General features: G+C 36.9%; 2 protein-coding genes and 1 non-coding gene across 3 annotated transcripts; 2 read left to right on the plus strand and 1 right to left on the minus strand.

Annotated features, from left to right (window-relative positions):
* Positions 1-3,705: 3,705 nt before the first annotated feature.
* LOC104425314 (uncharacterized protein At4g15545) lies at positions 3,706-7,023 on the plus strand. Its single transcript, XM_039306071.1, is given in 11 exon segments — positions 3,706-3,983; positions 3,986-4,044; positions 4,146-4,214; position 4,411; positions 4,836-4,943; positions 5,301-5,393; positions 5,571-5,828; positions 6,225-6,267; positions 6,436-6,467; positions 6,470-6,513; positions 6,631-7,023. Coding segments are annotated over 11 exon segments (1,026 nt in total). The 5' UTR covers positions 3,706-3,757; the 3' UTR covers positions 6,724-7,023.
* A 4,546-nt stretch (positions 7,024-11,569) lies between these two features.
* Positions 11,570-13,357, plus strand: LOC104425318 (histidine-containing phosphotransfer protein 1). Its single transcript, XM_010037991.2, has 6 exons — positions 11,570-11,942; positions 12,064-12,194; positions 12,319-12,387; positions 12,517-12,588; positions 12,762-12,834; positions 12,963-13,357. Exons 1-6 carry the CDS (start codon positions 11,883-11,885, stop codon positions 13,023-13,025), a joined length of 468 nt encoding a protein of 155 aa, XP_010036293.1. The 5' UTR covers positions 11,570-11,882; the 3' UTR covers positions 13,026-13,357.
* A 767-nt stretch (positions 13,358-14,124) lies between these two features.
* Positions 14,125-20,716, minus strand: LOC104430364. The gene is made up of 10 exons (XR_005548018.1): positions 20,391-20,716; positions 19,302-19,817; positions 19,036-19,155; positions 18,639-18,716; positions 17,816-17,995; positions 16,847-16,924; positions 15,896-16,074; positions 15,488-15,643; positions 15,235-15,295; positions 14,125-14,683 (listed from the first exon to the last, which is right to left on the minus strand). It is a non-coding gene; the product is annotated as an LEC14B homolog (transcript).
* Between the last annotated feature and the right edge of the window lie 51,373 nt (positions 20,717-72,089).

Below are 72,089 nucleotides of genomic sequence, written 5' to 3' on the forward strand. Positions count from 1 at the left end.
GTAGGCGGTTAACTAAGCTAAGATACATTGCTTGCATTGGGCTTCCCATTCGCAGTGCGCTTGGGGGCAAGGGTGGTAGGCTCGCCCAATCCATAGCGGCACACCTTGCCGGACATTTCACGATGATTTGGGACCCGTGACTTTATCGTCTCAGATCGAATAAAAAGACTGCATTGAATATTTAGAGATAATTATATCATCAAATTGAATAAATTAAAAATTTAAGGATATTATCGCACAAAATTTACGTACTGGTTAACATCGTTTTCTCATTTATCTAACTTTAGAGACTCTTGGGAAACAAAAAAGAAAAAGGGTGTATGACTTACTGGTCTTCTTTTCACAAAGCTTCCCTCTTTTTATTTACTATTAGTCAGGTTTAGAGTGGCGAGGAAAAAAAGAGTCAATCCTCTCATTCTCTTCTCCTCTTTTACTTCTTGCTTTCTCCATTTCCTTATCTTTTTTTTTTTCCCTCATTTAATTATATAAAGAAAACTGAATGTCTCCTATATTCCAATTTTTTTCCCCACCTTGCCCCTGTCCTCTATCACTTCTCTTTCTCTATTCTCACGCATCCCATTGTTCCCGGTGGCCGGAGCCTAAGTCCGTCCGGGCCGAGCATAGAACATTCTGGATCGAGAATAAATTTCCCCATCTATCTTTATCGAGTCATAATATATAATCATATTTTAGACAAGTGTCAAGACAATTAATATATATATATAGAAAGAGAGGATACATCAATGTCATGGTCTTACCTAATGGTAGGTATAAACGGACTAAAACTATTCCTGGTTTTCAACTGGGATTACATATGTTCTCAAAACTATGGCTTAGTTGATGTACCAACTTCTATTGGGTCGTTTACCAATACATTACATTCAGTTTTCAAAAGCCCACACGTAATCCCTCCCTACTTAGGCATTTAATCGGAACCCAATTCATATAAAAATTCTTAGAGTGTGGTTATTTTGTGGGAAAATAAATGATTTGAAAGAGCATTTCTCAAAAAATAATCGCTCAAATCACCTATAAAAATGAACTTATGAAAAATATATATTGTCTATGAAAATGATTAGATAGAAATTATTATCGATAATGATAATATTTTTCATTAATTAATGATTTCAAGCAATTATTTTTTGCAATATATTTTTCCAAATAATTTATTTACCGTTAAACGAACGGATCCTAAGTTGATAGAGTTGTAGAGTCTAATGGAGCAAAAAAATATCAAAGTTCAGAGCTTTTACTACTAAAGTCATACATGTAATTTCATTATAAAGCAAAAAAAAAAAGAAGAAAAAAGAAGAAGGGTTTTTGACCACTGCTAAGTGCTAATGACATTTCTATACTTTCCATCATTATTATGTATGCCAAGACTCTTATTACATGTTGGAGCAATATCTTTTGTAGATGTAGCATTCCTTACATAAGTACCACCAAGTTCTCATTGCAATACATTCTAAAACCACTTGAAATTAAGGCCAAATAATGTGTCTATCAATACCTTCTATCCGATATTTTCTATGGACGTGACATAATCCCACGTGATTTAATAATGTCCATGAGCAAAATCAACTAGAAACGGGTGGTTCCAAACGCTCCCAACAAAATTGAGTAGAAATGTGGGGTTCCGCAATATCTTTTTTCATTTATGCCTTGACCTATCAAGCAAGTGGGTCTAGTCAGTTTTGAGTTGAGCCATAAATAGTCCGACTCAAATAGATATATCTAATTCATTTTCATCCATTTTTACACGATACAATTCTAATGGCTTATATTCAACCCATATCTGACTTGATCCATATGGCTAAAATATTTTCATATTTAAACTAACCTACAAAAACTCATAGCTAAACTAAAGTGAGAGTGTAAAGTGAGTGAGGGCGAAATGAAGTGAAAGCAAAAGAGACTAAAGAGAGATCTATAGAATTGGATTGGATCTAAGTAAATTGTAAATCCATTTATAACCCATTGGACACTCATATTGTGTTTAAACCCATGTGGATCAATTTATTCATTATAACTAATCTATTCAACACTTATATGGATTAAGAAATGGGTTTATGACCAATTTTGATGGATTGACTTATATCTAAACTCATGTTGTGGATATGTTTCATTTGCATTTAAAATATGGCAGGCACAATTTCTAAAAACAAACTTGCAAAATGCACTCGTTTGTCGTAAAGAGATCTGTTGTTCTTGACTGTGCTTTACCTATTGGTTGGGTTCTAAACAAGCGAAAATTGTGTCTTAGTCCCAAGTGGATTTCATTTCTTTTCTCCTGATAGGCAAAACAAGGCAAGTTTTCCATAATTTACCGTAATCTAACCTATTTTAATTAAAAAATAAAGAAAAAAAAAAGATACCAAAAAAAAAAAGGGTTTATTGCCAAGAAAATTAATAATACAATTACTTCAAATGGAGACGTGATTTGATAACGGCAAAAATTTAGCCCACTCACTCACGTGGGCCTCCGACAAGCGATGTGGGCTTGAACACTAAGCATTTAACATGGCTCTTTTAGGATGGGCCTCGGCCTCAAGCCCGACCTTACACCGTCCATATGGAAAGAACCTAACTGAACTTACTCAATGAAAAATATAGACGCTTATATTACTAAGTCAATCAAAAAAATTTCATTATTGATTTATGATTTATAATTAATTTTTTTGTAGATTATAAAACATTTTTCATTTATTTTTTTGAGCAATATAAACAATCATATTTATGATAATATTTTCCAAATTATTCAGTTTTCATAAAATAAACACTTATATTATTGAGTCCATAAAAAAAATTCATTATTGATTTATGATTTATAATTAAAAATATATGTAGACGATAAAAATATTTTTTATTCTTTTACTTTTTTGAGCAATACATACGATTATTTTTAGGATAATATTTTTCAAATTATTCACTTTTTGCGAAATAAATGGAGCCTAAACATGTTCAATGAGTCCGTTGAAGCGTAGTTGAAAGGAATCTTTTTTTTCTTGTGTTTTGTTTTCTCTCCTAGCATAAGCTAACTTTAGGATTCTTTGCATGATAGAGAAATGGGTTGTGCTCAAACTCCTTTTTTGAAAAGGCACAACTACTATTGTCAAATATATTCGAATAAATTTGCCATTCAATATTGACTAATATACCCAAATCTACACGAATTGTGTTATTGACTACTTAGATAGATATATAATCCTGCAATATGGGCCAATGTAACCTTTTGTTATTCGTGATAATCAAAAGCCAAAAATCCAAAATGTCCAACTACCTCAATGCATAGTCTATGAAATGATTATATTTAGATCTTTAGCCTATGCATGTGGCACCAATTCAGATAATTCTTTAAATAACATTTGTGGGTTTATACTTGTGATCCCCAGTTCGTGAGATGAAAATCTTTGGATGTGGTCGATCAATCGCACTATCCGGAAATTCGTGCTATGAATTTTTTTTTTAGCAACCCATTAACATTTTTATCTGTTCTTTTTTACTCAATTTTTGGGATTGGTCCCTTCTCAAAAGTCCTATCCACACCCCAATCCCAATACTCACCACACAAACTCCTTGGAGTCACGAATGTCGGCCAAATTTTTCCATATGCCCACGTCACATTTTCCTAAATTACAACTTACCCACAACTTACATATATGTATATAAATTATTTAAATAATATAAGATAAAGAAAAAGGAGGAGAGAGAAATACGGAGGAGAGAGAGAGAGATAGAGAGATAGAGAGATAGAGAGATGCTGGCGAAGGAGTCATCGGCGGCGGCGGCGGCGACGTTCGACCTGCCGGAGGAGGTGCTGGAGGTGCTGCCGGCGGACCCGTTCGAGCAGCTGGACGTGGCCCGGAAGATCACCTCCATCGCCCTCTCGACCCGCGTCTCCGCCCTCGAGGCCGAGTCCTCCGACCTCCGCGCCGGGCTCGCCGAGAAGGACGACCTCATCGCCGACCTCCAGTCCCGGGTCGAGTCCTCGACGCCTCCCTCGGCGACGCCCTCGACAAGCTCTCCCGATCCGAGCTCGACAAGGTCCGCCGAAAACCCGACCCGACCCAATTCGATTCTCTCTCTCTCTAGACTCTCTCTCTGTGGGCGAAATTGAATTGGTGTTCTGTTGGTTGGGGTTGCAGGAGAATCTGGTGAAGGAGAACGAATTGCTGGCGGGCACCGTGAAGAAGCTGAGCAGGGATGTTTCCAAGGTCTCTGCTCATTTCCACTCCATGCGTTGACTTTTGTGCTCATCTTAGTCAATTTAAGTGCAAAGGCTGCATCTTTTAGTGAAATGTAACTTAGCATTGTGAATTAGTGTCATGGGTCATTTTGGTTTTTTTGGGTGAAAATGGGAAACTGGAGTTGGCCATTGGGATGGGCTGTGTGAAGTGCGAACGGTGAAAGCGTTCGTTCCTTCAAAGTTCATCGGCTTGGTTACAGAACCCACTGTAGTTCAAAGGCTACTGGTGGAACCTGCGGTTCGAAATTTAATGGTTTTTCTGAGTTATGATGAGAATTCGATCATGCTAGTTTGACACATTGATGAAAACTGCGTGTTTGAGCTGCAAAAGAAAGTGGGTTTTATGAATTTTGATCAGCAATGGCAATGCCCTTGCGTGGTGCTGGAATTTGAAAACTTACTTGAAAGACCCGCTATCTGTTTAGGTTTCGCGCCTTTGAATTAAATTTGCTTTAAAGCGGGCCTCATGAGAAGATGACCTAGTTCTCGAGTAATTTCGTTTTAGCTGGTGTTAATTTCCTTCTCTGGTGTGTAGTTTGGTAGTTTCTGCTGCTCGGTTGGTCTGAGGTTTGGTGTTGTGGTTATGCAGTTGGAAATCTTCAAAAGACGCTCATGCAATCCCTTCAAGAGGATGAAGAAAGTTCTGGCCCTGCACGAGCTGGAGCTCCACAAATCATTGCAAAGCCAACACCGAGCGGTAATTGCTTATTCTCTAGATTTCCTGACAAAACGTTTCTTGCAATGTTGATGTATATGTGCGTTGATGAAAAAATGGGCCACTTGTTGCTTTCTACCTGATTGGCTGAAAACGAATGAATGCCATTTGGCTGCAAATCTTAGTGTATTGTTGGTTCTCGTATGGCAGTTGAAGCTTCCTTAGTTCCCGTGGAATTTACAACATGCATATAAGCAAACGAAATTACCCCTTTTCATTCATATGCACGCATTGTCCCAGAATTTTCTTTTGGCAGTTGTGGTTGGTTAGTCAAGAATCATTGTGATTGAATCATCAGGCTATTTTGTAAACTCAAAATGATTGTTTTGTTTTCTTCAGAAGATGATGCCCCACTGCCTCCAAGATCTTCTTCAATTAGAAGTCAGTCCTCAGAGGTGGGAAATTCTCTGTCGGAGGATCGTGAGACCGATGGTATTCTCTAATTCCTCATCTGTAGGAGGATCTGTCATGTCACTTTCATACGGCACTGTAGATTCTTGTCATAATAGACTTTTCTGTTGGGCATTATTCACAATGATGTCAAAGTTCATGGCATAATGCATGACTTTGTACGTCTGTTTTTATTAAAATAATTTCTTTATTTGGCAGTTCCACGACCTGGTATGTCATATGGCTATCTGTTAGCATCGCAAACTAGCACGCCACGGCTTACTCCTCCTGGCTCGCCTCCCAGTCTATCTGCCTCTGTATCTCCTACAAGAACCTCAAAGCCACCGTCACCGAGACGGAACGCAATGTCATTCTCAACTTCGAGGGGAATGTTTGACGAAAGGTCTTCTATATATTCTTCTGTGCCCCCAGGCCACCATGGTTCCATAACAAGTTCAGAGTCCGGGTCATACACTGGTAAGCCCAACCATTACTCTGAAGTACCCAGTCATGTATATGCTTGAAACGTTCATTGCTTTTGATGCATTTTGTCAAGGGGTTTTGAAAATATGTATGTGAAAGAAGTGTGATCGACATTTGAGTTTAAGACATAACAGCTGCACTCTTTCTGCCCCTCAAAATTTGTTGTTTGCACTCATTTGATACTTCTTTGAGGTGTACTTACTCCCTATTTGATGTTGCACTGATTGTAACTTTTAGATTGGATTTGTTGATGAGGATTATCCACGACATAGAAATGACCAAGAGATTGTTCATTGACAGCTGCATTTGAGGATTATTGCTGTAGACTTTCTTTTACTAGACAACTGTCTGGTCAATCCTCTTATTCTTGCTTGGTTTACTTTTCTTCAGGAAGAGCTCGAGTTGATGGAAAAGAATTTTTCCGGCAAGTCAGGTAAGGAAATTGGAGTATTTCATAGACAGAAGAAGTGTTTGTGTCGGAATAGGCAAGCTTGTAGGTCTAATTTTTTCTTGGTCCATCGAATGCTAATGTGTTGATGGTTACTTTCTTGTTCCCCTGGAACCATAATGAGATGCTTCTCTGACTCCTTTGTTTTATCAGGAGCCGCTTGTCGTACGAGCAATTTGGTGCATTTTAGCCAATGTGAAGGAATTGAATTCTCACAAGCAAACTAGAGAAGTAACATCTCTCTCTCTCTCTCTCTCATCTCTGTGTGTATGCATGCGCGAGCGAGCAGCGAACCGCTTCAGTTGGGATCGAATCTAATCTGTCTTCGTTTACGTTGGGTTTTTGCAGGAGACGCTAAGAAAGGCTGAAGAGATTTTCGGCCCCGACAACAAAGATCTTTACGTCATATTTGAGGGGTTGATCACCCGCAACGTCCATTGAGATCTTAATTTGCAGTCTGCAGTGGCATGTAAAATCCGCGACCATCTTGTTTCTACATTCAGATGATTCATCCACACTTATTTTTGATTTGTAAATCAAGGAATAATCCAAGTGTAATTACGCTTGCCTGACAAGTCATAGTCCATCACTCATCAGGTTTGTGAGTTGAAAATGTGTAACTGGTTTGCTTCTGATTGCATTTTGTTTGACATATTAGCAGATACCAATAAAGATACAAGGTTGTCGAATTGAAAGACGATAAATATTGATTTACAAAATGATGTGATGGGTTTGTGTGAACGTGATCTGTTTGTTTAAATGTTGATTTCATTACTTTATAAGCCGACTATATATATGCAATTCTTACATATTTTGGCTAGAATTTATAAAAGAAAACTGAACATGATAGGTGACTTCGCGATAAAATAGAAAATTAAGCAAATTTTTGTTATGCTTATGATAATTGAGATTTAAAAGAGAAAGAACTGTCTTATATGGTTATTGGCGTTATAAATATTGTCAAAATAAACCTCCAAAAAAATTTCAACTACTGGGATTCGCCCCGGTGGCCACTCTTCCAACATGGAAGGGGGAAGTGAGGGTTTAAATCCCCACCTTCTCGAGGGAGGATAGGGGTGGGAGCGCGTAAGTTTCGGTGAGTGGGTTTATTTCCCACGCCCGTGAAGCGACGCAGAAGCGGAAGTGAGTGTAGTATATGAATAGAGTAGGAGGAAAAGAAAAAGAAAAGAAAAGAAAAAAACCTCCAAAATTTTCATTAATATATTAGACATTATGAGTATTATTTAAGATAAATAATTAGGACCTTTTGTATATGATTAAATATAATATATTAGAAGATTGCACCTATTATTCAGGCGAGATATTCCAACATGAGCAAATTATATTATTTCACGGATGAAAAAATGTCCGCAAAAGAAAAATACAAACATATCCATCCACTAGGAGAATTTGTAAGTCTTATTTTTAGTCAAATGAAAAGCTTGGCAACCAATATGATAAACAGAATTACTTCTAGACATATTCATGAGACTCTTAACTTATAACACGGTCATCATCAATTCGAAAATAGGAAAATGAATTTTGAGTATTATTCCCTAACATGGTGCCCCTAATTTAAGTTTGTTTCATTACAAGCACACTTCTCCATGACTTTAAGGCAAATTTTGATTTTGATTTTTTGTGATTAATTTGTCTATCATGTGCTAATGGATCCAAACTTTATCATGACCTTGAAAAAAACATCTAGAAAATAATTTGAATCAAAATGCTCTAAAATTAAGCTCTGTATGTTATGCATACAAGTGGCTATTTTGTGGACAATAAAATTATCATCAAGACATTAAGTTAAAGAAAATTTTCCTTTTTATTCTATATTAAATTGATAATATTAGACAAAAAATAATGAAATCGGTACTAATAGTTCTCTTGAGTATCGAAGAGAAAAAATTAACTTGAATAATGTTATTTACTTTGACAAAAGAAAAAGAACAAAGACAGAAAAGAGTGGACCCATGGAATACGGTTTCACAGACTCTCACATGGGTAATCCCCTATTACCAGGTCAAACACTTGGAAAAATATCTAAAAATTCCTAAAATTATTGTACGGTGGTCAATTTAATTATAAACCTTTTAATTATATCAATTTAATTCTAAACCTTTCAACAAATTGTAAATGTAATTCTAAGTATTTTGATTTGTGTCAATTTAGTCTTAAATCTTTTAATGATTTGCCAATGTAACCACAATCCTTTTAATGATTTGATAATTTAATCATTCTAGCCAATTATGGCAAGAAATTATTGATGTGGTGATCTAGTCAAGCCGAGTGTCCTCACGGTATGATAGATGGTCGGCACTGATGTAAACAATTTTTGCAAATTTTAATTTTTTGGAATTTTTTTTCAATTCCTTTTCTTTCTTTTTTTCTTTTTCAAGGAAAAATAAAAATAGAAAAGGAAAGGAATTTTTTTTTATAAAAATTATAGAAATTGTCCACGTTATTATTGGAAGTGTCACGTAGGACGGTCAATGCTAACTAAACCGTTACGTTAGTGATTCCCATCCAAATTGGCTAGAAAGACTAAATTAATAAATTGTTAAAAAATTATAACAAAATTAGCTGTCATACAATAGTTTTAAAATTTTTTGGACAATTTTCTTAGTACTTGGTCAACCCACCAACTTTAGTGTCTTAATGAATATTTAACATTGAAATTTGATATTATCACATCATAAATATTGTAAAAGTGCACTTTTAAAGTCTGTTTCACATTATAATTCTCTATGATACATTTTCTATAGATTGAAAATTATGTCAGATTCAATATTTTTTATTCATATATTTTATTTTGAAAATCCTTATCCTTATTGATTTGCACTAACTTGAAAAAGAATTCCCTAAAAATGTTATGATTAGACAAGTTCTCAAAGGTCTTTTCATCGAATCATTATTTACTTATGTAAGATGTCATAGACAGCAGCCTAGCCACACTAATGGATGGTATTTGAATATTCGGCACTCATTCACTGATTAAAACTCTTCATCTTTATTACTCCTTATTTAATTGAGAAAAAAATATGCTTTTATGTGATTTTTCAGTAGGATAAATATATGAAATCCTCCAAGCTGTTGTTTCCTACCTAATTACGAAAAATATACTATTCGATATTATTCTCTATGATAAAATAATTCAGAGAAACATTGTATAATATTTCCTAGCACTTCAATAATTGCACATGCTTCCCTTAATAAATCTTCTGCTCCGTATAAAGAAGGAATTAAAATGAGAACCAACAAGGACAAAGAGGAAGAAGGGAGGGTCCCAAGGAAAATAAAAATAGAAGAAAACAATTGAACAAAGAGATGTGACAATTGGCATTTGTCTGTCCTTTCAATTGACAAGAATATCATTATTTAATTATTCTCTCTCACAATAAATAAATAAATGAATGAGTGAGTGAATGAATAATGGAGGGAGAATATGATGTCACAGGACAGGACAGGATATGTGCTTGATGGTGAAAGAAGGGAGAACATAGACCACTCAAATCAGCTCAAAATAATTGATTTCCCAGTAGAAACTAAGCAAGATAAGGATTCTCTCTCCACGTTCTGGATGTCCGAACAAGAAGGCTTAGCCGACCAAAACTCACACATTTTTTACTTATATTATAAAAAAAGTTGGGCCCTTTTAAGGAATCTTCATCATGTCTTTTGCCCAACTTTATCTTGGCTTAAAATAATAGAAAGGCATGTATATTGCGTTGCATTATGGGTCCCAAAGGAAAACTAGGGTTTGGATTTTTTTATTTTATTTTATTTGCGGCGTGGGGGAGGGAGGGGCGTGGGGTTTGGTGGCATGCATGACTTCAAGAATTAAGCAGAAACTAAGTAAAAGTGACTCTACTTTTTTTCTTACCCTTTGTACCATGAGGTTTCGAAGGAACAAAGGACACTGAGACTTTTATTAGTGTTGGGTTAGATATTCCAATTGTAAGATTAATAATATTTAAATATATTTGTAAAGCAAATGTAGCATGGTCAGCTTGTTGGTGACAAAACCCATGTTCCAACAAGATTGCTCCACTCGATTGGTTCTTTAAGATTATGAGATTACTAATGTCATTTATAAAATATGTTTGTATAAAATAAGAACATGAAGAAGATAAATTGATGTAATCACTTTATATGTTAAACGACGGGTGCATCAAGTATTTATAAGCTTTATCCTTGACTATCTAAGATAACAAGCAATTAGGATCAATTAGGGATATGCATGGTAAGACCGATAGTTGCATAATCCCCAAAAATATAGAGAATCTAGAGAGATGTGAAGAATCTCCTAATGATCTCTAACTGTATAGGTATTTCGTTATGAATTCTTGTCTTATAAGAAGAGTGCAAAAAAATAAATAAATTTGCCTCTATTTTTCCCCTTCTCTCCTGTCAAAAGAAATTCCTTTCCTCATAATCTGAGAAAAAAGTAGACTTACTTTTGTTCCTCCATTAAATCAACTAAGAATCCTGGCGCCCCAAAGCGAGGGCTACTGCTCATGACATGAGGTGATTGAAGAAAACAATTGTCAATATAAAGTTATAAACAACTTATTAAGGGTATGACCATCTTCATTGTCATTATTCAATAATAGAAAATTTCATTTTCTTGCCTATGATAGATGGATGAAACCGAAGTACATAAATGGATAATAAAACCCTCTCCAAGCAAGATGCGTTTAAGAAACATAATTGTAAACCAATGGGTCAAAACAAATCATACTTCAAATGAGTACACTTGAATCCGCACATTTAGGGTGATGTAAATAAGGAAAGTGTTGATAAAGTTACCATAAAAGTCAAGGAAGTGCCTTGACTTCTCAAAAAAACCATTGAGTCCTCACGCAAGATGCGATTAATACACATCAAATTCAATTTAAATTATTATGTACACGATATAGGGGATAGATGAAGTTACCTAACGTTAGCACATTGGAAGCATTGATCTGCAACAAATTGATTTTGCAACAATCTAATTAAATCACACTACCAAAGAAAATAAGAGAGAGAAAAAAGTATTTATGTCAGCGGTATTACAGATTAACTCAATTCCTCGTAGGTAATATTTGTGATTCTCTAAGTTATCACCACATGTTCTCATTTGAAATTAATAAAACGAAGAATCTTTTCCTTTGAGAATAATCGAATATGGAAAGTGTTCAATTGAAACACGAAAATGTAACTAGATTGCTCTCAGTTACTCTTGTTGGTCGTGTCTAGGCAGTACATTCATCGAACATTTTCTTTCTTTGAAAATAAAAAAGCAGAGGTTACTTGGCAGTGGATGTAAGGAGGGACTCTTGATTCTATCACAAAAGACCACCAATCCAGAAGATGTTAGTTAAGTGGGCAGAGCATTTCCCACATTATAAAGCAAGTCAATTTTGTATTTATTTTTTTAAGACCACATCAAGCCACTGAAAATCACTTTCAGAGGTTCTTCTTTAGCATTTATAGCTTCTCTGATCTGATCTGATCTAGCGGTTTATTCTGCCCACCCCTAAGATCTGCCAATTCAAAGCCACAGGCTCATTGGTCACCATCCGCAACTCCAGTCTTCGAACAGGCAGGGAACAACAGGCATGGAGGTGGGTCAGATGCAGAGGAGGTTGGTAGAGTTCACCAAATCATTGTTCATGGAGGTAAAAAGTTCAAACTTGTAAAATTTATGTGCGTTTGTATTTCCTTATTTGTTTCTGGGTTTTGTCCGATTGTGTTGATCTTGACTTCGGGAAAATTGTTCTGTTTTTGGTTGAGAGGAAGGGTTTCTTGGACGGTCAGTTTTTGCAGCTCCAACAGCTGCAGGATGAGAGCAACCCTGATTTTGTTGTGGAAGTTGTGTCCCTCTTCTTTCAGGATTCTGAGAAGCTGCTCAATGATCTGACGTCGGCTCTGTAATGAAAAATTCCTTGATTTTACCTGATTTGGAGAGACTGATGTTGTTGGTCTATTATTTGTTTTGGCCTTTGGCCATGGGACTCCTCTGATTTTACTTCTGATTTTGTCGTCCCTGCACAGAGAGCAGCAAAATGTGGACTTTAAAAAAGTCGATGCCCATGTTCACCAGTTGAAGGGCAGCAGCTCCAGGTGCGTCAGAATTTCCTTGAAAAAAAATGAAAATAACAAATACTTAATCCCACTATTTCCAATTAAGACAGAGACCGGAAACTCACTTTTTCAGAATATTCAATCTAACTGGTTCTTCTGAATTTGCAGCATAGGTGCACAGAGAGTTAAAAATGCCTGCGTTGTGTTCCGCAGCTTTTGCGAAGAACAAAACCTCGAAGGGTGAGTTCGGTTGATCTCGTGTTTCGGAGTTTCATGTTTCGTCGTTTCATGTCCGATAGATCACAGCAGAGCTATCAGGATTCAAGAAGATTCACAGGACATTAGAATTGGACATAAAAATTGAGGAATGATCCTAAATGTTCTGAACATGATTTTCATGCTTTGTGTGGCAGGTGCATGAGATGTCTGCAACAAGTGAAGCAAGAGTTCTACCTTGCGAAAAACAAGTTTGAAACTCTGTTCACCGTGAGTATATCCACCCTTGAATTCGAGAAAGAGCTCATCTGAATTCGCAGCCAATTTGAATCCGTAGCAACTTTTTGGTTCTTGCTCACTGCTTAATTTGTCGAGGCATATGTTCTTGTTTGCTGCAGCTGGAGCAGCAAATCTTGGCGGCCGGCGGTTCCATCCCGGCAACGGAAATCACGAGTTTCTAAGGATTTAGAAAGAACATCGACGTACCCCTGCTATGCCTTGGAGAATCCGTTAACCGATTTTGCGAATTTTCTTGGGACCATAAGCTCAATAAGTAACCATGTCTCTGGGTGGTCTCCACTGAGAAAGATGTCTCTCTCTTCTATGTGTTTGTAGGTCTCCTTAAACAGGAACATATTTCTGTGTAGTCTAGCGTTTTTGGCTATATTTGGGATTTAATTATGTACTTTCTTAAGCTGATGGGCAGTGGAGGTGGCCTTATTACACCACAGATTTTGGTGTTCAAAAGAAGAGCACAAGATCTTCCTAATGCAGAACATAACATTAGAGAAAATTTCTGCACAATGTTCTCGTCGAGTCGTAAATCCAGCACGATCTTCACCCTGCATGTTTAGCATCTAAAAATGAATTACCGAGTACGATTTCCTTATGGCTTTGTGCGATAAGTAAATCAATTGCGACACCTAAGTACACAGCATCGTCGTTTAATTTAGTTGACATAGCATTTTCTGGATCAACATGAGAGAAAATCTGGCACAAAGTGGTGCTAACCTTAAGATCTTTCTCTCAATCAAGACATCACCATCCTTTTCCAGAACGAGCTCTTCACCTAGATGGCAATACGATTGTAGCCTCGCGAAAATTCAATCTTCAGAGAGATTATGCCGCGTCAAATCATTCAACTGATGTACATGAACTAGCTGCTAGCACTTTCGTATCTATGCGTATGCAATCGATCATCCGCCAAAACAAGAAAAATGCTAATTGTCGATAGAAATATTAGCCCATTTTTTGGGTTGCCGTTGTTACCAGTGAACCTGGTCTGTGTCGACTTATGTGGACCATTGAGGTCACGCAGCCTATTGGCCTCTTTCCCGGTTTGATGGCTTTGTAATCCCTACAGAATCAACCCACATTCTCATCTACAATCTGGAGCACCACACGCTACTGATAATAAATATTTAAAACATTCAAAATGGCAATGCAACTGTTGGAATGACTAGTTTGCATATTCTACAATTGACAAGGAGAACACATCAATGAGAATAAATATCGCAAGAAGCAGAGCTCTGAAGCAAGCAGAAGCATATAGATAGATAATCAAACAAAAGAAACAGAACAAATGAAAATTGTTCATCGCCAAACAACAGAGTGACCACTCAGTACCGGCCATGGAGAACTGCTTCTATTTGATGCCCTAGACTTTCCCCACATTTGGCCGAGGGAAGCAGACGATTAACAAAGACAACCCTTATTTGGATTTACTTAATTGTTAAACCCATCTCACTGCTGCTGAAGCAATGACAAGAAATAGTTCTGAGCTTTATATACAGCAAGGGGATGAACTGAAGAAGAAATCTCAGTAATGTGTATCAATACTGGACACCTCCCATGTTAATTTGACTATAAACAATGAGCAAAAGATGATAAAAAACCGGGACATTTAAGGCTGTGACCCGCTCTAGTAAAACATTGCCCTCCTGCTTCTCCGCCTTGGCCTAGACGATGATTTTTCCTTCCTGTTGTCCCCTGGGAATTCCCACTTGGCAATCACACCATCCCATGAAGAGGTGACCATCAACGGGTAAAATGGATGCCAACTGCAATCCCTTACAGGTTGGCTATGATGTTCGAGTCTGGCAACTTGATGACCACTCACCTAGATGAAGCAATCAAATTACTAGAGGTAACACAAGGATAGCTGAAAAGGAAACTCCCCACTTGAGGTCTTACACAATTCCCACCAATCATTATGAGAGATATCCTTAAATAGTTCGAATCAGGAGAAAATAACCAAATATAGATTTTAGATTCATGACCTAGTGTTTTTTCGTTCTTTTTGGTTTTTTTTTTTCCAGTTGAAAGGTTCGTGACCTAGTTACTCCCTAGAGTAGTTGACAAACATCAAAAGTCCAAATCTGTTACAAAACTGAGCTAGTTGAAAACTCAAATGACTGCTCTTCTTTTGAGGCCTGTAATCAAATTACTCCATTCAATTGATTTCTCACAGCCTTTGACGCGCCACGTGAAAATTTACTCAAATCCTCATATCTTTCAGAACCAATGAGCAAACACAATTTCTTTGCTCATGGTAGTTGTTACCTACTCTTAAAATTACCTTTCTATGGGAGATTCTCATCAGATCCAGTGCAGCATGAAAATTTAAATGAATGAAGATATAATCCATAAGGTAGTAAGGGAGGGTGGTACCAGATCATATATATAAACTACACAGTCACCAGATCCAGTGTAGATATACTTCTGACCAGTGCTGCAATGAAGTAAAAGAACAATTAGTGAACAATACAATATCAGCAGGAGATTCTCATCAACCAGTGTCAGCTTTATGAAATGGGCCCGTTTAGCAACTAGTATAGACATTTGTTACTTGAGAACCAACATGAACAGAGGGAGAATTCACAGAGATTTTGCCATAAAGAAGAGGGCTCCTTTAGTGCATTACCTATATGCAGGGGAGAAGTAACAGCGTATCAGAGTATACAACACTGAGTGACCTTTATATGTAGCCACCGACTGATCGTGGGGATGCTTCAAGTTTCTATCTTCCTCTGGGTAGGCCATCCACCTGTAATCCCAATCAAAGTCTCTTCGCCTGTGGCTGTCATATCATAAGAGAAAACTATACTTGAGAATTAACTATTCAAGGAACAAATTCAACTTCTAGTGTGACAAATACGTGAATAATCACTTGCAAAAAATTCTATGCAAGAAGAGACCCAATGTCTTAAAAAACCATCGGTGAGACCGGCCAATAATGTGTGCATGCGTGAGAGAGAGGGGAGGGAGGGAGGGAGGGAGGGAGGGAGGGAGGGAGGGACCATCAAGAATGAAAAGACATAATAAAACCTACAATGCTGGACTATTTGAAGTCATCTTTCGTATATCCCATAGTTTGGTAGACTGATCCTTTCCATTTGAAATGAGGTAGCGTCCATCTCCACGACTATCAATAAATGTAATGCCTTCTAGATGTCCTGTCAAAACTCCAGCTGCTTGTCCTGTTGTAGAAAGACAACGACGGTCCCAGACCTAAAGAGAATTCATTCACTTAGAAAGCAGAATGCAAACATCAAGAGTTCGCTTTTGCTAACATATAAATTACAATGAATCTGACTTATTTGCATACGATTTCCATTGACAACTTTAGCAGCGAATGTTATGCCAAACAAAACTGTTGATTATGATAATAAGAAATGCATACCTGCAATACGACAGGGTGAAATAGTACGTTTTTCACAAAGTTTTACATTTCGTTCACAGAGAATAGCTTTCTCCTAATTATTTATGCATGTTAAATAGTCCAGTCAACCAACAAAGAGGAAAGGTTCGTCTCATCTTCAAGGGAGAGATACTGTAAAGCTGGACAACTCAATTTTTTTTTAGTACCTAGATATTCGATTCTCCAATGGGAAACAGATAGTTGTAACACGTTCCCTTCAAATTCACTAACAAAGTACCTATAGGTGCCTAATATTTACATATAATCATCTAGAAAAATGGAGACAAAAATACCAATTCAAGACCAAACCACTTAAGTGATAATCAAATTTAGTTTCTTGATTTGAGTAGCAAGCTAGACCCTTGACTGAGCCGAAAACATCATTTCCAAAACCATGGATGGCTCCCTTCTTCATGCCAAGCTTTTTTGGAGAAAAGTCATCAGGCAAACTAAGAAATTGGGGTTTCTGTCAACAGTGTCGTCACATTACATCCCCCACCCTCACCAGAAAAAGACAAAGTAGTCGCAAAAAGTATTAGTCAAGTTCACTCGCTTCCTCCAAAAGAAGGTAATCATATTTACCTTACAGAGATTATCATCACTTCCAGAATAAATAACATGGCCACTTTCATCCGCAAAGCATACGGTGTTAACATCAACCTGCATTATGCTAACAATGTAAAGTATGAGACAGTAGCTTTTAGCATCTTATGTCTTGTAGTCATGCAGCCAGAACAGCAGGGATATATGAAGAATACGGAGACATATAAGGATGTACACCAAAGGAAAAACACCAGCAAAAGTCAGTTCAAATTCAAATTCTTGAAGACTCAGATCAATCTTGTTAAATTGATGGCATCAATCTCACTCTTCATCATCCTTTTCAGTAAGTCTTTTTTCACTTCATGCTAGAACATTACCTGGAAATATTCTCCTAATAAGCATGATCAGTTTTTATCTTAACTTTAGCGCTTATCCTAGTGAGCTACCATAATAAGCTTAATCAACTGGCCTTTGATGAAAGAAAATTTCTCAATTGCCCAGATCTATAAGCAACTGGGTAAAGTGGAAGTTCAACTGAAAAACTGGGGAACAGTTGGAACCTGAATTTACTTTCAAGGAAACTTTGATATAGAAAGGACTATGACATAAGGATCAGAAACAGATCATTTTAGGATGATAACCAAAGCTTGAAATTTCATGCTGCCCAAAATTCAAGCTATGTAAGTGTGAATAAGACGAATAGCCAAAGTTGAGAATAAAGGAATAAAAATTATCATGCTGATTAAGCGAAACTAGTCATGCAGAAAAACAGAAAAAAGAGTACCTCTACTCTTTGACATGATAAATATAAAATCTAATTAAACAAGAATTCCACATGTGAAAGAAGGGGTATAGTGAGAGCCAGACCCAAACCAAAAAAAAAAGGGAAAAAATGCACGTGAGCGTTTCGATTCCTTCAGTTTAAATATTTAACATTTAGCATATCAAACTCATGCCCAATTGTTCTGATTAAATGCAAGCACTACATCCATTGAAAAGTTGGCATACCTCATGAGCTGGGATTTGAAGGCCAACCTTGTTTGCTGCAAGATCATATACATATATTGCCCCATCACCACTTGCAGCAACAAGCTCTCGCCCATCAGTTGAGAACTTCACAGAGAAGATAGAAATATCTTCATTGTCGTCATTGTTATCAGAAGAAAAATCCAAGCCATCATGTATTTCCTGCATAGAGAGGACTTGCAGCATGAAAAGAGTAGCTTTATCTATCAGATATGGATAGCTTGCTACGTAATGAGAAAGCAACAAAGCAACCAATGAGGTTGAAAAGTACTTCACCTTCCAAGTCCCAACCTAAGAATAAAGTTAAACTGAATTCTTTAGATGAAGTTCCCATGCTTCTATATGATGTATTATGTCACACACTGATTGAACTGCAGTAAATCAATGTGAGACTGTCTTATATCTTGCGTCATCTAATTTGCATTTAAAATTATGAGACATGATCTAACTGAATGATCCCATTTCAAAGAGAAACTCCCGTCCTATTTACTCTAGAGGTAATCTAACAGAAGGTTCCAATTCAAAAGCAAAATTCCTATCTGATTTATTCCCAAAAAAATCTTGACATGCGACAGGAACATCATCGAGCACAATATTATTTCGCCAGTCTAAGGATTCCCAATCATCATCTTGCATAATAGTTCCATCCGAATTAAATTGTTTGTATGGATGTATAATAACAGAATTCCATTAAACATTTTGCAAAACAGTCCACAAAATTCTGCAATGCACAATATACTCATTTGTAGTTTGAAATTTGGGAAAAAGATTTCAAGATTTCCAGATCACATAGTCACAGACATACCATGATATTTGCAAGTGACTCTGTTGCAGCAGATTCAATATTAACAATGTGGACAAGAGGTGACATACTAGAATAGACCTGCAAAACAGAGACCTGGCTGAGCTGCTTCACAAAGAAACCATCAACTTATTTCATGGAAGTCTAAACAGAAGTTCCATCAAAAGAAGAAACAAAAAAGAGATAATATGACTCAATGAAACTTAAAAAATGTACTTTCTTCATAGAAAGATAATCTTACATTGAAAAGAAAAGTGCACGATATATGAATGTTTAAAGGTTAGGAGGGACATCAGTTGTTGTCCAAAAATAAAAATTCAAATGACATGGAGATCAAATCAAAGAAACCTCATCTGATGTGATAATGTGCTTCCTTGTTGGAAGACCTTTACAAACTTACGAGGTAACGTTGATCAGGAGAAAGAGAAGTGTCGGTAATCGTCCAATTCAAACTTTTTGCCAGTATGTCCTTCTGAATTTTCCAGCCCTTATCCACGTTGTATATCCTAATATGGCTCCCCTGTAATGGTAACAAGCTATGGATTAACAGGAAAACAGCATCACATAGAAACAAGTGTGCTTATAAACTTAATTTGACAAGACCACAAAGTGAACTCATAATGTGGCATTTAATTTGCCAAATGCCATCAGGAAGCTAATGATTACCTGTTAGCTCGCCACAAACAGTGAACCATCAACAGAAAACTGAGAAACATATGCACGGGATTGCATCTTATCCACCTTTTGAGGGCCATAAATAGGCAAACATCTACTCAACACATGACAGCTATCAGACAAGGAGAACCTCCCTCTCCCTGAATAATTGCTCTCTCGAGCAGCCAACATTCTCAGGGTAGAGACAGGCATTTTCAATCCGCCCACCGTAGCCTTTCTCAAATGTTCATTGGGCTCGGATCTGAGCTTCGTCAACTGAGCGATCTCATGGTCTAAGTCACCTGAGTTTCTGCCATATCCTCGAACTCCATGGGAATGGGTATCAGAAGTCTCCTCCTTGCAAACTCGTTTACCCTTGGCAAGCTGAGACATTGCAAACCTAAACCGAAACCCAGCTGTTGTGCATTAGTTTGCCTGTAACTGCATTTAAGAATCTGTTGACAAAAAATATCCTCAGTGGAGAATGTACAACAGTGAGACTTGACCCAATATTCAACGAGGCAAATCCTGCAGATGACAAAACAAAGTCAGACTTAATTGCCAGTTCTGCACCTCATCAGAATCAAGACACCAAACTCCCACAACAACCCCATTAATAGAGCTCAAGAGAGATTACTAAACTTCATGAACACTAAGTTACTCATGAAAATGTCAACCCGCCATCAGTGCAATCCTAATAAGCTCTCTCAAGCTGGCCATCAAAAGAAAAAACCATCACGAACACACCATGAAAACCATTATCGCCTCGGAACAAGGTCGGGACTGGGAATACAATCTGTCCAACATCCCATCTCCTTTCAATCACAATCGACCAAGAAAATGTAAAAAATTCCGCAATTTGTCAAGTTTCAAGCCCCATAACTCAACGCCCACCAATCAAACAATGCTAAAAGGTTCGGTCTTTAACTCCCTGAAGAAACGGGAGAGGAATTTCGGTACGACCCATCAAATGTTTCAACGTTAGGACCTCAGCAACATCGAAACCAGGGAGGTTTAGGTCGACCAAGAACAACCCATGATTCAGGGCGCGAAGAAAACAAAGCGACCGGCACAGAATCGGAGCAGAACATCATCACTCACCCGGTAAAAGCCGAGAGAGAACCTCCTGCAGGAGGGTTGGAGAAAGAAACCGAACAAGGGTACGATTGGAGCCTCCCGGAGGATTGAGATGAAGGGTTTTATTATATCTCCCGCAGAGGAGTGCGTATGCGAAGACGTAAGAACTGAGCAAGAAGTGCGTCACGCTCAGGCTCCTTCTCCTTCTTCCACTGGTGGTTTCGATTTCGGCAGAAAGGAACTCCGACAGCAGGATCTCTTGGCGGCACATGCGCCACGTGTCTGCAGTCCGAGCCGGTGCTGCTGACGGAAACGGGGGCGGGCGGACGGTATCGATCCATGTTCAGGCCGTGCGCTACTCGATCGTCCAAATTTGGTAAGCAGACGGCGTTCATTGGAGAATCCGTCTCTCAAGCCACACGTCAAAACCCCCATCTTTAAGATTTGTCTGGAGATCCACCTCCTGTACGGAATAAATCTACAAAAAAAAAAAAAAAAAATCTTAAATTATGCCTATCTTACCACGTTCACTCCAAATTAAATCAAAAACTTATACATATATGATAAATAAAGTACATCGCAAACTTCCAAATTTGGCACAAAGGACACTAAAAAATTGGAAAAGAATGAACCATTTAAGTGCCGATAATGAGAATTCTAATTAAAGTGCTAATAGAGTATTTTTTAATGACTTTTTTTATTTTATTGATGTCGCAATTTTTTTAAAAAAGAGTCTATGTGGCACTATAAGCCCCCAAAATTTATTTTTAATAGGAACATTAATTAAAATAATTTAAAAACTAAATTTAAAAAGGTAGCCACAGCTTTGGTGAAGGCCTCCATAGAAAAGATTTCATATCTTAACGTGCTCCCGCAAGATGAACCTTCTATTAGATATTCCATCTTGTCTCGTAATTGTATTGTTTGCGACCTTAACAATAGTTTTGTGAGAATGTCAGCAAGTTGATCATGGGTGGAAATATGGGCATCTTGCCAACTTTAAGAAGTTCCTGAATGAAATGGTAATCTATCTCAATGTGTTTCATTCGGAAATGGAGGATGGGATTTGCACAAACATAGGTGGTGCCTATTTTGTCGCAATACAAGCTTGATACCGTGTCCATGCGAATGCCAAGTTGTTTGAAGCACAAATTTTGCCCAAATGAATTCCTCTGAGGTTGTGGCAATGGCTCAGCATTTTGCTTCGGTAGATGATCGTGCAACCGATCGTTGTTTCCAAGAACTCCAAGAGATAGGATTTGCCCTAATATAAATGACAAAGTCTGTAGTAGATATGCGATCATCAATGTTTCCTGCCTAATATGCATTGGATTAGGTATGAAGTACGGGTTTTGTGTTGCGTCTCAAGTGCAACCCATGGAGTAATGTTCCCTTAAGATAGCGCAAGTGCCGCTTTATGGTTGTCCAGTGGGTTGTGGTCAGCTTATGCATGAATTGAGATAAGTTTGTTTATCGCAAAACCAAGGTCTGGGCAAGTAATGCTGAGGTATTGAAGTGCACCAATGAGGCATCGGCTGGTGTTCTTTGTCATGGACCGAAAGAGACTTGACTTGGGGCTAATGGTGTCCCTACCTCTTTTGCGTCTCCCATTTTAAAGCATTAAAGTAGCTCTCTTATATTTATGTTGAGAAAATAGTAATCTGGTCTTTGTAGGAATGACTCCAATTCTATAAAATAAAAAATAAAATTCAGTGGCCCCAAGTGTTTAATTGAGAACCGACTTGAGAGAGCGGTGATGAAGTCCAAAACAAAATTCTGGTCACTTCCTATGATAATAAGGTCAGCTACGTACACTGGAAAATAGGCTTGAATGCCATCATGAGAGTAAATGAACAATGAATTGTCATTTTTTGAATTGATAAATGAAATTACGAGAAAGAATGAACCTAGCTCATTGTATCAAGCCTGCGGAGCCTGCTTTAACCCATATGTGGTTTTGCAGAATTTGCAAATGTGCGTTGGTTTTTCTATGTTTTTAAAACTAGGCAATTGCGACATGTAGATCTCATTCTGGAGAGTTCATTGGAGGAAGGCATTGTTGACGTCCTGTTTTAATGTCCATTCATGTATTAGAGCCAATGATCAGACGACCTGAATTGTATTTGATTTAATTACCGGGCTATATGCATCGGTGTAATCAAGGCCAATTGTTGGTGAAAACCTTTGATCACAAGACGTGTCTTGTACCTCTCAATACTACTGTCCACACGTCTTTTGATCTTGTAAAGTATTTGCAATCTACAACATTCAAAGATGGATCAAAAGGTATTAGTTTCCAAGTCCCGTTACGAATAAGGACATTGATCTTAGCTGACATTGCTTCACGCCATTGAGAATTGCACATAACTTTTGTAACTCTCGTTGATTCTAAAGTCAGTGGAAGTGGATGTTTAGTGGTGATGTAGTTCATTTGTTTGGGCTTGAAAATATTATTTTGGAATTTAGTGATCATTTTGTGAGTTTGTGTAGGTGGATGTATGGGTTCTAATGTTTGGTCATTGTTGATAGCGGCAAGTTGGGTCTCGGGTGAGCTGGAAGGAGTAAAATTTTGGGTGTTTGTTACATGTGGATTTATTTGCATATAGATTCATGAGTTTTGTCCAGGCAGCGTGTGATGAATTGCAAGAGGCAATGAGAGGAATCACAACTTCGTATGCGGATGCAAAAATTGCATGAAGCAAGAGCTGATCCTAGCGAATTCATGTTGTTGCGGCTGGATTTGGCACCTTTTTATTTCCAGCTGAAATGGTGAGAAGCGGATAGACGGAAGTCCCGTCAATGAATCCGATTAAATCATAACTAATGAGCAATGCCTGAAATTGAGCTCGCCAAGAAGGATAATTGGCAGTGGAGAGCTTGAATGGCAATTGGACGGCTGCCAAGATTGAAATCGAGCCGTTAGGTGCGGCTGTCCCGATGGAATTCGAACCAGAACTTGAGGTTTTGCCATGGCTGGAGGATGCAGTAGGTTGTTGAAAAAAATACAGAATGGCCAGATCAACAAGCTCTTAGGAGTAGAAGGCTCTGATACCATATAATAGCTCAATATTTGTGAACGATTTTCATTACTTTTCATTTTTAGATCATACACGTTGTTATAATTATGGTTATAATTATGGTTAATGGATCAACGAAAGCTAATAAATTAAGATACATCTTTTCTATTCACGTATCTATTTAATTCATGATTTCCTAGATTCATGTATCTTTTAGTTCATGTATTTATAGAGTTCTCGAATCTTTTGAATTCATGTATCTCTAGATTCATGAATCTTTTGAATTCATGTATCTCTAGATTCATGAATCTTTTAAATTCATGTATCTCTTGATTCATGAATTTCGTGGATACATGGGTCTATTTAATTCATGTATCTCTTCTATACATGAACTAAAAATCTCTATAAATAGATTGGAGCATAGAGCTTCATTACGGTTTTCTGTTTTTGGTTTTTCTGACTCAATTCAAAAAAGCTTTGATATACTTTTCTACTCTTCTAATTTTTTTGAGTGTGTTGGTTCAATTGAACGGTTCGATTAAGTCCTATTTGCATAGTGCTAATCCAAACAGGTTTGAGGTGTTGTATCTTGAGAGGCATAGTTCGTGAATCTGCGGAGCACCTTTGGTAGGAACTAATCGCCTTAAGGAGATTTAGATATTCGTACCTTACCTCCACTTTATTGATATTATGATTACAACAAACAATTTGTTTTCTTTGGATTAATTTCCAACAATCTTAAGGCAATTAGGTTACTCGCTGTTTGTTATTCTTGTCAGATTATTGAGATGGTTGAAAACAATCAAGTGCCCTTCAATGTCCCAAATGTTTCAGGAGACGTTCCTGTGGTCGATTCGACCGTTGCAATGGAAGATATTCAACCCTCAGGGTCTGAATTTGTAGCAGCCAATGCTACGGGCCCTTGGGCTAACACCAATTTTGGTGGTGCGGGTACAAGTCATAAAATCGGTATGCCCGGGACTATTTTTCAAAACAGTATAGGCCAAATGGCTTTTGCTCTATTTCTGGAGAGATGGTTCAACGAACTTTGCCTATTGTGATGACAACACCTCCAGTTATAGCTAATGAGAAATCGGAGAAATTCACCGGAGTGGGCTTTAAACAGTGGCGGTAGAAGATGTTCTTCTATCTGACCATGCTCAATCTGACGAAATATTTATTGGAGGCGTGCCCGATAATTAGTCAAATGAGCAAGATGTCACGACACTCGGTGCATTGGAGGCTTGGAAGCATGTGGACTTCTTATGCCGAAATTATATCCTTAACTGTTTAGTGAATTCTCTTTATAATGTTTATTGTAATATTAAATCTGCTAAACAGTTATGGGAGTCCTTAGAGAAGAAATACAAGACTGAGGACGCTAGCACTAAGAAATTTGTGGTTGCCAAATTCTTGGACTACAAGATGGTGGATTCTAAATCTGTCATAAATCAGGTCCAAGAATTACAATTAATTTTGAGTGACATCTCTGCTGAGGAATGATACTTAGTGAATCATTCCAAGTGGCGGCTATGATTGAGAAACTGCCTTCGGGCTGGTTAGACTTCAAAAATTATTTGAAGCACAAACGGAAGGAGATGAGCCTTGAAGATCTTATTCTGCGCCTTAGAATCGAGGAGGACAACAAAAGGAGTGCGAACCCTTCTTTTGAGCCAAAGGCCAACGTTGTGGAATCTTCCAAATCCAAGCAAGATAGAAAAAGAAAATGTCTTTTCAAGGAAAAAGCAAGCAGAAGGAACAATTCAAGAAATTCCAAGGGACGTGTTTTATATGCAACAAGCCTGGCCATTATGCTAAGGATTGCAAGAAGCACTCGAAAAAAAGTCAAGAATGATGGTGCAGCCCAGTAACTAAATTTGACAGAACATGACAATATTGATATTGAGAGACTGTCTATTGTAGTAATGTTCGAAGCATCTCTAGTGTCGAACACTAATTGCTGGTGGTTAAATACAGGTGCCACAAATCACGTATGTGTAGATAAACACATGTTCTCATCTTATGAGAAGGCTGAAGAAGATGAGAAGCTTTATATGGTGAACTCTGCATTAGCAAAGATTGCCGGAAGAGGAAAGGTGATCCTGAAATTTACATCTAGCAAGGAGGTTGCCCTACTGAATGTGCTGCATGTACCGGAGATTTGGAAAAATCTAATTTCTGGCCCCATACTTATCAAGAAGGGTTTCAAAATTATATTTGAATCTGACAAATTTGTGTTTTCAAAAGGAAGGATGTATGTGGGGAAATGGTATTTGTGTAATGACCTGTTTAAGGCCAATGTGGCTGTTATTGATGTAAACTCAAAATATGTATATCCAAAGACTATTAATAAAGAAAAGTCTTCAATTTACACTGTTGTGTCTCCTTATTTATGGCATGGTAGAGTAGGACATGTAAACTATGGTACAATGAAGAGAATAACAAACTTGGGGTTAATTCCAAGATTTGAGTTGGATGCCCGTTACAAGTGTGAGACTTGTGTTGAGGCCAAGTTTGCCAATAAACCTTTCAAATCCATTGAAAGAACAAGTGAACCTCTACAATTAATCCATAGTGATCTATGTGATTTAAAGTTCGTAGAAAGTAGAGGTGGAAACAAATACTTCATCACATTTGTGGATGACTGTACTAGATTTTGCTATGTTTATTTACTAACTAGCAAAGATGAGACTATGAGCATGTTTATTAAGTATAAAAATGAAGTTGAAAATCAACTTGATAAACGAATCAAAGTGCTTAGGTCTGATAGAGAAGGAGAATACAGTTCAATCAATTTTAAAGAGTTTTGTGCTCGTTTTGGAATAATTCTCCAAACGACTGCACCTTATACTCCACAACAAAATAGAGTTGCTAAACGATTGAACAAGACACTAAAGGAGATGGCCAACGCCATGCTTTTGAGTTCATATTTACCTCAGAACTTGTGGGGGGAGGCATTTTTAATTGTAAATTATATTCTTAATAAAATACCCCATAAAAAGACGGGTAAAACTCCATACGAGTTATGGAATGGGAAGTTACCATCTTACAATTTTCTAAAAATGTGGGGGTGCTTGGCCAAGGTGGCAATTCCTCCTTCGAAACAAACTCAATTGGGACCTAAAATGATGGATTGCATATTTATTGGTTATGCTAAAAATAGTAGCACATATAGATTTTTGGTTCACAAATCTGAAAATGCGGAAATCCATGTCAATATAATCCTAGAATCAAGAGATGCTGAAATTTTTGAGGGTATATATCCTACAAAAAGAAATCAAGGAGAACTTTCTTAGAAAAGGCTTAGAGAATCAGAATCTGAGAATGATAAAGATGTGACCAAAGAAGCCGAACTTTGAAGGACTAAAAGGTCTCGAATTGAAAAATCTTTCGGACCTACTTTTCTAACATACATGTTAGAAGGTGAGCCCCAAACATATAAAGAGATAATGTCATCTCTAGATGCTCCTTTCTGGAAAGAAGCTATTGACAATGAAATTCATTCTATCCTAAGTAACCATACTTGGGAATTGGTCGATCTTCCACCTGGAAATAAACCAATTGGGTGTAAATGGATTTTCAAGAAAAAACTAAAAACTAATGGTTCCATTGATAAGTATAAAGCTCGGCTTGTAGCCAAATGGTTTAGATAAAAAGAGGGTCTTGACTACTTTGATACTTATTCACCTGTCACAAGAATAACATCAGTAAGGATGTTGATTGCTATAGCTTTGTTATACAATTTGAGTGTGATAAATGTGTGTACACTAAATCCACAATAGTTGGATATGTACTTATTTGTCTATATGTCGATGACTTACTAATTCTTGGAGATAACATTGAGGCCATCAAAATCACCAAGAACTTTGAGATGAAAGATTTAGGTGTAGCGGATGTTATACTCGGCATCAAAATTCTAAGAAATTCTGATGGCTTAGGTTTAACACAATCTTATTACATTGAAAAGGTATTTGAGAGATTTAAAGAATTCGGCATTAAAGATGCAAACGATCATATTCTTCCACACCTAACTTTAAGAAAGAACACTGGAAATAGTGTAAAATAGTTGAAATACTCTCAAGTAATCGGCAGCATCATGTATATCATGAATTGCACTAAACCTGATATTGCATACTTAGTAAGCAAACTGAGTAGATATACCAGTAACCCAAGTCACGAACATTGGAATGCTTTGATGAGAGTATTAGGATATCTGAAAAGGACAAAAGACCATGTTCTACAATATTACAAATATCTAGCTATTTTGGAAGATTATTGTGATGCCAACTGAATTTCAGATTCTGAATAATCGAAATCGACTAGCGGATATGTGTTCATCCTAAGAGGTGTCGTGCTGTCATGGAAATCCTCTAAACAAACTCTAATAATGCGCTCTACGATGGAATCAGAGTTTGTTGCTTTGGATAAAGCTGCTGAAGAAGCAGAATGGTTTCGATATTTTTTAAAAGAAGTTCCAATATGGCCAAAACCTATGCCTGCAATATGCATACACTATGACAATCAAGCGGCAATTGCAAGGGCGCATATTGTGATTTATAATGGTAAGTCTAGACATATTTGTCGTAGAAATAACATCGTAAGACAGTTGCTCTCAAATGAAATCATTTCTTTAGACTTTGTAAAGTCAAAAGAAAATATTGCGGATTCGCTGACAAAAGGCTTATCAAAAGAGCAGATAAACTATGCATCGAAGGGAATGGGTTTAAGAGCCTTAACCCAATAAAGAGATTCCAGGGTGGAAACCTAACCTATGCAATTGGAGATCCCATGGTCTAAATTCAATAGGACAACGCAAATTTTGGAAACTCTAGTGTAAGCACTGTCTCCCATTCCTATGATGCAACAGTGCTTTCCTACAGCGTTATTAAGGGTACGCTATGCGTTTAATGATTCCTATAACTTGGAATGTAACATCTAAGTAAGATATGGTAGGATATCTTTAATAGGAATGCACCTATATGCGTGGAGCTGGCCGACTCTATAAAAATCTTTAAAGGCTAAATTTTCTAAAGAACGCATGCATCCCGAGAGGTTCAGGGCTTAAAGAACAAATACAACCAAGAACCAATCTTGAATTGGAAATACTCTGTGTGAGATTTATTGTCTAGGCTTACACAAACAATTGGCGATTCAAGGCTCAGTCCATCGACTAGTTAAGTAAGTCCGATAGGCTTTTATTAAAGAAGGTTCAAGGCAAAAGCTACCTATCTTGATGCAGTGTATTTCGATAGGTATGCTCAGATTCCTTCGAGTCAAAAATGTTTTGTTGATCCATTAATGCGGGGGATTGTTATAATTATGGTTATTATTATGGTTAATGGATCAACGAAAGCCAATAAATTAAGATACGTTTATTCTATTCACATATCGATTGAATTTATGAATTTCCTAAATTCATGTATATTTTAGTTCATGTATTTATAGAGTTCTCGAATTGCTTGAATTCATGTATCTTTGGATTCATGAATCTTTTGAATTTATGTATCTCTTGATTAATGAATTTCATGGATACACGCGTCTATTTATATTCATGTATCTCCTCTATACATGAACTAAAAATCTCTATAAATAGATGGGAGCATAGAACTTCATTACGTTTTTCTGTTTTTGGTTTTTCCGACTCGATTCCAAAAGGCTTTGATATACTTTTCTACTCTTTTGATTTTTTTTAGTGTGCTGGTTCAATTGAATGATTCGACTGAGTCATGTTTACATAGTGCTAATTTAAACAGATTCGATGTATTATATCTTGGGAGGCATAATTCGTGAATCTGCGGAGCACCTTTAGCAGGAATTAATCGCCTTAAGGAGATTCGGATATCCGTACCTCACCTCCACTTTATTGATATTCTGATTACAACAAATAGTTTGCTTTCTTTGGATTAATTTCCAACACACGTTTATAAAGAGATGAAAATATACAATATTTGGCATAACAAAGATCAATGAATGATAACTTATCTATAGTTGGTAATCCCTTTAAATAAGCTAATTTGAAATTCAAAAACATATCAAGGAGATTTCATATCTTAACACCATATTTTAGCTTTGGAAGCTATCCAACCAGGAATCTATCATCCTCAATGGAATCTTTATAGTAACGCTTAGAGAATGTCTCTAATGTCAGTTGCCCATTACTATCCTTTTACTTATAAGGCTAAAAACAAAAAGGAAAGCGCGAATTTGCTTGTCTTGTTGGCTGCATTTTATGCACTTTCACTACGTTTCTCACAAAGATCGATCGTTTGATTGACATGAATAATTTTATATAGGGGCGTAAACATTGCAAAGATAATGAAACAATGAGAAATTTGGATACGGGAGCAAAAGAGAAAACAAAAAAACAAACGAAATACTGTAGAAACCAAATGGGCATGACGTTGTTTGTTAGGCAGGGCAAGTTGTCTTGACAAAACAATTTATTGGCACAGGTCTCTTTTTGCCTACGGACAAACGTCGTTATATCCAATCATGAAGTCTACCTACAGGATAACAAACGATCGACAAAAAACGCGAATTAATCTAGCAAGGATAGCGGCGTCGAAGAAGAGGGTCTAGTCCTCCCTCCACGGCTCGCCCGAGTTCGACTCAGCCTGCGACTCGGCCTACGCTCACTGCCTCTCCCTCACCCAGCATGCCTTTGATAGCATCTTCCCCTACCAGCTCTCCTCCGCCGCCGCCCACCTCCACCGCTCCCTCTCCTCCACCTCCCCTCTTGTCTCCCGGTGGGTCCCCTCTCCCCCTCCTAGTCCTAGGTTGACCGCGCCCTCCGTGCCACCGCCTGCCACCGGCCCCTCCCCCCCTTTGGCGGTGGCGACGGGCCCCAGTTGCTCGGGGCGGCCGAGTTCAGGGAGTGGGCGGTGGAGCTGTTTGCTAGTGCCGTGGTGGAGAGCGCGGGGAGGGTGGTGCTGACGCGGGTCCTGATCGGGGTGGTGGGGATCACGGGGGTGGGGATCGCGATGGGGAGCGAGAAGGAGGTCATCGGGTCGGTGATCGGGGTCTATGAGCTCGGCGTCGCGACGTCAATTTATCTCGGCCTGTCTGGTTAGCGATTTCTCTCTCATCTTCTTCTCCTTGTTATCTAGTGAATGTAATGAACATTTGGGTATCTGTATATGGCAACTCATTCGACTGCAATATATTGCTCGGAATGAATTGTTGGTGAAGTCGGTGATGAATTTGAGAGTGCTTGAAAAAAAGTAGTGAAATAATGATTATAGCATTCTTATATTTTGAATGCAATGGATTCATTTGCCATGCTCGGCAGCATTTACAAAATTAGGAATAGAAATTATTTGTGGAGAGCTCAAAAGATGTGGAAAGAAGAGCCAATAGTTATCGATCATTTGGTATTGTCCTATTCAAAAGAGTTTCAAAAGGCAATCGATAAACTCTCATCTAAAAAACTTCTTTTGCTAGATAAATGCAACATTTAAGTAATTGTGAAATCAATTCTAAAATTACTATAAAATGATAAAGATCTTGATTTTAAATTCATTATTGATTTTAAATTCATTATACGTAACGGATATATTCTAGCAATAAAACCACAACAATCGTCACGATGACAAGCACAGGCTCACTTAAATGATAATGATCTTCTCGATGAGAATCATCACCAACCTTATTGGGTGAAACTTGCTTTATTTAATTGACAAATCCCAAATCGATGTGGAATTTGATCCAACGAATTGAATTGACTGAATAAATTTGAGAGTGAGTTGTGAACAAAATTGCGAAGTTTGGATGATAAAAAAAAATTCATAATAAATATGGCTAATTAAAAAAAAATCGGTCTTTCCTCCTCCTTTTATGGGGTCTTATGTCGTTATAGCTTAATATCATATGGTGCTTGTACTTTATATTATATATAATATATTATGATTTCCCACTAAGATGACGACTAAGGTTCAGTTGTGCAAAGCTCGATTGCTTGATTGTACTAGAGCTAAATGGGGTCATTAAATTAAGCCTCTAGGCGCTCATCCTCTAATTCCAAATGACGTGTTATATCATCAAAAGTGACAATATTCTCATTATGTGTTATATTGATCTTCATATGCTTTTTATTGTCCTTATAACAGCCTGAATTTATTGTTCATCAGTAAGAAAGTGATCTGCCGATTTCAATTCACGAATTATGTTTGACATCTCTAGAAGATGTTACTTCATCGTTACATTTGGTCGCTTTCGGTATGTGTTAAATTTGATGGCGAGTCTCCTCAACTTAGTGGCAGATGTACTCCTAAACTTATCTTTCAAGGCAACCCACATTACTTGGGCTTTATTATAACTTTCAAACTCACAAATGAGATCATCTTACATACAGCTCAACAACGTGATGTGAGTAGTACTATTTTTCTTCTTTCAAGCTTGATAAGCTTCTAGATCTCTCCTGTGGTGACCTCAAGTTTTATGCTTAGATTCATCCATGCTGTGGTTGAGGGTTTCTAAAACCCCTTACTCCTCAAAGACGTACTTAACCTTTTAGTGCCAAATATCATAATTGTCACTATTCAGCTTCTCACCCTTATTAAGGTCAGCTATAATGGTCTTGAATGCTGAAGCTAGAATCAATTGCTATAATACATTGACATAATAAACGTAAAATCAATACTAGCACACTTTTCAGAGTAACGCACATATTTATTATGTGGCAAAAACAAACTAAATTAATGATAATTTAACAAAAGACACATAAACGAAAGTTCACTATATTCCCAATCAGCTTCTATGTACGATTGTTCTATTATCATTAATTAGTTTAATTTGAACAAATTTTAAATTCTAGGTGAGAACTTATTCAAATTCTGCCAACTTACGAACTCCCACTAGAAAAATAATTACATGATCTCATGAAATTTCTATATTTTCCATTAACACAATAGCATAGCATGATGTGAACCAATGTACAAAAAGCAATTATACTGCAACTACAATCAAAATTGCAATTCAACATATAATGGAAAAATAAGGATTTCCTACAATTGTTAGAATTTTCTTGGAACTAGAAAACTGCAAATATATTAAACTCTATACATGCTGCCATCAGACCAAGCTCTATACAACATATGCGATGCCATTTTCATGTAAGCAAGCTACTGTATTTCCAAAACGATAAGAAAATTCAACCTAAAAATGAATAAATTATGCATTTATACCCTAAAAATACGCATACTTAGGGTTCCATACACATTTTTATACCTTTAAAAAACTCAAAAATTTTAAAAAATAATTATACTAGTGTAGAGCACATCCATATGAACCAAATGTCGCCAACCACGCTCTAATCGGAGCTCTCACGCACCCACACGTACCGCTTGAGTGTGCAGCATGTGTGGCACATGTGCCAGCAAGCTAGAAGGCTCCTGGCCAGTTCGACTGGTCCTCCAACTGGTTTGACCACCGGACTGGTTGACCAGTCAACGGTTGGGTTGAGTTTGGGGTTGGGTCGCAAGTCGGGTTGCTAGCCGACGACCGGTCGGCCAACTGCCATCGGCGATAACGTCATCCAGTGGTTATCGACAGCTAGATGACATCACGGATGACATCAGCACACGTTGGTTCATCGATGCACGCACGACATTCACGAGTTGGGCGTGCCCAACGTGTTTGGCGCATGGTGCCCATACGCAGTGGCTTCGGGCCGCGTGTGGAGGCGCGTTTGGCGTGCTCCGGTGACACTCGACCCACCATTGGACTTGTCTCAACAAGTACTTTCACCTTGTATATTTGAAGATTTATTTTGGCAAAAAAAATATTCTGAAAAATGGCCAAAACCGTACGGGTGTACGCGGCCTCGAACCTGTTCTTCGCTTTGGTTCGTTTTCGACGATTTAGATTGCATTTCCGAGCAATAAACATCTAGATAGTGTAGATTTCAATCTCTTGATCTTGATATCAAGTGGTAAACGAGAAAATTTGATGAAAAGACAAGATAGAAATCACAACCGGGCTCTGATACCAATGTAAGAAAGAAAGTCGGTGGAAGATGACTTTCCTCTTACTGATGCGCAATGAACAATTTACCCCGGAACGATCGTTGAATTGTGGATGAATGACGAACAAAATTACTTCACATTGGTCTGAATGTAGTCACGAGGAAAACATCTGATTTTCACAACGTAAATGCCAATTGTTCTCGTAAAGGAGAAATGGAATGTCTTCTTTTTCTTTGATGTAAATGGGATAAAAAAAAGGGAATTTTTTTTTTCTGAGCGTATGTTCTACCAACTGTGTTAACGGTTATCTCTAGAAGAATTTTATATGAGTCCCATGCCATTTCAAAGGGAATCATTCTATGATAGCGTATCAAGACGAAACGGTGCGTTCTTATTGCACTCCATTATAAACGTACTAATTAAGTACAACAGTAGGAATGACTTCAATTCTTTAAAAAGAAAAAAAAAATTCAGTGGCCCCAAGTCTTTAATTGAGAACTGATTAGAGAGAGGGGTGATGAAGTCCAAAACAAAGTTCTGGTCACTTCCTATGATAATGAGGTCATCTACGTACACTGGAAAATAGGCTTGCATGCCACCATGTGAGTAAATGAACAATGAATTGTCATTCTTTGAATTGACAAATGAATTTACGAGAAGGAATGAACCTAGCTCATTGTACCAAGCCCGCAGAGCTTGCTTTAACCCATATATTGTTTTGCGGAATTCGCAAATGGGCGTTGGTTTTTCTGGGTTTTTAAAACTAGGCGATTGCGACATGTAGACCTCATCCTAGAGAGTTCATTGGAGGAAGGCATTATTGACATCTTGTTTCAATGTCCATTCAGGCATTAGAGCCAATGATAAGATGGCCCGAATTGTACTAACTTGTGTAATCAAGGCTTAGTCGTTGGTGAAAACCTTTGGTCACAAGACGTGCCTTGTACCTCTCAATACTACTGTCCACATGTCTTTTTATCTAATAAAGCCATTTGCAACCTACAACATTCAAAGATAGATCAAAAGGTATTAGTTTCCAAGTCCGGTTACGAATAAGGCCATTGATCTCAGATGACAATGCTTCACGCCATTGAGAATTGCACTAACTTGTGCAATTCCCGTTGGTTCTAAAGTCGGTGGACATTGAGGGAATTTCTTAAAGTTGGCAAGATGCAAGTCTCCCATATTTTCACCCATGATCAACTTGCCGACATTCTCACAAAATTGTTGTCAGGCTGCGGACAATAAATTACGAGATAAGATGGCATTTCCAATGGAACATCCATCTTGTGGGGGTATGTTAAGACATGAAATATTTTCTATAGAGGCCTTCACCAAAACTATGTTTCCTTTTTTTCTTTAATTTAGTTTTTTAAACTTATTTAAATTGATATTTATATTAAAAATTAATTTTGGGGGCTTATAGCGCCACGTGGACAGTTTTTTTTTTTTAAAAAAAATTGCTATGTCAGTAAAAAAGTCGCTAAAAATGCCCAATTAGCACTTTAATTGGAATTCTCATTGTTGGCACTTAAATATTACATTCTTCTATGATTTTAGCACTTAAATATAACTTTTGAAACTTTTGGTATTTGAGGCCATGTTTAGTAACCATCCTCGAAACAATCGATTTTATTATTTTGTTCTCCGGAACAAAAAAAATAAAAAAATTTTTTGATAAAATTTTTGTTCCCGAACAATAATATATTTTTTTTATTCTTGGAAGTAAATTTGGAACAGAATTAAGAAGTAGAAAAAGTTGCTTCTTGTTCTTGAGAATAATTTTAAGAATCAAGCCCAACTCTTTTTTTGCTTTCTTTTCTCCTTCTCTCTTCTTTTTCTTCCTTCCAGTCCCAGGTCACTAGACGGCGGCTGGCGGTTGACCGATTGGGGCAAGCTAAGCTTGCCGAGGCTTGCCATGGCCAGGCATGGCCTCACCCTAGCTCGACGAGCCTTTGGAGAGTTCGCTGGACCTTCATCGGCCACGGTAGCGGCCATGTTACAAAGGAGGAAGAAGAAGAAAAAAAGAAAAAAAGAGAATATATATATATATATATATATGTATGTATGTATGTATGTATGTATAATAAAAGTTTTAAAAATTAACAGAAAAAATAAAAAAATTTAACAATTCTACCAAAACACATTTCTATTCAGAGAATGGAAATTTTGTATAGTTATCAAATGTGTTCTTTTATCTAGAAATTATTTCAGTAACGAGAATCAGAAAAAATCATTTCTAATAAAAAATTATTTCCGAAAATAAAATGATTACAAAATGTACCATCAATGTTTTTTATGCGAAATTTTGGCACTTGTGATGCATTTTGTCTAATTTTAATTTGGAGTAAATATGTTATGATAGACATAATTAAAAAAAAAAAAATCAGGTTTTACTGCGTACAGGAAGTGGATCTTGAGACAAATCTTAAAGAGGGGGTTTTTGACGTGGGGCTTGAGAGACGGATTCTCCGGTGAACGCCGTCTGCGTACCAAATTTGGACGATCGAGTAGCGCTCGGCCTGACCATGGATCGATACCTTCTGCCCCCGTTTCCGTCAGCAGCACGGGCTAGGACTACGGACACGTGTCGCATGTGCCGCGACGGGATCCGGCTGTCGGAGCTCCTTTTTGCCGAAATCGAGACCAACAGTGCAAGAAGGAGAAGGAGACTGAGGGTGACGCACTTCTTCCTCAGTTCTTACGTCTTCGCACACGCACTCCTGTGCGGAGATATAATAAAACCCTTCATCTTAGTTTGCCTGATGACTTTTCTCCAAAAAAGCTTGGCATGAAGAAGGGAGCTGTCCATGGTTTTGGAAATGATGTTTTCGGCTCAGTCAAGGGTCTAGCTTGCTACTCAAATCAAGAAACTAAATTTGATTATCACTTAAGTGGTTTGGTCTTGAATTGGTATTTATGTCTCCATTTTTCTAGATTATATGTAAATTTTAGGCACCTACTTTGTTAGTGAATTTGAAGGGAATGTATAACAACTATCTGTTTCCCGTTAGAGAATTGAATACCTAGGTACTAAAAAAAAATTGAGTTGTGCAGCTTTACAGTATCTCTCCCTTGAAGATGAGAAGACCCTTTGCTATTTATTGGTTGACTGGACTATTTAACATGCATAAATAATTAGGAGAAAGCTATTCTCTGTGAACGAAATGTAAAACTTTGTGAAAAATGTACTATTTCACCCTGTCGTATTGCAGGTATGCACTTCTGATTATCATAATCAACAGTTTTGTTTGGCATAACATTCGCTGTTAAAGTTGTCAATGGAAATCGTATGCAAATAAGTCAGATTCATTGTAATTTATATGTTAGCAAAAGGGAACTCTTGGTGTTTGCATTCTGCTTTCTAAGTGAATGAATTCTCTCTAGGTCTGGGACCGTCGTTGTCTTTTTACAACAGGACAAGCAGCTGGAGTTTTGACAGGACATCTAGAAGGCATTACATTTATTGATAGTCGTGGAGATGGACGCTACCTCATTTCAAATGGAAAGGATCAGTCTACCAAACTATGGGATATACGAAAGATGACTTCAACTAGTCCAGCATTGTAGGTTTTATTATGTCTTTTCATTCTTGATGGTCCTTCCCTCCCTCCTTCCCTCTCTCTCTCTCTCTCTCTCTCTCTCTCTCTCTCACACGCATGCACACATTATTGGCCGGTCTTGCCGGTGGTTTTTTTAAGACATTGGGTCTCTTCTCGCTTAGAATTTTTTGCAAGTGATTATTCACATATTTGTCAACACTAGAAATTGAATTCGTTCCTTGGATAGTTAATTCTCAAGTATAGTTTTCTCTTATGATATGGCAGCCCCAGCCCCAGACAAAGAGACTTTTATTGGGATTACAGGTTGACGGACTACCCAGAGGAAGAAAGAAACTTGAAGCATCCCCACGATCAGTCGGTGGCTACATATAAAGGTCACTCAGTGTTGTATACTCTGATACGCTGTTACTTCTCCCCTGCATATAGGTAATGCACTAAAGGAGCCCTCTTCTTTATGGCAAAATCTCTGTGAATTCTCCCTCTGTTCATGTTGGTTCTCAAGTAACAAATGTCTCTACTAGTTGCTAAACGGGCCCATTTCACAAAGCTGACACTGGTTGATGAGAATCTCCTGCTGATATTGTATTGTTCACTAATTGTTCTTTTCCTTCATTGCAGCACTGGTCAGAAGTATATCTACACTGGATCTGGTGACTGTATAGTTTATATATATGATCTGGTACCACCCTCCCTTACTACCTTATGGATTGTATCTTCATTCACTTAAATTTTCATGCTGCACTGGATCTGATGAGAATCTCCTGTAGAAAGGTAATTTTAAGAGTAGGTAACAACTACCATGAGCAAAGAAATTGTGTTTGCTCATTGGCTCTGGAAAATATGAGGATCTGAGTAAATTTTCATGTGGCGCGTCGAAGGCTGTGAGAAATCAACTGAATGGAGTAATTTGATTACAGGCCTCAAAAGAAGAGCAGTCATTTGAGTTTTCGACTAGCTCAGTTTTGTAACAGATTTGGACTTTTGATGTTTGTTAACTGTTAAAAGAGAGAGTATTCTATGTATTGTATTCACTTAATCTAAAAAGATTACAAGAATACATACAATATATATATGAGAAACCCTAGTAACCCTCTCAAGATTAAGTATTGACTACTTTGCCCTTATTATTATTTCCTAACACTCCCCTCAAGTTGGGATGTAGATATCAAACAATCCCAACTTGTTACATAAAAATTCACTCTATTTCCTCGTAAAGACTTAGTAAAAATATCTGCAAGCTGATCCTCCGTTCTTGTATGTTGAAGAGTGATATCTCCTTTCTGAACTTTTTCTCGTACAAAGTGACAATCAACCTCAATGTGCTTGGATCGCTCATGGAAGACGGGATTGTTTGCAATATGAATAGTTGATTGATTGTCGCAAGATAATATTGATGGTTCTGATGTTGACATCCCAATTTCTGACAATAACATCCTCAACCAGAGCAATTCACTAGTCACATGTGCCATTGCTCTATATTCTGCTTTTGCACTTGATCACGAAACCACATGTTGTTTTTTGCTCTTCCAGGCAACTAAGTTACCCTCAAGAAATACACAATAACCCGATGTAGATCTCCTACTAGCAGAACATCCAGCCCAATCTGCATCTGAAAAATCTGTGGTATCCAGATGGCCATAATTCTTGAAAATTAGTCCTTTACCTGGTGCTCCTTTCAAGTATTTGATAATTCGAAGCACAACATCCCAGTGAGTAGTCCGAGGAGAACCCATGAATTGACTTACAACACTAACAACAAAAGATATATTAGGTCTCGTGATGGTAAGATAATTCAACTTACCAACTACTCTTCGATATTTCATTAGGTCATGTAATAATTCTCCATCTTCTGCATCAAGTTTCACATTGGGTTCCATAGGAGTATCAACTGGTTTTGCTCCAACAAGTCCAACTTTATCAAGAATGTCAAAAACATATTTTCTCTGGGATAAATTTATACCTTAATACCTAGGAAATACCGCAGACGTCCCATATCCTTAGTATTAAACTGTGTATGCAGAAATAGTTTGAGTCATTGAATACCATCGGAATCACTACCAGTAATGATAATATCATCCACATATACCACCCGAAGAATACAACCAGCTGAGGAGACATAACTGAAGACCGAATGGTCTACTTGACAACGCTTTAATCCAAACTTGATAACAGCATCACTAAATTTACCAAACCAAGCACGAGGAGATTGCTTGAGTCCATATAATGCCTTATGTAAATGACATACCAAATTCTCCCCCTGAGCAACAAATCCAGGTGATTGCTCCATATACACCTCTTTAGTCAAATCACCATGTAGGAACGCATTCTTGATATCTAATTGATGAAGAAACCATCCAAAACGTATGTTTGAGTATATTTTGGCTACAGGAGAAAAAGTGTCAGCATAATTAACACCGTATGTTTGAGTATATCCTTTGACGACCAATTGTGCCTTCAATCGATCTATGATGCCATCAGGGTGGACCTTAATCGTGAAAACCCAACGACAACCAACAGGCTGCTTTCCCACAGGAAGGGTAGTGAGCTCCCAAGTGCGATTCTCAATGAGTGCGTTCATTTCATCCTCCATGGCTTGTCTCCAACCAGGATGAGCAAGAGTTTCGGTAACACTTCTAGGCACAGAAACAGAGGACAAGGACGATACAAAAGTAGAAAAGGTAGGGGATGAACGATTATAAGACATAAAGTTACTAATAGGATAACGAGTTCGAAGACAACCAGACGGACCGGAATAAAGTGTATAACGATTGACAGGACGTCCAACACAAGAACGTGTACCTTTTCTAGTAGCAATGGGTTGATCAAGAGCAGGAACAAGATCGGGATCAGAGGATGGCATAGGAACTGATGAGGGATCAGATGAATCAGGTGATGGCCATACTGTTGTGATGGGAGCTGTTCGTCGTCTATGGTAAGTTTGATCAGCAAACTGAAATCCTGTTGACGATACTGGAGGAAGTGAGATTGGTGGAGGAATGGGTAAGACACACTTGTCATTATTAGGAGACACCGTAGAGACTGTTTGACTATTATAGTATGGCTGGTCCTAAAAAAATGTCACATCTGCCGATACAAACACACGGTGACTAGTAGGATTGTAACATTTATAGCCCTTCTAACTGCGAGAGTACCCAACAAAGATACATTTTGTAGCACGAGGAGCCAACTTATCAAGACCTGGAGTTAGAGAATGGACGAAACAAACACATCCAAAGACACGTAGAGGTAATGCAAAGGGAGGACGATTTGGATGTAAAATGGAGAAAGGTGTCTCCCCCTGAAGAATGGAAGTTGGAAGTCGATTAATTAAGAAGCAAGCTGTAAGAACAGCATGTCCCCAAAAGGTTTTCGGTAGATGCATGTGAAAAAGAAGACAACGAGCAACGTCAAGAAGATGACGATTTTTACGTTCAGCTACACCATTTTGTTGTGGTGTATATGAGCAGGAAGTTTGATGAATAATCCCATGAAAATCAAGAAAATGTTGAAAACCAGAGGCAACGGAAAGATACTCCTTGGCATTATCGGATCGTAGAGTTTTCACAGAAGTATTAAATTGATTCAACACCTCAAAATAGAATTGACTAAAGCAATGAAAAATCTCAGTACGATCTTTTATTAAGAATAACCAAGTCATTCGGGAAAAGTCATCCACAAATGTAACAAAGTATCGGAAACCAGATGTATCGGAAACACGACATGGACCCCATACATCTAAATAGACACACGACTCTGAAAGCGAGAAGGAAATGAGACTATGGTGTTTTCCAAACTAACAAGCTTCACACTCAAAAGTACTCACAAACTCAGATGCTGGAAACAATCGTCGAAGAATTTTTGGTGGTGGATGACCAGCACGACAATGTATTCGATATACATTAGTGGATGTATGATTTCTAGCTGCTGCAGCTATCACCTTCTTGTCTAGATAGTATAGGCCATTTGATTCAAGTCCCCCACCAATCATCTGTCCAGTCCTCAGATCCTGAAAAACACAACGAGAAGCAGAAAAGGTTACAGAACAATTTAATTCTTTAGTTAATGAACTAACATAAATCAAATTGTATGGAGATTTGAGATGAAGGACAAATGATAAAGAAAGGGAGGAACTCAAATGGGCATTTCCAATAGCAGTACCTTGAGAAATGGAACCATAAGCTAATGTAACAGAGTTGGAGACCCCAAGAGGTGTGGAATGTAACGAAGACAATAATTTAGAGTTAGCAGCTATATGATGAGTAGCTCTAAAATCTATAACCAGTCTGACACAGTAGAAAGTAAACGGGATGAACTACCTTTTGAGCCATGTGCTAGAGTGGCAGTGGGAGCTGAAGTGCTTGTCACCTGTTAGGATCGAATCCAAGCCTCATATTCAACACGTGTCAATGTAACCGAATCTATTGTATTCTGCACATTAGTAGGATATGGTTGAATTGGTGAGGAAGAATCTTCCACTTCAGCAAATGCAGCAACAGTGGGTCGAAGTTCTGGATGAAGCGTGTAGCAGTGAGCTTCTGTATGTCCAGCCCTCCGACAATGGTTACAATAACGAGAGCCATGGCTACCAATGCTTCTATCACGACCACCACGACTTTCACTCTGAATAAACCCACGTCCATGACCTCGATAACCACGACCACGAGCGCCACATCCACTAGAGCCATGAGAAATCATGGCACTTGTCTCTAAAGTTGTGGTTGAGATCTTGTTAGTAGGTGTCGAGCACAAGGCTCGAGAGAAAACCTCATCAACTATAGGAAGGGAGCTTTCGGACGTAATCTGCTGACGAAGGGAGGAATATTCACGCCCTAGTGCTTTAAGAAATAGTATCACTCAAAGATCCTCCTGGCGTTTGACTAATACATTCGGATCATTGGAAGCGGGAAGATAAGCATCTAGTTGTCGGCAAAGTGTATTTAAGCGAGCATAATATTTAGATAGAGACTGATCTTCACGCTGAAGATGAAACAGGGCCTCCTATGTGTCACATACTCGTGTCATATTATTTTGGCCAGAATAAAGTAGAGCACATTTATCCCAAACTTCCTTAGCAAAATTACATTGAATGAAGTGAGGGCTAATTTTCGGATCCATACTATTCCATAACAATGTACGGATCATTGCATTTCCGACAATCCAATCATCTACTTTACTCTTATCCAAGGGCATTGTAGATGTAAGATAATCGTTCTATCTAGTTGCAGTAAGATAAACTTGTATAGCTTTAGACCATGATGGATAGCTAGTGCCATCCAACGTGACAGATGTCAATTGGAAATGCGTCAAACCAGTAGATGGTGCAGAAGCCATCAATATTAACTCCACTGAACTCAAAGTGCTCAGTTATTGAACTCCAATAATGCAATGAACTAGACAGATTGAACTCAAGAATCGACTAAACCCAATAATAATGACACAATAACCAAGCACTTAACTCCAGTAATCAGCCACAAAATAACAAACAGAAACGAGGGTTCAACCTGTCCACCATTGTGTCAATATACTCTACTAAGAGGCCATAAAACCATACCAACCAGCACTTTAGAGATTATGAAAATCATCCAACACTTGAAAAATTACTACGCACATACCAACCAGCACTCCAAGAAGCGATATACTCCAGTGAAAATCCATAAAGGTATACTGGACAGCGAGCATGTATTCAAGACCAGACTAAAACCAAAGCAATGCGCTACATTCACAATTATAGAGATCAACTCAGACACGATTGGCTTTTGCATGAATTCATGAACCTTGAACAAGAACAATAACTGAGCACGACTGATGATTAGAAAAGATAGGTCTTGGGATGTCACCAATGAGTTTCAACGCTGGTGATGAAGGAAGGAACCTGAATCTGAGTGCTCCAACTTAAGAAGACAAACTGCCAGATGCGACTCCTTCCTTGTGTCTCCGAAGACGCGCTGCTTGAAGTCTCCCAACTCCACAGGAAACCTCGAGAGGGTGACCCGTCGGTTTGTGGTCTAGAACACGCATCCAATCTTCTTGCTGAGGACTCCGGACGAAAGGACCACGCGTCCCTTGCCTTTTCAGTGGTGCTCGACACTTGTCTATCCCCGACGCCGTGATAAGTGAAAATAAATAGATAATACGCGCTAACCCCAACCAATTTTTTTTTTTTTTTTTTTGATGAGAGAGAGGGCCCTCGGCAGTGATTTTGCTGCAGAGGACAGACCGCTAAGCTTACTCGCGGTCGTGGATAAGCGATTTTGCTGGATGGGCTTCAGCGATTGACGTGTGACGACGAGAACGCCGATGCAGGGTTCATCGGTGCGGGTCAAAGATGAAAATAGTGATGGAGACCGAGAGAGACAAAATTGGCGCTGGTGTTAAAGATGATTGAGGACACGACAGATCTGGAATTCAGACCTTAAAGAACCGATGTCCTCTCTGATCTGCTGTGTAGAAGAGAAGCGCGCTACGTCGATGACCTCGCTCAATACCATGTTAAAAGAGAGAGTATTCTGTATATCGTATTCACTTAATCTAAAAAGATTACAAGAATACATACAATATATATGAGAAATCCTAGTAACCCTCTCAAGATTAAGTATTGACTACTTTGCCCTTATTATTATTTCCTAACATCAACTACTCTAGGGAGTAACTAGGTCATAAACCTTTCAACTGGAAAAGAAACGAAAGAGAAAAAAGCACTAGGTCATGAATCTAAAATCTGTATTTGGTTTTTTTCTCCTGATTTGAACTATTTAAGGATATCTCTCATAATGATTGGTGGGAATTGTGTAAGACCTCAAGTGGGGAGTTGCCTTTTCAGCTATCCTCGTGTTACCTCGAGTAATTTGATTGCTTCATCTAGGTGAGTGGTCATCAGGTTGCCAGACTCGGTCATCATGACGAACCTGTAAGGGATTGCAGTTGGCATCCATTTTACCCGTTGATGGTCACCTCTTCATGGGACGGTGTGATTGCCAAGTGGGAATTCCCAGGGGACAGGAAGGAAAAATCATCGTCAAGGCCGAGGCGGAGAAGCAGGAGGGCAATGCTTTACTAGAGCGGGTCACAGCCTTAAATGTCCCGGTTTTTTTATCATCTTTTGCTCATTGTTTATAGTCAAATTAACACGGGAGGTGTCCAGTATTGATACACATTACTGAGATTTCTTCTTCAGTTCATCCCCCTGCTGTATATAAAGCTCAACTATTTCTCGTCTGCTTCCCTCGGCCAAAATGGGCACCACGTTGTTTGTTAGGCAGGGCAAGTTATCTTGACAGAACAATTTATTGGCATAGGTCTCTTTTTGCCTACGGACATACGTCGTTATATCCAATCATGAAGGCTACCCACAAGATAACAAATGACCGACAAAAAACGTCGGATTAATCTAGCAGGGTTTTACGGACCTATTATGATCCGTCACCATTGCTCTATGCGCATGGTAAAGCTTATGTGTTTGGCAAAGACTCTATACACTGGTGACATCTAAATTTTGACGAATTAATTGGTCGTTTATTGGATAAAAAAATTAGGGAACAACTCCGATCCCATGTCAAAAATATTAATTAAATTACACATAAATTATGAGGAACATTTTCATTTTTTGGATTGACCGCGGATGGATTTAATTGAATGATTTTGAATTTAATAAATTGAAATGAGTTCATGAGCTAACGACGTGGCCAAGCCCATTACTCCTTTGGATAAACCAAAATTCATATATGATGCCACGCTGCAAAACTCAGAGCAATTTTACTCGATAAGATTGCGGTTTTGAAGAGATACTAAAAGATTTCCCGTTAAAGATAATGCATATCTTCCTGTTTCAAGCTAGGGAATAAAATTTCCTGTTCCGGGGCTGAACCAAGCGACGGTTTTTCCTCCTACAAGCTGCCCCGCCGCCACGCGTGGCGGATCTCTGCTTCACCCGCGTTTTTCGTAGCCACGTTTCAACTCAGATGGTAGTCCCAGCACGATTCTCTTCCTCTTTCAGTTTCCGCATTTCGGGGCGCATCTTCCGTGGCGTTCTTGCTCGACAAAACCGGCACCATTCTCTCTCATCTCCGATCTCATCCTCAGGTAATCCGATCGAGCTCCCTCGGTTCGCATTCACGCCATCTCCGGCTTTCGTTTTCGTCACTTTCTGTCGGTTCAATCAGCGCTCGGTTCGCCCCGCGTATCGCATCGACGTTGCTTGACTCTCTGCTCTCTTTTTGGTTTTCCTTTTCTCGACTTCGAACATTCGCCGGCGGTTTAGAGGACGGCCGACGCTCTCCCGCTGCTGTTGCCTCAGGGATTCCACGTCGAACCGGGGCCTCTTCTTCACACTATTGTGATTTCATTGCCGCTCTTGCACCGTGGTATCTCTTCTTCACACCATCGTCAGCAGCTTGGGAATCCTTGGCAATTCGTAGCAAATTGTTCCTTTTTTTTTTTTTTTTTTTTTTTATGTTGCGGGTTTACTGAACGTCAAACGGAGCTCGGATTCTCGTTCGGTTCTGGACATCCCGACGCCCGGCAGTCCACAACACAGGCCCCTGAGCCGCCGCGAATCATCTTCTTGCCGAGCTCGATCCATTCTTTGCAGGTCTTCGGTGATGTGCAACAACTGCTGCGGCTGCTTAGCTCCGTGACCCCGTCGATCTCCGAGAGCAACCGCATGCGGCGGTTGCCTCCTCGCGAGCGCTACAAGTCCACACCGTCGGCTTGTTCTTGGTCAACATCAATTACTGCAAGCAACCTTGCCGAGGTGGACATCGAGGAGTCCCTCATTGCGAGCAACCAACTACCGTCAGCCACACTAAGTTCACCGCCGGCCATCGTCCGCGGTCCAAGTTTGGGAACTCAAAATTCGAATAGGTAATTGTCTGATCCAATATTTGAGTATTTGATTTCGTTACCTATTTTGAATTATTGTTATCCAACATGCATATCTCTAAGATTCTGGATATCATTCGAATTAGGAATAACTTTCTAATCATTAACGCCTGCATGGTCGATACTCGAGATACACAGCCAATCCAATCTCTTGCTATAAATACGATTTGTCAATTTTATCAATTTCCAAATTTGAATGGATTTGATGCGAATACTATCTTTATTTGATTTGATTTTATCTTTGCCATGTTTGATTCGATTTGATTTTGTTGTTATCTAAAGAAGTTATAAAAAAAAATATTAGATTGGATTAATGTAGATTTTAGAAAATCTTTTAAATAGACTTGCATGCTTAGATTAGATAATGGATAAGATTAAGGGGTAGATCTTTATGAATAACATTGCATTATTGATAAGATTGTATGTTACAATGGGGGGATGATGACATTAGAAGTGTTAAAAGTTGTGTATGGCTTACATTTTAGTACAAAATTTTTTTGCCAATTCACTTAACTGCCAAATCGGAGAAAAAGTGTCTTGACGAGAAATTCTGATTAAAGAAATTACATGGTTTTTTTAATTTAAAATTTTATTTGAGATGGAATTTTTTTTTTTTTTGGCATTGAAGTGATTATTTTTTCATTAATTTTGACATTGAAGTGACTATTTTTTTAATAATGACTAGTATTGAAGTGATCATTTTTTAACAATAATTGACACTGGAGTGATCACTATTTTATAATAATTAGCACTAAAGTGATTATTTTTTAATAATAACTAGCTCTGAAGTGATCATTTTTAAATAATAATTGGAACTAAAGTGATCATTTTTTAACATATTACACGACGTCGTTTAGGGGTTATATGCTGATCAAGCACACGAGGCAAGCCGTGTAAGATTAAGAAATTAATAAAATATGCACACGCCGAGTTTCTATTAACCCGATCAGAGTCGGTACCAAAATAATCTTTTTTTTTTTAAGTGACACTTAACTAAGTAAAAAAAAAAAACTTTTGGCATTAAAATGACCGTGCACAAATTTTGGCACTTACAGTATCCTTTTCCTTAGGATAAACTATATCTAGTTACGATAATATTCCAATTTAAATTACGATTTGGCATAGTTAATTCTTAAATTGAGTTTAATAATATCTTAATCTTGGTAATTCATTTTCATTATTTTTTGGTTACAAATTTTAATGAAAAATACAAAAAATGTCATTGTGCATGTTACATAGTATTAGGTTCATAAACTGCACATCATTTAAGAATTGCATGCTAGGTTCATTTAATCCAATTGCAAGTCCTGTAGAGCACTTTAATTAGAAATTGCATGTCGTATTATGATAGATATACTTTAAACATCATTGCATTTAAAGTAATTGCATTACATGTTAGCATTAGCTTTCATTTAAATACAAGAAAACCCTAAAATAGATTTGAGTGGAATTGTGTTCTAATTAGAAACCATATTTAGGTTGAATGTGTGTTTTTCCAGTTAATATTGTAGATGCTTACGTTGCTTTGAGGTATGTGATTATGCTTTTCCTTGCAATTTATTTACTACTTTGATTATTGGCTGTTACATTCGCACCCACATGATTACCTCATGTTAGTGTATAGTTTAAAATCAATCCAAGCTGCTTGTCAAATATTTTTAATAAGAAAGAAAATGTACCAAAACAGAGTTAGAATACTCTAGGGTAATCAAGTCCCCAAATCTATATTTTTTTCTTTGTAATAAGTGATTCTCTTGATACTTAACTTGGGATTCTCACTGACCCACTAAAAATGATGTTGCATGTTAATAATTTGAAGTTTAAGTCGCGAATTGGTAAGGACTTGGGAAAGCTCAAGTTGAGTCTAGGCTTAATAATCATTTAGCCAATCCTTAAGTAAGGCACTGTTTGGGGAGGTCGCAACATATGCATACTTCAATAGTTCTTTGGACTTTTAGTAGCGATTATTGTTAGTCATCATATGTCCTTTTTGTTTGTTAACTCTTTCTTTCATAGAAATAAGTGAGCGACACAAAAACTATATTCAATATGTTACATGCCCTTTGATACTCAGTGATGTCCACTTTTTCAATTTCTAGTCTTTATGGTCTCTAAAAAACAAGTAGTGTCCCTATAATGCAAGGCAACAAATATAATTTGTCCACATAGATGAGCTAGTGATGAAACCTTTTTGTTGCTATAGACACGTCAATGGAACAAAATTTGGCTAGTACCTGTTGTGGCACTCATTTGTTGTTGGAGTACACAACAAAAGCCCAATATCTACTCTACAATGTTATTTTAAGTCATGAGTTGTGGACCAATTAGGATATACTAACTACTCTGATGTGAGATGTATTATGTATATGTTGTGAACCCATTTTTCCATACATTTTAAGTTCATAAGAAAAAAAATGTTGTCTAAAGTAAATGATAATCACTCAAAGGTAAATTTGACACAACAATTGGAAACATAACTTTTGAAAAAGAGTGAGAATATTATCTTTCATAATAGTGGTATGAAAATGAGTTCTGAATGAAACCTCACAATACTCATTGCATTGCAAAGGAAAGAAGAATTGCAGAAGCCCATACATATCTTAATTTCAAGTACGTTTTTGTAGGGGTTAGTAGGGAAGAACCTTATCCATAGTATGGAAGAACCCTATTGAAACAAGCAACAATTGTAATATATTAAAATAGCGTCAAGATAATGCATATCCTTACTAGCTTAGAGTGACCTTAAATATACCAAATTGGGTTCACAATGTTAATAAGATGGGTCGAGTAGGATATATTAACTACACTACATCATAACAACTCTTTGATGTGAGATTTTTCTAACACAAATCAAGCATACATCCTAACATTAAGAAATATGCTATGTATACATTGTGAACCCATTTTTCCATATTTTTAGTTCTTAAGAAAAATAATTTTGTTTCAAGTAAATGATATTACTCAAATGTAGATTTGACACAATAATTGAAAACATAACTTTTGAGAAATAGTAAGAATATTATCTTATAAAGAAGAGTTCTAGTAACCGTGAAACCTCAAAACATGCATTGTATTGCAAAAAAAAAGAAGAATAGCAGGAGCCCCCTATGGATCTTAATTTCAAGTACGTTTTTGTAGGGGTTAGTACAAAAGAACCCTATCCAAATAGACAACAAATGCAATAAGTTAAAATAATGTCAAGGCAATGCAAATCATTACTAGCTTAGGGTAAATATACCAGATTGAGTTCACAATGTTACTTTAAGCCAATGAATTATGGGTCAAGTAGGATATATTAACTATTCTACAACACAACAATCTTTCAATGAGGGATTTTTTCTAACACAAATCACCCGTGTATCCTTTTTTTTAAAAAATGTTATGTATACATTGTGAATCCATTTCTCATACTTTTTAAGTTCTTAAGAAAAATAATGTTGTCTAAAGTAAAGGATAATTACTGAAATGTAGAACCTTATCTATTGTATGGAAAAACCTTATCCAAATAAGCAATAATTGCAATTAGTTAAAATAGTGTCAAGACAATGCAGATCATTACTAACTTAAGGTAACCTTAAATATATCAGATTGGGTTCACAATGTTTTTTTAAGCCAATGAGTTATGGGCAAAGTAGGATATATTAATTACTCTACACTACAATAATTCCTCGATGTGAGATTTTTTTAACACAAATCACACATGCTTCCTAACATTAAGAAATGTGTTATGTATACATTGTGAACCAATTTCTCATACTTCTAAGTTCTCAAGAAAAATAATGTTGTCTAAAGTAAATGATAATCACTCCAATGTAGATTTAACACAACAATTGGACTAACTTTTGAGAAAGAATAAGAATATTGTCTCTCATAACAGTGGCATAAAGAAGAGTTTCAGTGTCCTTAAAACCTCGAAATGCACATTGCATTATAAAAGAAAGAAGAATAGCGGGAGCTTCTATGATCTTAATTTCAAGTATGTTATTGTAGGAGTTTATACAAAAGAACCCTATCTATAGTATAGAAGAACCCTATCCAAACAAGCAAATTGCAATCAATTAAAATAGAGTCAAGGCAATGTAGATCATTACTAGTTTAGAGTGAACTTAAATATACCAAATTGGGTTCACAATTTTACTTTAAGTTAATGAGCTATGGGCCAAATAAGATATATTAACTATTTTACATTACAAAAATACTCCGATGTGGGATTTTTGTAACACAAATCACACGTGCATCCTAAATTTAAGAAATATGTTATATATACACTGTGAACTCATTTCTCCATATTTTTAAGTTTTTAAGAAAAATATCATTGTTTAAAGTAAATGATAATCACTTAAATGTAGATTTGACACAACAATTGCAAACGTAACTTTTGAAAAAGAGTAAGAATATTATCTCTCATAACAATGGCATAAAGAAGAGTTTTGGTATCCTTAGAACCTCCAAAAACACATTGCATTGCAAAAAAAGAAGAGTAGCATGAGTCCTTACGGATCTTAATTTCAAGTATATTCTTGAGGGGTTAGTATGGAAGAGCCTTCTCTAAACAAGCAACAATTGCAAATTAATTAGAATAGTTTTAGGATTTTTTTGTCTTAAATTCCCCTAGTATCATGTCTTGCGTTCCTAATGTGGAATATGTGGTGAATAGATGACTGATTTTGTAAATTCTTTTTGTACTAACTTTTACGTCGATGGTTTCTAAATAACGAGGAATTTAAGGACTTAGCTTATTCTATGATGATGAGTTCACGAACACAAGTATCCAATCTGCACCTTACAATGACTCAATATACATGCATTTAGATTTCAAGAGGTGTGATAATTCGATGGATTATATACGTATAGTAATTTTGTCCTAGGTAGATTCAGTGGAGCTCACAGCTATATGGGTTTTTATTGATATAGGAAATCAAGCTTTGAACACTATCACATACTTTCTGGCTTGTATAACTTCATTTGTCGTTGGAGAGGAAAATGTTACAAAATCATATGCTGACTTGAGAGAAGATGAAAACCGTAAGAATGATTTAGCTTAGAACATAAAAATGAAAGAGTTGATGCTTGACGATGAAATGCTTAAGAAATTTGAAAAAGTTTCCACCAGCAACTAGGAAGTAAAAGCTTTAGTTACAGTAGAAAATACGTTATGTTTGAAGATATATATGTCCTGGAATCATTTCATAGACTAAGGCAATCACCATGAATCGGAGCTCATAAAAAAACCTTAGGTTGAAAAAAGGAAGAAACAAAATGAGCTTCGTACATTAACTTTATCCATTATCAAAAGTCGAATGAGTCTATCCATCATCTTTTGACATTTTCCTTTAATTTCAAAATAAAGTAAAAGTTACACCCTTTCCCTTCCCCTTGCAAATAGATACTCAAAAACAAATACAAATCTTGATAATTTTAAGCCACGTGCTTCGTTCTAATCTCATGTTGTTAGTTTCAATAATTAACAATAAGACTTGGTGTGATGTTATGTCTCTAATGACTATACTTTTAGTTAACTAGATTTACAGCAACTACACGCAATTCTCCTCCAATAATCAATAACAAAACAAATAAAGTCAAATTGAGTAAGGAAATGCAACATAGCCCTTCCACATCTAATGCACTCACATTTGGCAAGATCGTTGGTCCGTTGCAAACATCGCCTTTAATATGTGGTGCTGAAACTCTCTCAGGAAAATACCCTAAGAGTTTGAAATCTACGGAAGGTATTATGCATGTTTTGTCTTTCATATGTTATATCGAACAAATAGAACTTTACACCAATAAAAGCCAAGAGATTTTTAATAGTTGAAAATGTTCAACAAATGATGTAATCAAGTCACTTACAAATTTTACACCCATAAAGTCAAGAGGGTTTCAACACCAAATATTAGAGGTGTTTGCAATAGACCAACGATCTCGCCAACTATGAGTGCAGTAGATGTAGAAGGGCTATGTTGTCTTTCCTTGCTCAATTTCATTTTATTTGCTTTGTTATTGATTATTGGAGGGAAATTGCGTGTAGTTGCTATATAATTTGGTTAACTAAAAGTGTAGTAATTGGAGACCTAATATCATGCCAAGTCTTATTATTAATTAGTAAAATTAACATGGTATAAGAAAGGAGCACATGGCTTAAAATTATGAAGATATGTATTTGTTTTTTAGTATCTACTTGTAAGGAGAAGGGGGAAGGGTGTTGTTAACTTCTACTTTTGAAATTTAAAAGAAAGAAGGTCAAAAGATGATGGATAGACTCATTTGACTTTTGATAGAGTATATGGAGCCAATCTTATTTTAAAGTTAATGTACGAAGTTCATTTTGTTTCTCATTCTTTTTCTACTTGAGTTATTTATTTATTTATTTATTTATGAGCATTCCTGATTTATGATGATTGCCTTAGTTTGTGAAATGAGTCTGGGCCATATATTTTCAAAGATAACGTATTTTTTGTTGGAACTAAATCTTTTACTTTATAGTTTTGGTGGAAACCCTTTCAAATTTTTTAAGCATTTCATCGTCAAGTGTTGGCTCTTTCATTTTTATGTTCTAAGCTAAGCCATTCTTAAGGTTTTCACCTTCTCTCAGGTTAGCACGTGATTTTTTAACATTTTTTCTCCGACGACAAATGAAGCTATTAAATAGGCCAGAAGGTATTTGATAGTGTTTAAAACTTGATTTCATATATCAATAGAAACTCATGTAGCTGCGAGCTCCATTGGATGTGCCTATGACAAAATCACTATACATAAATTGTCTATCCAATTATCACATCTCTTGAAGTCTAAATGCATTTATAATGAGTCATTGTAAGGTGTGTATTGGATACTTGTTGTAGTATTCTCGATTCCGATCCCGAAAGGATCGGTCATAAGGTGCTAAATGGATCGACATGGGTCATTGGCCATGGATTGATTGGTTCGATTAGTAAAAAATCAAGGATCAGTCATGATTCGATCGATTGACAGGCCACGAACTAGCTGAGGTGTCGGCTGTGAATTGTAAAACACTGAAATCGATATATGATTGTAAAACACCGAAATCTTCATTTTTTTTTTATCACGAGGCCCATTATGCTAGGTGTCCCATCTAGCATAATGGGCATTTTGATCTACATATATGGATCCATATATGACCGTAAAACACCAAAATCAATAAGCACGGCGGAATAAAACGTACCTATTTGAGCTGTTGCTTCAATTGAAGAAAAATAGATCATTATGATAATTAGAGATTTATCGGAATGCCAGATCTTCTTCTCTATGACCTATTTTGATATAGCAGCTTTCAATGAGATTATGCAACTGATAGGTATAACCTACTATTTTATAGGCTAGAGAGGGGACTTAGCAAACTATAATCTATGTCAATTAGGCCATTCCCATTACGGGCTTCAGTTAAACACAACTGCCCACATCTTGCTGCTCAACTAGGCCCGTAATTAATATATGTCAATACCCAATTCAATAAGATTACTCTAGGGTTTAACAAATATTAAAATATCCATTAACCCGATTAGTTAAAATAGAAAATCAATTAATTAATGTAAGCTCATATTATAAGAAATTTCCAACATTCACCTACCTAGACTACATTAATCAACTTATTTTTATTTTGAAAAACAAAGTTATATTGAAAACAACATTATCGAGTTAATAACTAAAAAAATTGTTTTATGCGGCCACAACTTAAAAAAAAAAAAATTCCAATAACGACATCTCAAAACCAATCCAATCCTATATAACCTCAGTATATGACTATGGAGATCAATGTGTTAAGAAAGTATTTTCATGGATCATGGGCCTAGTAGTGTAGTAAGAAATAGTGCAAACATGTGGCAGCGTAGTGGTTGAGCTTTAGTTCCTTTCGGGAGAGGTCTGGAGTTCGAATCCCTGCATCGTCTGCCTTGTTGGAAAAGAACCCATGACTTGCCCAGGGCAGAAAGGATGGTGGTGACTCTCCTGCTCCTCCAGGTTTACTCCGCCGCGAAGCAGTGCATGGAGGTTCCTTGGGTACCAAAAAAAAAATATATATAGTGCAAACATGTGATAAAAAATATACATTATTTCTTATCAGTACTCAATGCAATTTTTTTAACGACATGAAACTGTATTAACACAATTTCTAAACAACATGAAATTGCACGACTATGTCACAATCTAACATTAGATCTCATAATTAGTGACATCCAGTCATATTTAAACTAAAATTTATTAAAAGATACTATACATCCATTTCTTTGTCAATAGGAGAAAAGATAACAATAGAATCAACAATATTGATCATTAAAAATAAATGCTTTAATAGACATCATAAAAGCATTATCAGTTTGCATATAACTATAATATCCAGAAATATAAATGATATAACTCCCACTAACAAAAGAATCTAAAACACCAATATTCCTTACATATTCTTTAAACAAAATGGGTTGTAAGCCTTTTGTTAGAGAAATAGCCAACATTGACTCAATTATGATATTCTCGATCACAATGTCTCCATTTTTGATCAAATCTTTAACAGTATAATATTTGATTCAGTTAACATTTCAACCGTAGCATTATTGTTATTTACAGCAAAGTAATTGTTTGTCACACATAATGCAATAAGATCAATTATGGGCAATAAGTAATTCAACAAAAATAATTAGTACATTACAAACTCTCATTTGAGCATAGTGTATAATGCACAATTATTTTTCACAACATGAAGTTTATAAAGTAACAACAAGGAGAATTGCATATAATTGTCAAGGATTCATCTAGAGGTGTGCAAAAGAACCGGGATTCGCCTGGATCGCCCTAGAACCAGACTAGAACCGCCTGGAACCGATGGTTCTTGAGGGAATTGGTTCAGTTCCCGGATCCATGGGCGGATTCGCCCGCCCGCCCATCCAAACTGGACCGATTAATTTTTAATATTAAAAAAAAATTACTAAAACAAACCCTAGATAGCAGCCGTGTCTCTCCGGTTTCGTCTCTCTCTCTCTCTCTCTCTCACCATTCCAATTCCATCGACAGAGCTGCAGTGATCTAATCCCCGCATTGCGCTCCAGCTAGTAAACCATGCATGTGTTCACTTCCGATTAAGCTTCAGGTGGGTCTCCTCCTGTCTTTTCCTACTCTTCACATGTGTTCACTTCCAATGCGTGGTTTACTGGTTGAAGTGTTCTTTCAGTGAATATCGTCTATCCGGATCTCTTCCTGGCGGATCTTGCTACTTGTTTGGCGATTCACACCGGTGCGCTCCAGCCTCCGATCTGTAAGTGTCCCCCACGCCGCATGCCATTCCATTCCCGTTAGGAATCTCTCGTCGGCTACTATAGCTCCCCCTCGCGCACGAGGAAATTCTCCGATCGGATCCCCCCCTCGAAGTCTCCCCCAAAACCTCCGGATCCCTCCGCCTCGTGTCGGCACCACTTCAGGTCAGCGCTCTCGATTCCACTTTCCCCTCCCGTCTTCTTCCCTCGCATTTTGATCCCTCACGATTTCAACATTACGTCCGTTTCGGATAGCTCGAGCTCATTTTACGGCGATCGATTGTTTCCTTCGTTCGTCGGTGCTTTTCGAATGGCAATTCTTTTGGCCTTTTTCGATCCTTTCATTAGCAAACGGAGGTATGGAGACGCTGTTCGTGTAGATTGCGATTCACGTCCCATCTGAGTTTTGTCAGGTTGCTGGTTGGTTTGCTTGTGGAGAATGCTGTGGGGAGAATCTAGAATTTTGATCCGGTTTTTGGTCCGTTGAATCGAATTCGGACTGACGTCTTAGCAAGAGTTTGAAGTGTTCCTATTTATCGTTTGGTTTAATTACTTGAGCGAGCTCTAAATTTGCCTCTGTTGCCTGGCTTGTTGATGATGGTGAAACAAAGTTGTCTTGAATGTGTTTTTGGTTGTTGAGTGGTTGAACTCGTTTTCATACATATTACATATGTTTTTCTGGAAGCAGGGAAGGTTGCTCGAATAAAGTTTCATAGGCGATTGGAAATTGGCTAGCAGAAAAGTTTGAACAGACACCATTTATTTCTTCCAAATTTTATACCTTTTATACCTCTCGATTGAAAACTTACAGCTTGCATTATTATGATAAACCTTAAGTGTGCCTTGCAGTTGACCTTTGAGGATGCAGTGGAACACCATTTTTTTCCCCATCAACCTCAAGTTATCTAGAAAATCTAACAAATGAACATTTATATACTATGGTTTGTTGCAGCATCTTCGATCCTTTTATTGCTTCAATGTACGAATGACTTTGATCCTACTTTCTCTTAACTCGGCGTGCAAGTATGTAAATGTTTGTGTTTTCCACTTGCCTGGGTCAAACTACTAAAAGATGATCTCGTCTCCCATATAAAGTGCTCTTTTCTTGAGGTTTTGGCATAGTTGCATCTGGTGGGACTGTCCCATTCTAATGCTTTTGTTAATTATTGATCAATTCCTTTACCTGTTGTCCCTAAAGTTTTCAGGTTATGCACTAAGAGTTCTGTTTCAACCCAAACACAAGATCCCCGTCGAAAATGTGTTCATTTGGTTTACATTCGGATGGTGAATAGCTTGAAAATACTTGTAGTTTGTCCATCTTAGATTTCCTTGTCAATCTTTCCAGTGCTAGAAGACTATATCCTTACTCCTAAGGCTCTATTTCTTTTGACGGCATGAATGTCGTTTGTCAAAAAGTTGTTTGGTCCAGAATATGAAAAGAAAATATGATTTAGCTCCATAAGAAGTGTTTATGTGTTAATGGTGTGTTGCTTGATTCGAACAGGAGATTAATTAAAATGTCAATGGAAGTAGAGAAATCCTACGATAATAGTGGAATCAACATCACAAGAATATGAAGGAAGTGAAAACTTTGAAGAAGCATCCAAAACAAATAAGGTATCCGGTTCTTGTCCATGTCATCCTCCTAGTAAGCGAAAATCAGCAGCTTGGCTTCATTTTCAAAAGAGAACAACTCACACAAATGGGAAAGTTGATGTATTTAGCAATTACTAGGGATCCAAGTATTTGTACCACGTTGATAATGGTACTTCAAATATATTGAAGCACTTGAGAAAGTGCGATAAGTATCCTGCAATGTGAATAAAAAGGCAAAACTTGTTTGCATCACAAAGAGTAGATGGAACTCAAATGATAGGAGGAGATACTAGTAGTAGTACTGGGAGTGGTGGAATTTTAACAACATAGAAGTTTGATCGAGAGAAATGTAGGCAAATGCTTATTCGGATGATTATAATTGATGAACAACCATTTTTTATTGCCGAACGTGTTGGATTTCGTGATTATGTGAATCAATTACAACTTCTATTCAAGCATATGTCACGATTTATGGTGGTTAGGGATTGCATGAAGTTGTATTTTTATGAAAAAAGAAATTCGAAGGCTTATTTTCGTAAGCTTAATTCTAAGATCGCACTCACGACTAATATATGGAGTTCCATTTAGAATTTGAACTATTTATGTCTTACTGCACATTTTATTAATGAAAATTAGAAATTGCACAAAAGGATCATCAATTTTGTAGGGATAGCTAGTCACAAGGACAGGGATATTGGGAGATTAGTTGAGAAATGCATATATGAGTGGAGAATAGAGAAAAAAAAATGTCCACAATTATAGTGGATAATGCTAGTTCAAATGATGTAGCCATTGGTTATTTGAAAGAAAAATTTTCAAGAGAGGGGCTATTGATCTTAGATGGTGAATCTTTACACATGAGGTGCACGGCTCATATATTAAACTTGATTGTGAAGAATGGCTTGGCTGAGATACATAATTCCATTGCACATATTCAAAACGTGGTTAGGTATGTGAGGAGTTTTACTATGAGAGCTAAGACATTTCGAGATTGCATTGAAAGTACAAGGACTACTTATAAGGGTTCAGTTTGTCTTGATGTCTCGACTAGGTGGAATTCCACTTACCTAATGTTAGAGAGTGCCATAAAGCTAAGAAAAGCTTTTGAAGGATGGAAGAAGAAGATGTTTTCTTTTTTTCTTAACTGAGCTTAATTCTAATACTCCAAGTAGTGTTGATTGGGAAAATGCTATTGTTCTTTCTAATTTTTTGAAGACGTTTTATGATACCACCAAGAAGATGTTTGGAACTTTGTATATCACTTCAAATGATTATTTTGTGAGAATAACTTCTTTGTATAATTATTTGCGAGAAGCGACGAAGGCTTTAGATCATAGGGTGAGAGTTTTGGGCTTGAAAATGAAAGATAAGTTTGACAAATATTATGAGAGTTTTGAAAAAGTAAATATGATGGTATTGATTGCGGTAATATTGAATCCTAAAAAAAGCTGAATTATGTGAGATATTATTGTAAACTCATTTATGATAATGCTGTAGAAGTTGATGAGAAGTTTGATAAAGTGAAGTTTTCCCTAGAACATGTGTTTAAATTTTATGAGAAATCTTGTCACACTTCTAGAGACAAAAATTTGGATGATGAGTTGGTAAGTTCTACTAATATCGGTAGTAGCTGCGATTCTTATTTCAATATGGGAAATGAAGAGGACGATTGCAGCTTAAATTTCTATATGCAAGAGCCTTTGTATGATGACTTTCTTAATGAGGAGAAGAAAAAGTCCGATGGCAACTTATCTAAGCTCGATTGATATCTTAAAGCTGAACTTAAAGATGGTCGTGATCTTGACATTTTGAATTGGTGGAGTGTTGCTTGTCAAAAGTTTAAAATATTATCTTTGATGGCTTGGGATATTTTTTGTCTATTCCCGTTACTACCATTACTTCATAATCAACTTTCAGTACTTCTGGTCGTGTGCTTGATGGTTTTCATAATTCTTTGACTCCTAGAGTTTTGGAAGCTTTGATTTGCACTCAAGATTAGTTGAGAATGGTTCTTGAGTCGATTAATGTTGAAAAATGTATCGAAAATGCGGAAAAGTTTGAATTGGGTAAGTCCATATCATTTCATCATGTAACTCTTTTGTATATTTATTATCTAATAATCGAATACTTTATTTAATTTATTCTTTTTGTTAGATATGAATCATGTTAACAAGGAGATTGAAGAGGCAAAAACCATGGAGGAGTGAAAAAGATGCAATGAACGTTGATTCTGAATCCTGAGGCTTCCGCAACAATTTAGGATTCTCTTTTTATCCTTATGTTGCTGTAGCTTTTATGAAGGAAAATGACCGAGAAGCTCAAATAGTTTAGGATTCTCTTTTGAATGTTTGAGTGAAACCTAATTAATGTAGTTTCTCAAATTAGTTGCTATTTTTGCTTTATATTTTAATTTCTAGTTGTTGTAGCTTCTAATACATTACTCGATATGAAGAGTTCTCATGGTGAAATTTAAAAAGTGATCTCATGGTAATAGAGATGGGTTACTGGACATTGGGGTGATTAGAAGGAGTTGTATCTTTCTGTTGGAGAATTTAATACAGTCTTCAGCAGAGATTAAGCCTCAGGAGAGGGAAGCTGCAATGAAATTGGCTGTTGAATGGAAAGGGAAGCTGAAACTTTCGCCATCACCAGAACATCATTTGGAGATCTTGGGTTTTTTGAAGCTTTTAGAGGCATATAAGCTAGCTTCTGCCTTCAATGCAAATGAAATTAATGACTGGTTGTGTTTTTTTTTAAGGTCATTTCTAGTACAATGATGGAAAGCAAGCTCCTCCAGTGGATGTTGCGACTAAGTCATATCCTGCACCACCAACACCAACAGTGCCTTTGGAATCCAACAACATCTCAACTTTCTCAATGATGCCACCGATAGTGCCCATTGTGCTACCAATTCCAGCAGAGAATCCTGTGGAAAATCTGAGCTTTGGACCGGGGGGCCAATTCGACATCTCTCCAGCGAAGCTAGTGCGCCTGGTCCCCATTCTTCTAGCTCCTCATGCTCTAGCTGTCCACGATCTTAACTTATCTCTGGCATCACCTTCGGACCAAAGCGAGCCATCGAGAAGACCCTCGACTTTCTAGATGACCCCGAGCTTCGGCAAGGGGACAACATGATCAGCGTCACACGAGAGCTTCCGGGGGGACCTCCTAAAAGGTTTAATCTATATAGCCTCGTGAAAAAACTTAGGTTAAGGAAAGATAGGGTTGTTGCTGATCTGTACTGACAACAGAAAAGATGGGATGATTTTTTTTTTTTAAAGCTTTTCGGCCTGCTTTGATGATGGTTGCTGCGCAGTTGAGAATTGAGATCAATTATGTCTTCTCTTTTGATGTTGGGTTTTCCTTAGCTTAAGATTTGCATCTCGTGGTCAATGAGACCGGTTCCATGGATCCACCCGGGAACTAGACTGGAGCGGCGGCCCGGTTCTCGGGTGGATTCATGCAACAAACGGGTAAATCTGGTTCCAATTTTTTGGAACCGGTCCTTAGCGGGCGGTTCCTGATTCTAGGTGGGGAACCACCCGCCCAAACCATGCACACCCTTAGATTCATCCCATTTGGGCAAACAAATCATTTAAATCATACATCTCCATAATATCAATATAGATGGGAATTACATATAATTTTCAAAACATTTATCCTTTTTGGGTAGATAAATATTTTTCAATTATACATTCCCATATTTTAAATTTGGGAATTAATCTTCATGATTTTTGCCAAATTAATATACACAATAACCTTATTTGGGCAAGTAATTGTATATACTAATTTTTATCATTAGTGAACTCCAAGATCATGTGCTTCCCAAAATCATATTGCATTTATCAAATAACAAATTTTGCCACAATTTTTTTTATTCTTTTATTTTAATATTTTGGACCCTACCCGCGGGCCTTGACCTTCGCCCGGCCCATAGACCCGCAGGAGCCCATGCGAGCCTCTTGAAACGAGCCCATCACTTGAATTAAAATTGGCTCATGAATTGGGCTATAGGCCCAAAGGAAATTAGATTGGGCTCACGGCCATTAAAAAACAATATAAGGGTTCTGGGTAGAACTTGAAACAGGAAAAAAAAAAAAGGATGGGCTTATGCCCATCAATTGGCCCGGCCCGGCTAGAGGTCTTCTTCAACCTCCAGCCGAGTCCCGAATTTCCTGCAAACCGGGTCGCACGAAAACCATATAATTTTGACTTTTGAAAAAGCTCCAAAAACACATAATATTTGTATTTGATTTTGGGAAAAAGCCACGAAAAATTCTGAACTTTGCCCAAAGTGACACATTTACCCCATCAAGGGTATTTTTGTCTTTTTATTCTATTTTTTCCTTTTTTGTGAGGGAAAAACCCAAAAATTTTCAAACCATGCCATGGCTAGCGAAGGGAAGCCGGTGTCCGGCATCGAGGGCACCCGTCGCCCAACGCCGACAAAGGCACCCCTCACTAGACGCTAGCGAGGGCCGCCGTGTCGGTGAGGGTAGGGACATCCTTGCTTGACCTCGCTAGTGTCGGGCGGGACGGCCCTTGCCGGACGCAGCGAGGCACCCCTCGCCGGATGCGGGCAAGGCCGCCCTTGCCCGAACGTTGGCAAGGGCAGCCCTTGCCGGACGCCGACGGAGGGAAGAGAGAAGAAAAAAAACAAAAAATTTAAAAAAATTAAAATAATGAAAAGACCAAAATGCCATATAATTTTGGGATAAATGTGTCACATAACAAAAGTTTAGGGTTTTTGGTGTCACAAAAAAAAATTTGCGGTAAATGTGTCACGATTGGCAAAGTTTAGGGTTTTTTACGTCACAAAAAAAAAGTTCGGGTAAATGTGTCACTTTGGGCAAAGTTCAAGGTTTTTCGTGGCTTTTTTCCTTTGATTTTTTATGAAATTTCTCCATGGATCTTGCTTCTAATATAATTTACTAGAATGAATTAAATGAAGAAAAAACGAGTAAATCTTCCCCATGTAAGCTTCAAAATTTCTGATCCAAGCCTCCCATGGCCGAAAATTCGATTTTCTTAAATTAAGAACTAAAAAACTTACCTTAATGCAACAAAAGGATGCCGAAACATATATATATATATATATATATATATATATATATATATATATATATATATATAACAATGCCCATACAACGATTTACAACGAACATCAATCAATTGCAAGTAATTTGAAAATTCTAGAACTTTTTCATGTATAAACCCTAGAATTTCACATTTAAAATTCTCTCATTTCTCAATGAAATTATACAAATTATTTATGGTTGGAAAGATCTCAACATGTAGAACAAAATCCCTATGATTTCAGGATGAATTGAGCAAAAAATCCACATGAAAAATAACGCCCATATTTGGTTCAAAAGATTTTAGCTCTGAAACCTATCCAACTAGGAATCTATCACCCTTAATGGAATCTCTATAGTAACGCTTATAGAATGTTTCTAACGTTAGTCGCCCATTACTATCCTTTTATTTATAAGGCAAAAAACAAATAGGAAAGCGCGAATTTACTTGTCTTGTTGGATGCATTTTATGCACTTTCACTACGTTTCCTACAAAGATCAATTGTTTGATTGACATGGATAATTTTATATAGGGGCGTAAACATTGCAAAGCTAATGATACAATGAGAAATTTGGATACAGGAGCAAAAGAGAAAACCAAAAAACAAACGAAATACTATAGAAACCAAATGGGCACGTCGTTGTTTCTTAGGCAGGGCAAGTTGTCCTGACATAACAATTTATTGGGATAGGTCTCTTTTTGCCTATGGACATAGGTCGTTATATCTAATCATGAAGTCTACCCACAGGATAACAAACGACCGACAAAACACGTTGGATTAATCTAGCAGGGTTCTACAGACCTATTAGGATCTGTCACCATTGCTCTATGCACATGGTAAAAATTATGTGTTTGGCAAAGACTATACACTTGTGACATCTAAATTTTGACAAATTAATTAGCCATTTATTGGATAAAAAAATTGGGGATTGACTCCGATCCCCCATGTAAAAAATATTAATTAAATCACATATAAATCATGAGGAACATTTTCATATATTGGATTGGCCGCGGATGGACTTAATTGAATGACTTTGAATTTAATAAATTGGAATGAGTTCATGAGCTAACAACGTGGCCAAGCCCATTATTCCTTTGGATAAACCAAAATTCATATATGATGCCACGCTGGAAAATTAATTTATTTTGGGAGCAAACCTGAAGAGCAATTTTACTCGATAAGATTGCGGTTTTGAAGAGATACTGAAAGATTTCCCGTTAAAGATAACGCATATCTTCCTGTTTCAAGCTAGGGAATAAAATCTCCTGTTTCGGGGCTGAACCAACCGACGGTTTTTCCTCCTACAAACTGCCCCACGACGCGTGGCGGATCCCTGCTCCACCCGCGTTTTCCGTAGCCACGTTTCTTCTCCTCTTTCGGTTTCCGCATTTCGGAGCGCATCTTCCATGGCGTTCTTGCTCGACAAAACCGACACCATTCTCTCTCATCTCCGATCTCATCCTCAGGTACTCCGACGAGCTCCCTCGGTACGCATTCACGCCGTCTCCGGCTTTCGTTTTTCGTCCTTTCTGTCGGTTCAATCAGCGCTCGGTTCGCCCCGGGTGTCGTATCGACGTTGCTTGACTCTCTGCTCTCTTTGGTTTTTCTTTTCTCGACTTCGAACATGCGCCGGCGGTGTAGAGGACAGCGGACGCTCTCCCGCTTCTGTCGCGTCGGGGCTTCCACGTCGAACCGGGGCTCGCGAGAAAGCGGTGTGATTCTCTATTCGCGAGAAGACTGAAAGGGGTTTTGCTCGTAAAAAAGATACACACTCTTGTGATTTCATTGCCGCTCTTGCACCGTGGTATCCCTTCTTCACACCATTGTCAGCAGCTTGGGAATCCTTGGCAATTCGTAGCAAATTGTTCCTTCTTTCTTTCTTTTCCTGCAGGTTTAATGAACGTCAAACGCAGCTTGGATTCCCGTTCGGTTCTGGACATCTCGACGCCCGGCTGTCCACGACACAGGCCCCTAAGCCGCCGTGAATCATCTCCTTGCCGAGTTTGATCCATTCTTTGGAGGTCTTCAGTGATGTGCAACAGCTGCTGCGGCTGCTTAGCTTCGTGACCCCGTCGATCTCCGAGAGCAACCGCATGCGGCGGTTGCCTCCTCGTGAGCGCTACAAGTCCACACCGTCGGCTTGTTCTTGGCCAACATCAATTACCGCAAGCAACCTTGCCGAGGTGGACATCGAGGAGTCCCTCATTGCGAGCAACCAACTACCGTCAGCCACACTAAGTTCACCGCCAGCCATCGTCCGCGGTCCAAGTTTGGGAACTCAAAATTCGAATAGGTAATTGTCCGATCCAATATTTGAGTATTTGATTTTATTACCTATTTTGAATTATTGTTATCCGACATGCATATCTCTAAGATTTGGGGTATCATTCGAATTAGGAATAATTTCCTAATCATTAACGTTGGCAATCTGATCTCATGAGATATACGATTCGTCAATTTATTAGTTTCCAAATTTGAATGGATTGGATGCGGACACTATCTTTATTTGATTTGATTCTATCTTTGCCATGTTTGATTCGATTTGATTATGTTCTTATCTAAAGAAAATATAAAAAAAATATTAGACTGGATTGATGTAGATTTTAGAAAAGCTTCTAAATAGACTTCCGTGCTTAGATTAGATAATGGATAAGATTAAGGGGTAGATCTTTATAGATAACATTGCATTATTGATAAGATTGCATGTTACGATAGGGGGAGAGTAACACTAAAAGTGTTAAAAGTAGTACGGAAAATTTTTACCGATTCACTTAATTGCCAAATTGGAGAAAAAACTTTATTGATGAGAAATTCTGACCAAAGAAATTACATGGTTTTTTTAATTTAAAATTTTATTTGAGATGGCATTTTTTTTTTTTGCAGAAATGATCATTTTTTTCATTAAGATTGACATTGAAGTTATCATTTTTTAACAATGATTGACACTAAAATGATTACTGATTAATAATAACTAGCATTGAAGGGATCATTTTTTTTTAATAATAATCGGCACTGAAGTGATTACTTTTTAATATGTTATGTGACGTCATTTGGGGTTATATACTGATTGAGCATATCGGCGAGCCACGTAAGATTGAGAAATTAATAAAATATGCACACACCGAATTTCTAGTAACCCTAATCAAAGTTGAAAGTAATCATTTTTTTATAAGTGGCGCTTAAGTGATTTGAAAAAAAAAAATTGGCACTAAAATGACCATACACAAATTTTGGCATCGATAGTGTCCTTCTCCTAAGGATAGGCTATATCTAGTTACGATAATATTCCAATTTAAATTAGGATTTGGCATAGTTAATTCTTAAATTGAGTTGAATAATATCTTAATCTAGGTAATTCATTTTCATTATTTTTTAGTTACAAATTTCAATGAAAAATACAAAAAATGTCATGTGCATGTCACGTAGACATAGGTTCATAAACTACACGTCATTTAAGAATTGCATGCTAGGTTCATTTAATTCAATTGCATGTCACATTATGATAGACATACTTTAAACGTTATTGCATTTAAAGTAATTGCATTACATGTTAGCATTAGCTTTCATTTAAATAAAAGAAAACCCTAAAACAAATTTGAGTTGAATTGCGTGCTAATTAGAAACCATATTTAGGTTGAATGTGTGTTTTTCCAATTAACATTGCAGATACTTACGTTGCTTTGAGGTTGGTAATTCTACTTTTCCTTGCAATTCATTTACCGCTTTGATTATTGGTTGTTACATTCGCATCCATATCATCATCTCATGTTAGTGTATGGTTAAAATCAATACAAGTTGCCTTTCAAATGTTTTTGAATAAGAAAGAAAATGTACCAAAACAGCGTTAGAATAATCTAGGGTATTCAAGTCCCAAAATCTATATTTTTTTGGTCTATAGTAATAAGTAATTCCGTTGATACTTAACTTGGGATTCTAACTGACCCACTAAAAATGATGTTGCATGTTAATAATTCAAAGCTTAAGTCGCAAATTGGTAAGGGTTTAGGAGATAATGAAAAAAACAGTGACCAAGTTGAGTCTTAGCTTAATAATCCATTAGCCAACCCTTAAGTAATGCACTGTTCGGGAGGTCGCAACATATGCCTACTTCAACAGTTCTTGGGCCTTTTAGTGGCAATTATTGTTAATTATCATACGGCATTTTTGTTTGTTAGCTCTTTCTTTCATGGAAATAGGTGAGCGACACAAAAGATATATTCAATATGTTATATGCTCTTTGATACTTATTGATGTCCAATCTTTCAATTTGCAGTTTTTATTGTCTCTAAAGAAACAAGTAGTGTCCTTGTAATGCAAGGCAATGAATATCATTTGTCCACATAGATGAGCTAGTGGTGAAACCTTTTTGTTGCAATAGACACGTCAATGGAACAAAATTTGGCTAGTCACTATTGTAGCACTCATTTGTTATTGTTGGAAGTACACAACAAAAGCCCAGTATCTACTCTACAATGTTATTTTAAGTCAACGAGTTATGGACCAAGTAAAATATATTAACTACTCTATATCACAACAATTCTCCGATGTGTGATTTTTCTAACACAAATCACACATGCATCCTAACATTAAGAAATATATCATGTATACGTTGTGAACCCATTTCTCCATACTTTTTAAGTTATTAAGAAAAATAATGTTGTCTAAAATAAATGATAATCACTCAAATGTAGATTTGACACAACAATTGGAAACATAACTTTTCAAAAATGGTAAAAATATTATCTCTTATAATAGTGGTATAAAAAAAGAATTCTGATTGAAATCTTTAAATACGCATTGCATTACAAAGGAAAGAAGAATTGTAGGAGCCCATATGGACCTTAATTTCAAGTAGGTTCCTGCAAGGGTTAGTAGTGAAGAACCTTATCCATAGTACGGATGAATGCTATCAAATCAAGCAACAATTGCAATTTATTAAAATAGTGTCAAAACAATACAGATCATTACTAGATTAGAGTGATCTTAACTATACCAAATTTGGTTCGCAATATTACTTTAAGCCAATAAGTTATGGGCCAAGTAGGATATATTAACTACATTACATCACAACAACTCTTTGATGTAGGATTTTTCTAACACAAATCAAACGTACATTCTAATATTAAAAAATACGCCATGTATAAATTGTGGACCCATTTCTCCATATTTTTAAGTTCTTAAGAAAAATAATGTTGTCTAAAGTAAATGATAATTACTCAAAATGTAGATTTGACACAATAATTGGAAAAATAATTTTTGAGAAAGAGTAAGAATATTATCTCTTATAATGGTGGCATAAAGAAGAGTTCTAGTAAGCGTGAAACCTCGAAACATGCATTGTATTACAAAAGAAAGAAGAATGGCAGGAGCCCCTATGGATCTTCATTTCAAGCATTTTTGTAGGAGTTAGTACGGAAGAACCCTATCCAAACAAGCAACAATTACAATTGGTTAAAATAGTGTCAAGGCAATGCAGATCATTACTAGCTTAGGGTAAACTTAAACATACTAGATTGGGTTCACAATGTTACTTTAAGCCAATGAATTATGGGTCAAGTAGGATATATTAACTATTCTACACCATAACAATTCTTTGATGTGGGATTTTTTCTAAGCATCCTAATATTAAAAAAATATGTTATGTATACATTGTGAATCCATTTCTCCATACTTTTTAAGTTCTTAATAAAAATAATGTTGTCTAAAGTAAATGATAATCACTCAAATGTAGATTAGACACAATAATTGGAAACATAACATTTAAGAAAAAGTAAGAATATTTTCTCTCATAAAAGTGGCATAAAGAAGAGTTTTGGTAACCTTGAAACCTCAAAACACGCGTTGCATTGCAAAAAGAGAAAAATAACAAGAGCTGTTATGGATCTTAATTTCAAGTACATTCTTGTAGGGGTTAGTAAGAAAGAACCCTATCCATAGTATGGAAAAAAACCTTATCCAAATAAACAATAATTGCAATTAGTTAAAATGTCAAGGTAATACATATCATTACTAGCTTAGAGCAATCTTAAATATACCAAATGGGTTCACAATATTTTTCTACCAATGAGTTATGGGCAAAGTAGGATATATTAATTACTCTACAATACAATAATTCTTCGATTCATGCGTCCTAACATTAAGAAGTGTGTTATGTATACATTGCAAACCAATTTCCCTGTACTTCTAAGTTCTTAAGACAAATAATGTTTTCTAAAGTAAATGATAGTCACTCCAATGTAAATTTGACACAACAATTGAACATAACTTTTGAGAAAGAGTAAGAATATTGTCTTTCATAACAGTGGCATAAAGAAGAGTTTTGGTATCCTTAAAACCTCAAAATGCACATTGCATCATAAAAGAAAGAAGAATAGTAGGAGCCCTTACAATCTTAATTTCAAGTATGTTCTTGTAGGAATTTTTACGGAAGAACCCTATCCAAACAAGCGACAATTGCAATCAATTAAAATAGTGTTAAGGTAATGCAAATCATTACTAGTTTAGAGTGAAATTAAATATACCAAATTGGGTTCACAATTTTACTTTAAGTTAATAAGTTATGGGTCAAGTAAGATATATTAACTATTTTACATCACAACAATACTCCAATGTATCTTACCAAAAAAAAAAAAATACTCCGATGTGGGATTTTTGTAACACAAATCACACGTGCATCCTAACTTTAAGAAATATGTTATATATACATTGTGAACCTATTTCTTCATACTTTTAAGTTTTTAAAAAATAACATTGTTTAAAGTAAATGATAATCACTTAAATGTAGATTTGACTTAACAATTGCAAGCATAATTTTTGAAAAAGAGTAAGAATATTATCTCTCATAATAGTGGCATAAAGAAGAGTTTTGGTATCTTTGAAACCTCGAAAAGCATATTACATTGCAAAAGAAAGAAGAGTAGCATGAGCCCTTACGAATCTTAATTTCAAGTACATTCTTGAGGAGTTAGTATGGAAGAGCCATATCCAAACAAGCAACAATTGCAAATTAATTAATAGTTTTAGGATTTTGTCTTAAATTCCCCTAGTGTCATATCTTGCGTTCCTAATGTGGAATATTTGGTAAATAGATGACTGATTTTGCAAAAAAATTTATACTAACTTTTATGTGGATGGTTTCTAAATGACAAGGAATTTAAGGACTTAGCTTATTCTATGATGACGAATTCACAAACACAAGTATCCAATTCGCACCTTACAATGACTCATTATACATGCATTTAGACTTCAAGAGGTGTGATAATTGGATGGATAATATACATATAGTAATTTTGTCATAGGCAAATGCAGTGGAGCTCACAGCTATATAAGTTTTTATTAATATAGGAAATCAAGTTATGGACATTATCACATACCTTCTCTCCTGTATAACAACTTCATTTGTTGTTGGAAAGGAAAATGTTAGAAAATCATGTGCTGACTTGAGAAAAGATGAAAAACTTAAGAATGACTTAGCTTTGAACATAAAAATGAATGAGCTGATGATTGATGATGAAATACTTAGAAAATTTGAAAGAGTTTCCACCAGCAACTAGGAAGTAAAAGATTTAGTCACAGCAGAACATATGTTATCTTTGAACGTTATCTTTGAAGATATATGACTTGGACTCATTTCACAAACTAAGATAATCACCATAAATCAGGCTTATACGAAAAACCTCAGGTAGAAATAGAATAAAAACAAAATAAGCTCCGTACATTAACTCTAAAGTAATATTGGCTCCATGTACTCCATCAAAAGTCGAATGAGTCTTTTAATCATCTTTTGACATTTTCTCTTTTAAATTTCAGAATAAAGTAGAAGTTAACACCCTTTCCCCTTCCCCCTACAAATAGATACTTAAAAACAAATATAGATCATAGTAATTTTAAGCCATGTGCTCTGTTCTAATCTTATGTTCTTAGTTTCACTAATTAACAATAGGTTTGGTGTGATGTTAGATCTCTAATGACTGTATTTTTAGTTAACCGGATTTTACAGAAACTACACGTAATTCTCCTCCAAAAATCAATAACAAAGCAAATAAAGCCAAATTAAGTAAGGAAATACGACATAGCCCTTCCACATTTGCTGCACTCACAGTTGACAAGATTGTTGGTTTGTTGCAAACATTGCCTCTAATATTTGGTGCTGCAACCCTCTTGGTTTTTATGGGTGTAAAATCTATAAGTGACTTGATTATATCATTTGTTAAACTCTCTAAACTGTTAAAAATCTCTTGGCTTTTATTTGTGTAAATTTCTATTTGTTCGATATAACATATGAAAGACAAAATATACAAAATACCTTCCACAGCATTCTAATTATTAGGGTCTCATCCTGAAGTGGCTTAAGTGAGTTAATCCTTTCCCTTTCTTACTATCGGGTTAGTAGCACTTTAAACATGCAAACTTCACAATATCTATTTGGGATGTAGCTTGGTGCTTTGTTGCATATAGCTAAGGCCAAAGGGGTTTATAGGTGTTTGATACAATTCTAACTCTATCATGTCTCTTCACGAAGAGACGAATTTGAAACCTGTGGAAGGTATTATGCATGTTTTTTTTTCATATATTATATTGAATAAATAGAACTTTACACCAATAAAAGCCAAGAGATTTTTAAAAGTTTAAAGAGTTCAACAAATGACATAGTCAAGTCACTTATAAATTTTACGCCCATAAAAGTCAAGAGGGTTTCAGCACCAAATATTAGAGGCAATGTTTGCAACAAATCAATGATCAACAAATCAATGATCTCGCCAATTATGAGTGCAGGAGATGTGGAAGGGCTATGTTGCCTTTCCTTACTCAATTTGGTTTTATTTGCTTTGTTATTTATTATTGGAGGAGAATTGCATGTCATTGCTGTATAATCTGGTTAACTAAAAGTATAGTTGTTAGAGATCTAATATCATGCCAAGTCTTATTGTTAATTAGTAAAACTAACAACATGAGATTAAAATGGAGCACATGACATAAAATTATCAATATATGTATTTGTTTCGAGTATCTAATTGTAGGGAAGGGGATAGGGTGTTAACATCTATTTTATTATGAAAATTAAAAGAGAAAAGGTGAAAAGATGATGGATAGACTCATTCGACTTTCGATGGAGTATATGGAGCCAATCTCACTTTAGAGTTAATGTACGGAGCTCATTTTTTTTCTCATTCTTTTTTTACCTGAGCTATTTTTTTTTAATAAGCATTCTTGATTTATGATGATTGCCTTCGTTTATGAAATAAGTCCTTGCCATATATCTTCAAAGATAACATATTTTCTACTGGAACTAAATTTTTTACTTCATACATTGTTGGTGGAAACTCTTTCAAATTTCTTAAGCATTTCATCATCAAGCATCAACTCTTTCATTTTATGTTCTAAGCTAAGTCATTCTTAAGGTTTTCATCTTCTGTCAGGTCAACACGTGATTTTTTAACATTTTTCTCTCCTATGACAAATGAAGCTATTATACAGGCCATAAGATATTTGATTGTGTTCAAAACTTAATTTTCTATATCAATAAAAACTCATGTAGCTGCGAACTCTCCATTGGATTTGCCTATGACAAAATTACTAAGGGTGTGCAACCGGATTGGGTATACCCTGTTCCCGGACCGGCCCACCCGAAAAATAGGGTTGAGAACCGATTCCCATTGAAACCAGTCCGAGAACAGGTTCCCAAAATTCGGAATCGGTTTAAACCGGTCCGAGAACAGGGTCCGAGTGATTACCCACCTGGAAACTGGCTCCTGGACTGGTTTTGGAACCGGTTTTGTAAGTAGAGGTCCAAAACCTTTTTTTTTTCCTCCCGATTTCTATTATTACTCTCACAATTATACGATGTTTTTCCTATTGGCTCTCTCAAACACGCATGGCACTCCTCCTTTGTCATTTCTCTTCCTTGCTTTCCTCCCTCACCAGCTCCTTCTCGCACCGTCTAATGGACGGACGGTATTTGTCGCCGCCAAATTCTTGTGTATCACATGGATTGGCTCGCCTAATTTCTCTTTTGTATAAGGAGTTATGCTTGCATAAATGAATAGCTTCATGTAGTAGTTGTGGGAATAAGACTAATATTAGACTCATATTTGTTGCTAATGCTTTGCCTTATGATTTTATTTATTATAATTAGCCCTATGGATCATTCATTTTTCGTTTAGTCAAAAAGTTCATATATTAATTTATTACCAATGCTTAATGTTTGAATATAAATTAGGAGGATTACGTTATTTTCTCACTTATTAATATAAAATTCGAAGTCGTATAGGTTATCGGGAGATTGCAAAACAGGTTCTAGTGGAAACAAGGTTGACCCTGGAACCGGATCGGAAAAACAGGGTGGGTCGGGTATAGGGTCCAATACAA

The sequence above is a fragment of the Eucalyptus grandis genome, chromosome 2, assembly GCF_016545825.1.
Source record: "Eucalyptus grandis isolate ANBG69807.140 chromosome 2, ASM1654582v1, whole genome shotgun sequence".
Classification (NCBI taxonomy): Eukaryota; Viridiplantae; Streptophyta; class Magnoliopsida; order Myrtales; family Myrtaceae; genus Eucalyptus; species Eucalyptus grandis.

Bases quoted from the DNA above. Each gene is read 5' to 3' on its own strand.
- LOC104425318 (XM_010037991.2), top strand. From the start codon at position 11,883: ATGGAGGTGGGTCAGATGCAGAGGAGGTTGGTAGAGTTCACCAAATCA. The intron at 11,943-12,063 runs GTAAAAAGTTCA...GTTGAGAGGAAG, and splicing joins CCAAATCATTGTTCATGGAG to GGTTTCTTGGACGGTCAGTT. The intron at 12,388-12,516 runs GTGCGTCAGAAT...CTGAATTTGCAG, and splicing joins TTGAAGGGCAGCAGCTCCAG to CATAGGTGCACAGAGAGTTA.